Source organism: Liolophura sinensis, chromosome 11 (assembly GCF_032854445.1).
Source record: "Liolophura sinensis isolate JHLJ2023 chromosome 11, CUHK_Ljap_v2, whole genome shotgun sequence".
Taxonomy (NCBI): domain Eukaryota; kingdom Metazoa; phylum Mollusca; class Polyplacophora; order Chitonida; family Chitonidae; genus Liolophura; species Liolophura sinensis.
The window spans coordinates 24,003,594-24,075,682 of NC_088305.1; the positions used below are offsets into that span (position 1 = coordinate 24,003,594).

The 72,089-nt window shown below is 39.6% G+C and overlaps 1 protein-coding gene across 1 annotated transcript; it reads right to left on the reverse strand.

Annotated features, from left to right (window-relative positions):
• Positions 1-2,555: 2,555 nt before the first annotated feature.
• LOC135478219 (secretin receptor-like) lies at positions 2,556-37,100 on the reverse strand. Its single transcript, XM_064758491.1, has 13 exons — positions 37,080-37,100; positions 36,617-36,716; positions 29,803-29,913; positions 24,235-24,359; positions 22,662-22,753; positions 19,258-19,426; positions 11,359-11,515; positions 10,894-10,954; positions 7,993-8,062; positions 7,616-7,707; positions 4,635-4,773; positions 4,011-4,052; positions 2,556-2,891 (listed from the first exon to the last, which is right to left on the reverse strand). The coding sequence occupies exons 1-13, from the start codon at positions 37,098-37,100 to the stop codon at positions 2,556-2,558; spliced, it is 1,515 nt and encodes a 504-aa protein (XP_064614561.1).
• Positions 37,101-72,089: the final 34,989 nt, after the last annotated feature.

Genomic DNA, 72,089 nt, shown 5'->3' on the forward strand with positions numbered 1-72,089 from the left:
TACCGGAAAATGGCCAAAGTATCTTCCAGCAAAAGAGACAACACGTAGATTTGAACTCGCATAATTAATAACCAAACGATTTCAGCCTTAAATGGTCTGACTAAGGCGTTATTAGAGAAATACAAGACAGAAAAACTACTCAAATATTGTAACAACAAATAATAAAGAGATTTGCTGCAACAAAAATCGATTTCCGATATGTATTTTGAGTATATAAATGTATATATTTTACACTAATTTGTATATTATACATAAATACCAATATGACATATATAATTTTCAAATATTATCACAGATTCTCGAAATATCAAAGGCATATGCACGTTCATACATGTACTTATTTTGTTGACTCTTCATACATTTACAACATTTGAAGGCAATAAAGCTGTTGTTTAGGTGTGTAACTTCCCGTATATATTGCAATAATATGCACCCACAGTTCAATAATATCAACCGGAAATATGACTGTTGGGAAATCCGAAATGTTGACAAGCGGCGAGTAAAGACAGAGTGTAGTAAACGCTTTGAAACAGGATAACTACAGTAACGACTGCGTCACTTGAATTTAAATTCACCCCTGGTAATTGTTAAAGGATCAGGCATAAAGACACCAATAAAAGCCTTGTCTAAAACTGAAAATTAATCTGAAATTATTATTTGTAGTACTGTCAGCAACCTGGGGATGGTTGCGGGTTTCCCCCGGCCATAATGTTGGCCGCTGTTGTAAAAGTGAAGTATTCTTGAGTACGTCGTAAAACACCAATCAAATAAATAAATAAACAGATTTGTAAAACTTTTCTTGAGTATAGAATTAAATGTATTTCAAAACTAAATAACTGAATACTTTCTGTACCATACTTATATCAGCGAGATTCAATAACGTCGTGTGTATTTCTTTCTTTTTTCTTCTTTTTTGTTTTGTTTCTTTTTTATTATTATTATTAACCTAATGTTTTACTATTTCGCTAGTTACTCTAAACACTATTGGACAACTCTACATATTGATATCTGTACATCATTGCTCAGAAAATACATTTAGAATGTAACTTCTGATTCATAATCTTAAACTCCATAGACTGGATTTCTACAGATAGACTTCAATGTCTCGATTGACGTCATAATTATTCAAACATAAGGGGCTGGCTGGATAATGGGTAGAGTCCAGTATTTTTGACAGAGAGTAAAACAAATTATCTAAACTGTAACCGACTAAAAATAATGAAGTCTAGAGTATAGAGAAGGCCGTGTCACTGCATGAGATTTATTCTAACTGGTATTGATATGAAATTTGCATTTGAATAATTATGACCTCATCCAAGGAAAAGAATTCCTAATCTCAAAAACAAGCTTGCAGAGTTTAACATTATCAATTTGAAATAGTATTCCAAGTACATTTTCTGTGTAATATGAACGTCCAAAATATCATCGTGTAGGTATTGTGGTATTATGTATGGCAAACGAAAAGCAATTTTGGTTAGAAACATTACTGACGTTACAGTAAGCTGAATATAGGCGACAAGAAAAAAGCTATAATTAAAGACGTACAACATAGATAATAAAACCAGAGCAGCGACAACAGAGTGATAGCTGCAAGTGGTCACACGTAACCGGTGAAATACTACCTCCAGTTAATTTACCTCAGTCAGGGTTTTGTTCCAAACAGGCTATTCTAGACAGGCTATACATAATAGCAGAGTTGAATGCAGTGATCATAATGCTGGCCGCCGTCGTATAAGTGAAATATTCTTGAGTACAGCGTAAAACATCAATCAAATAAATAACCAAATTGAATGCAACGCTCTGGCTTAGGTAACCTCCCTTAGATAAATGGCGAACCTGATACATGCGCTATAACTACAGGTGTTAGAAGAATACACAAACCGGTACCCAGCGTCATCAGAAATGTGACCGGAACACACCACTTAACGGATCTATATCGTGGGGAAACGAGGGATTTCCTTACATAACATACGCGCTTTAGTCGTTGTGTTGTCTTACTCCCTAACACCTTCGCAATGTCATCCGTTCTCTTTCGCTTCGCTACAACAGATCCAATGATAGTACAGAAAACTGAGGACATTTCAGTCCGGATATAGGTTACTCGGTCATCCAGTGAAATTTCTCATCACACATCTTCTGTCACATAATTTGAAATCGTAGTTTGGTTATGTGTCAAGCCTGTCCTCAAACCAATCGGATTCCCAGACTGGTCACTGCAACTTCTTTCTTCTAGTATTGATTGGTTGAAACTTATGATAACTATTTCAAAAGAATTTGTTTCCTCCACTATGGATGCCAGCGTCAGTCATGTCCAGGATGACTTCTGATACACCAAAGCCATACCTGAGTTGCCCTAAAGAGATATTTTGCCCCATACAATTAACGGTGATTTTTTTTTAACCAGAAAACCGCCTTCTGGCAAACTGTGTGAAACACTCCACAAACCCAGGCGGTCTCAGCACAGCGAGAACTGACACAACACAGTAAAGGGGCTCGAGAAAGAACCCAGGATTCTCGTGAAAAGAACTCCTGGTCCATATCGGGAGCGGGTCTAGTCAGAACCCGGATTCCCGCTCGAACGTCACTCGGAACATCGGCTGTGGCTCCTCTGCATCAACTCTGACGACGTGGCCGTTCATACGCCGACAGCGTTCGACGTAGACTCTGAACTGACGTCTTTCCATCAGACATCGTTGGCAGATCTGGGCGCCTTCTTGAGAGGAGCTGTCGTTCTTTTCGAGTCCGAAAGACTGTAGCGATTGCTGTGAGTTACGGTTCCTGTTGCTGTAGTAACTGGTTGACGTGTACCATTGGCGTCGCTTTGGTCGTCTCGACTTTTTACGTACTCCCATGCGCCATCGGATCCATTTTTTTCTAACCTCCCCTTGCACCTGGCAACAAAAAAAAACAAAAAAAAGAAACAAGTAACAATGCTTGTTTATAATGCGACAGATCGTTTTTTCACTGAACTACATATTATATGGATTCTTCAATAAGCTTGATACAACACGACTAAATTTGATGAACAACCACGTCAAAGTGATGTACGTTCTCCTTTGGTAATTAACTTTGACCCCTCGCTGCACGGTTCCCACATGGTATCAAGCTATTCTGCTATTAAATACTCACTGTTCTGTAAAGACAACTCGATCTGTCGTCACTATGCGCTCTACACTATTGGATTATGTTGTATGCATGTTAGTACAAGTCAGTCAACAACTGAACTGTGAACGCTACATGTTGTTAAATGCTTTCGTTAAGAATTTTTCATTTGTACAGTAGTGGTCGGTTTTATGGTTGAATGAAACCGAAGTGAGGATAAACGATAGAAAATTAGCAAGTTTTGTTACGTGTTGCACGCAGTTTTGGGCGCCTTACTAGTAGAAGAAATTACCAATACCAAATGGATCCACGAGCCACATAGAGCTGAGTTTATTGTCACCAGTATTCTACGTACACTCAGAAAATGGTCGTGTGTGGCACTCAGAAAATGGTCGTGTGTGGGAGGGGTGTGGGTATTTCATGTGCCAACGGGTGATAGATTGTTACTGCTGGACAACGCCCCACTCTTGAAAACTCAATGGTGTCTATGCTTAGCGACATGCATCCATTAAAAGTTGTTTATTTCTTGTTGAGACTGGTCATAAAGAATAAAGCTCGGTACATATTTCCCCGGATGTAAGTTTATTTATTTATTTATTTATTTATTTATCATTACGCTGCGCTAGCGCGCTAACCAACTGAGCCACGGAGGCCCCCTATAGGCTTATTAATCAGTTTGTTAATTTTTATATGTTAAATGCAGTACATATCGATAATAGAAAATAAATGATAAACCACCATTGCTTTTCAAATATTTTCTTAGTTAATACATACATCGTTAGGTCGACTTTCCCATTCGATTAGGCATGCATGAATTAATATGGATCTCTCTGATACTGACAAAGCACGATTGCGTGACTGCTTCCCATAGATTGTTAATATAGTAGAATCAGTTTACGAAACCTCACCTCTCCGTTGAAGAAACAGAAAAGAGAGGCCACAAAAAATCCCTGGAAAGAAAACAAAAACAAGAGTCAGGAATGTCAGATTACAGGCACTGGAGAGCTAAATTCATTTATAGTTCAATGGTTCTGATGCAGAACGGAGGGACTTTTCTGGCATAGCAAAGGAAAACAGAGCCGCTCCTCATTGTAAAATGCAAGGCGTCTAATATGAGTTCAAGTCTAGCTTACGCTGGCTTCCTCTCCGCGCGTACGAGGGAAAGTCTGCCCGCAACCTGCGGATTGTCGTGGGTTTCGACAGACTCTGTCCGGTTTCCTCCCACCATAGCGCTGAGCACCGTCGCATATGTGAAATAATCTTGAATACAGCGTAAAATAGAAACCAAATAAATAAATATTACAAAATATTCCCAACAATTCTTCTTTTAATTTAATGTAATAATGGATTATTCTTAGAATCAACAAGAATATGAGATATTCTCAATCGTAAATAATTTTTTCATCAAACCAAGCCAATGTAAGCTACAAATATATTTCCCAGAGGTTTTAGGCACAATAAAACCGGAGCTGTACCTTCTCATCCGACAAAAATTAAACATGTTTCCATTAAGGTGAAATCTTACGATTTACCTGAAATGAATTAAAAAACATTTCAAAGTAGATCTTGACAAGCTCCACTTTGTCGTTGAGTCCGTCCGGAAATCCAAGGAATACGATATAATGGACTCCAAACAATGGTATCAAGACGAGGGTAGACTTGGCTAACTTCCTGTAATAAAATTTAGTAACATTTAATGACCGAGTGTCTTCGAAACAAACAGGATATTAGCGTAGGGAAATGACACCACCATAACATTACTGATTTGGACAGTATGGCAAACAGACTACAGTATGGAGAGTAAACCAGAGCAGCGTCGACAGTGTGATAGCTGGCAAATGGTCACACGTAACAGTGAAACTCGTTCTCTTGTCAGTTTACCTCAGTCAAGGTTTTATTCTAACTGTTCAAGTAAGAGGTTAAATAGTAGATTTCTTATTGATCGCACCTAGTGCAAAGAAACTTAGACACATGCTCCTGTACCACTCGGTACTATTCATGAAGGTCTAAAAACTGCGAAGTACTCGTGGAGGCTGGTCGATACGGTTTCGGTACAGCACGTTCAGTAAGTATTGAGTAACATAATCAAAGATGTACAGTATAGAAAGTAAAGCCACATAGCACAGAGAGCAGCGGGGACAGTTACAAATGATCACACGTAACCTGTGGAATACAGCCTCCGGTCATTTTACCCCAGTCAGGTTTTTATTCTAACAGTTCATGTAAATGCATAAATAGTACCAAATTTCTCGCGCGGTTACAGCACAGTATTGTGTATTTCCAGTTTGGGTTTATTCTGACTGTTCAAGTAAATACTTAATAATAGATTTTTTAATAACTGAACCTCTTCCAAAGCAATTGAACATTATTGTACTATTCATGAAGGTCTGAAAACTGGGTAGTACTGATGGCTCTATACTGTGAAGATTTCGTGTCTGTACAGCACGGTACAATATGACAGCTGTGTGGAACCGTGTGGTTGCTGTTTGGTTGTACATGTATTGAGTTGAGCCATACAAGTATATGTAACAGCGACACAGTATACCGTGCACTTACAATACTACAAGGTATCGATTTGTGTGGTACTCTTTGGGGGCGTTTCTGCTCAGCATCCTGCGGTGCCTGTAAACTGCTGCTAGGTGGAAATTTTACTTTGTTATACATGAGGTTTAAAATAGCTGATAAGGTCGGCTTTTCAAAAGCGTATTTTTTGGGCAAAAGACTTTTGTCTCAAAGGCCTTTTCCTTTTCTGTATTCAAAAGGTATTCGCCCGAGACTACAAGGTGAAGGGTAAAGTAGTACAGGCCTACGTGGCATATTATGGGGTATGAATGGGTAAAATAACTCCGTTAATACATAGGGTGAGCATGAATTCTGACATAACCTCAATGTTACCCCCACGGGACTTCGCATTGTGAGGCCTTTAATATCTGTGTACAGCCTACGTGTATCCCCGAGGCCAACCACACACTTACTCGACGAGAAATGAACTAAGTTAAGCTTCTGTGAAAAGCTGATTTGCAAAGGTTAGCCCTTTTATCAACCGACGGACATTTTCCGTTGCATTGCAAAACCTGGGGTGAAACTTCGCGTTTGACGTAGTTTGTTGGACTTAAGGGGGGACCTGCAATATGACATTTTATCCTCTCGAGACCTGCTTTCCGTGAGAAAGATATATCCATCAGTAAATGTGTAACATTTGGGAGCACCAATGCTCTTACGTTTGTTTAACTGGTTTGAAGATTTACCCCATTTTGTCTCTATTTTTGCCACATGTCGATCAAATACACCAGAGACATAAAATTACGCGGAGATTTTCTGCAGAGATTGACAGCTATGACAGTCCTTTGGGACGGACGGTCGTAATTAACTTGTGGAACAGTGTCTATGCTTCACGTGTGTACTCCAGATAAATTCAAAAACCCAAATCTAAGTCGCGGTCAGGCCTCACCATATTGTGTCCATTAGTGAGCGAATCTGCGCCATTTTATCTACACTTAGCAGACCTGGTTAAGCAAACAAACCACAAACAAGGCGGAACGTAACGTCGATAAATGAGATGAAATTCCAAGTGCTGTTCAAATGAAGGATTTCACAACGTCGTTGTTTCGTACGTTCTTAATGCTCGTGTCTTTGAAGATATTACAAGATTATTGATCGCTATTAAATTTGCTGAAATACCGATCCCTTCTGAAAAGGTATAACACTGGGATGATAACAGCTGGCTTGACCTGTAACCGTTAGGCTCCAGTCTCTGACACAGAAATTTTATCTACCTTATTCTGAGATCAGTAACACATAAGAGGCCATTGCAAGCTGAGCACTGTGATGTGAATGGCTATGAACATGTCCATACTGACGCAAGCGCGTTTGGTGGGGGATTTCCCCTCTTCTATCGTTAAATTGAGTTCCATATCAATGCGTTGAAACAGACCTTCGTATATCAGCCTTCAGCCGTAATGGACGTTCTGGATTAACAATTGCAAGGCCAATTTAATTTTTCTTTGATGGTTTGACTTTTAATACAAACTATGAAAGAACTCAGGAAGTGTATAAGGTCCAGGATGTAATCACGCAAAGAGAAGCAGTCAACAGATTTCAATGATGTCGAAATGGGGCAAGGTATGTTCTGGGCGAATAGGAATTTGTTCACGTAACTGTGATGGAGGTTTGAGCTCTTGGGTGTCTTGTAGTTCGTGTAAATATTTATTCCGTTAAAAGCCTTGAGTCGATGCAATACATGAAGTGAATAAAATAAATAAATGTGATTGGTTCTTGACTGTAACATGGATGGATAAACTCGTGGGTGGAGGAAACCACCGTCCTTTGATAGATACCTCAGAGGCCTTTTTACATAGCCACATCAGAACCATCGACAGCTGGGCCTCACTAGTCCGCGGCATATCGGTAAGACGAGAAGGACGTCTTATACCAATAAGCTAGCGAGCCGGTGTAGTACTCTTTGATCATTCCATAAAATCAACAGACAGAGAATTTACCTAAGGAAACTTACCTATATTTATACCTCCTCACTTCTGGCGTACTTGTTGCATGTAGTTTTGTAAATAACACCCGGACAATGTTGACAAAAAATATAAAATTCACCTGAAAGCATAAAAAGAAACAAATAATTATTGCTCTAGGGCTTTCCTATTTTTTAAAGATTACCGACCAATAAAAAAACTCTGACTGAAATATCAGATTCCCAAGAATCAATTCAAAATCGATTTTTATAAAAAATACTGCGTTCTCCTTCAGTTTAACGACTTTAACCGCAACATGTGCATATATAATCATCAGAAAACTGGAGTACGTTCAACTTAAATTAGTTACAACACAAAACAAACGTAAAAAATACATATTCTAATTAAATAATTTCTTTGAGCTCACCGCTATGCTAACGACAATAGGGCCTCGCATTATCCAGAAGAAACCAGGTGTTGGGTTTGTATTCCAACATCTGAAGATAAAAAGAAACCGATTATGTTTCGCTTTCCAAAAAGGACTGCTAAAAAAACTTATTCAGCCTAGTTGTGGAATATTTGGTCGATCTTAGATGTGAGTTAAGAAAGCTATCCGTTACACAAACTATTACACTACTTGTGTTAGGGCACCTTAAACACTAAACTAAAATCATATCTTATAGTATTACGACTGAGACTTCTACGACCCTATACATAAAATGGCTGAATAGTCTAGCATTCCACTGGTGATCATTTGATATTGTGAGAGTATGTTTGGTTTCATTGGTGAAAGGTTCCCCATAGAGGTGCCCTATTTACACCCCCAGAGACAGTCCAGTGGCGTGCTAGCTTGGTGTCCTATAGCCTGACCTGATACGGAGTAAGAATATTTACATGAAGTACATCGTCGACATATGACTGTAAAAGTCCACGTTAAGCCCAAGGCATACGCACATGCATACGTGGAGTACAGCATTGAAACAAGAAAAGTAAACATCGATATGCTGCAGTCATCTGCGACACACGAGCATTTAAAAAAACGCCACCTCCCACCGCCACCCCCAACCCATCCCCCACCCCAGCAAAGATAAAGTTCAGACAGGACTGCGACTAAGCTGTCATCCCATAGAACTGATCGTCGCATCGAATTTGGCCATGATTTGTTGAATCTGTTTCCAGCCCACCAGAACTGACATAGGCCTACATTTTGTAAAGTGTGCATTTATACAAGTGATAAGTGGTGATCAGGCGATCACAAATGTCGCGAAATCGAGCAACGTGGCAAATTCCAGGTGCTCAACGAAAGATCGGTTGCAGATATTTTCCATTAACACCACTCTGAGAAGAAACGATAACCTGGTGTATTTATTTATTTGATTGGTGGTTTTACGCCGTACCCAGGAATATTTCACTTATACGACGGCGGCCAGTATTATACTTGGAAGAAACCGGGGCAGAGCCCAGGGGAAACTGACGACCATTGGCAGGTTGCTGTCAGGCCTTCCCACGTGCGGCCGGAGGGGGAGCCAGCATGTCGCCTGATGCGTCGTTGTTTACTAGCGAGCAATTAGTGAATAAAAAAGTAATTTGGTTACTTGTAATTTGTGATAATTATTCATTTTGTTTTCTCTGAAAACAGTCGCTTCAGGGAAAATGGGCGATTTGCTGCTAAAAACAAAGCGAAATGCCACTTGAGAGATACAATATCAATGAACAGCGCTTAAAATTTCGTCTTTAATCAATAACAAGAGAGCATGCAGTTTAAATTCTGCCGGTGTTTTTTTCTCCTTTGGCAATTATAAGGTATTCCCCTGGGGGCTGAGGGGGATTGAGAGGAGGGGGGTTACAAACAAGATCGCTATTTCAGCCAATATTTTTACTCTTACTTGCATTGGTCTCTTAGAGTCAGTGTCAACATTTTTTCCGGAATTCAACTCGCAAACCGTTAAAACCTTCTTCCCGTTCCGAACTGACAGTGCACTTAATCTCTCCATATCGAGCTATTACGCGAAGTACGAGTCGCCATTGCTTCCATTTGCCAGAGCATTTCCCAGAGTTATGGATACAAATAGCACTGTTCAGGGCAGTGCACGTATTATCTTTTTAAGCGATATAAATATAAGTTAAAGGAGAACAATATTCTCCCAGCTTTAGACTGGAGTTATTGTCTCTTAGAGGGCTGGGGAAAGATAACATGTTGGCGTACGAATGAACGAATGGTGTTTTACGCCATTTCCAAGAATATTTCACCAATACGACGGTGGCTGGACACTACTGATTAGCAAGAACGTACCATATTATCATACAAATACAAGTTAACTGTGGTAGTGTTAAGGACGGGGGGAGGGGGTGGTAAACGGTTGGGGTCAGGAGGGCTCTTATTCTTTGAAATTCATCCAGCAAATGGTAAAGTAATTTGTCCAGTGCAGGTATTTTAAATTACCCAAGTTGAAGCCTCACAAGAGGCTTACGGAATTATATCGTGTTGGCGCGTGGATACTACGGAATGACACAGAGAAAGATTACCTATTGGTCAGTTTTCCCTGATTTGACCAGATCTCAGTTGTCACCACACAGTCATCTGCGATTTGGTTTAAATTAGTTATAAAGGTTTCTATATACACTGGTGGGGCCTCCGTGGCTCAGTCGGTTAGCGCGCTAGCGCAGCGTAATGACCCAGGAGCCTCTCACCAATGCGGTCGCTGTGAGTTCAAGTCCAGCTCATGCTGGCTTCCTCTCCGGCCGTAAGTGGGAAGGTCTGCCAGCAACCTGCGGATGGTCGTGGGTTTCCCCCGGGCTGTGCCCGGTTTCCACCCACCATAATGCTGGCCGCCGTCGTATAAGTGAAATATTCTTGAGTACGGCGTAAAACACCAATCAAAAAAAAAAAAAAAAAAAAATATATACACTGGTTGTTTCGCCCAAGACCTTGACATCTGAGGGTGGAGGAAGGGGTCTGGATATTACTATGATAAAACCACAAGTATGACGTCCCAGTATTAGTAAGGCCGAGCTGTATTTTCGTTAACAACGTACACACCAGAATGCAATCCAAAAACAAGCCAGGAAGAGAGAGACAGCGCCTCTCTACAGGCAATGGGATAACTCTGCATATATTTTATCTATCAAGTAAACATTTAATATAAAAGGGTTGAAGAAATGACAAATAGGAACTTTTCAGTTTCCTCCTCTCACTATTGGTACTGTCAGTGGAACAGGAAAGAAAATCACATACACTACCAGTGGTTACAGCTTTCCATGGAACAGAATAATAAATCTGAGGCATGCGCAGTGAAAATAAAGGGAGGGAACCCGAGGTGCTACTTACAGAGTGTTTTCGACTAATATGCGGACGACAACCCAAGGAGTGATGAATAAAAGAGGAGAGGCTGAAAATAAAAAAAATAAATCAATAAAAAAAACTGTGATCAAAAAAGAATCCTGAAAGCAGAAACTTGTTACATTGTATACCCGTGCTCTCAGATCAGCTTTCGCAGATCAAAATACGGCTCCTTTTTCTACTTAAGTTTTGACAGGCATTGAACTCTCATGTTGTTATTTGTTCTAAGCTTTCGATCTTGTTAACCATCAATTTTACATTCCTGTATCAATTTACAATCTTAAGGAGAAGAAAAACACTGGTTTAGTTAGTTTAGATTTACATGTATATCAGAGCACCGAAGTCCCAACATGTCATATTTAACGACAGTGTGCGAGGATTCACACTGTAGCAAAGACGACCACCAACCCTTTTGATTTTTCTTTTAGTGCGGCAGAGTGTTCTAGCACTTACCCCAGCCCAGCAGTATGTACCACCCCACACCGCTTCTGTCAGAGAAGACGGTGACGAATATCAGATTATGAAGATATAGGCCTTCCACAAATATCCACACGTAATTCGCACCAAGGGAGTAGTGGAATATGGTGAAAACCAGCTTGCATTGCCAGTGCTGAAATAAAAACCATAAAATGATCATCTGAAACCTGAAATGATGTTAACAGTGGACAGACGTGTTAAGACGAGCGAGATGTGTGTGAATCAGATGGAATTCCATTGTCTGCCCGGGTGAAAAGCTTTAGGTGTTCATCATGAAATAAATAGAGCCAAGTCGCAAGGGAATTGGGAATACCGCTAGATTCATCACTGATTCTAGGCGCCGAAAGAGACATTCGTATATCAGTCGTAAACCACATTGTATTCAATAATCGAATGTCAAAATCAACGTTGAACACAATCCACCAAAGAAATAAGAAAGTGTATAAAGTATGAAATTAAGTTCGAGTCATGCGAGTGGAGATGGTCACAAGGAATGTGCTATAAGCGAGGAATTAAACCTGTAACTAAATCAGGCACCATGCTAATTCATGATTTGTTGTTTATCAAAATATCTGTTTCAATAGTGCTTTAATCGCAAGTGTTCATGTATATTCAAAGAGACCGTCTTGTTCAACAGGCTGAATAAAAAGCGTCTACAGCCTCAGGTTGAGTGGAATTAGACAGGATTATGCCAGATAATCTGGACACGCCATCCGCTGTAACGTAATAGAATAGAAATGTTTCCGTTGTAATAAATATACTTCGAGTGAATCCGTTTGATGGAATAACCTTGACAAACCAGTTTTTGCTGTAATAACTTGTGGCGTTGATTGCAATCGTCACACAACTTACAGGATCTTATAAATGTTACAAGTTACAAGGCTATATGTACATACCACATGCAGAACCCATCAGTATATTGCTATCAGTATATCAGGATAATTCAAAATGTTAACACCCACATGATTAGCTTTTCCTTAGCCGTCACCTGCGGACTTGTATCTACACAGACACATCTCTTCACTCCAATGACAGCTATGTCATTTGGGATGTGGACTGGAAAGCACTTTTTACAGCGGATTATCTGATTTGTTACTTACGCTGTACACATTAATATTTCTCCTACCCCATGGCGGAATGAGTTAAGCGTGGAGAAATTCGGGTAGATTCTCGAGGTAACTATCGCCCCTCTCCAAACTACCTGACAAACCTTCGGCAACAAAACCGTAAACGAAGCGGCAGAGCTTGGATCAGGTCTACACAAGGCATTTTTAAAAGAATCTCTCATAATCTTTATTCTCGCAAGTTTTCCCACAAGCATCTATTTATGTAATTATCCATAGATTAATGGTCAATAAAACGACCTGCGGATACTTACTCATTTACCTATCTCTTTACTTAATTTGTGTTTTACGCCGTATTTAAGAATATTTCACTTATACGACTGCGGTAAGCGTTAAATAGTGAGTCAATAAATCAATTAAATAGTTAAAGTCAATAGTTCGCAATTGTCATTCCCAGACATACCTGCTGTAGAATAATAGAAATTTAATGTGAAACTGCGTCAGCTCTGACCTTTACAAAACGAAAGAAAGGGTATAACAAATGGATTTCCATCAGAAACACGCGATTTCCGAAGGCATTCACAGTATTTAGCCACTGAATTTATACATGTGTATCAGCAATGACTTTCCAGTGTTTACACTAACTGCGGCTAGTGGGGAAATTTACTTTAGGTTAGCTTACAGAGCGCTGGACTTGGGGTGTGAAAACATAAGTTCAGATGGTTTTGTAGCCTACAGAGACAGTGTACATGTAGTTCGCCTTATCTGACATGCGCACTGGAACGCCCTGCGAGATATATCAGACATTAGACCCTAACCATTTAAAATATACTCAAACCAAATCATCTAATACCACAGCTTGCGCCTAACTTATCGCGTGTTTTAGACCCCGATTTGTAAGTTTCAAGATTTTGCAGGATTGAAACAACATGAAGAAAAAGCCCATTCTTTAGGGTTGAATGAGGTTTTAGAGTATCAGTTTGAATGAACTTGTTTGAAAGTCTAAAGTCTTAATCGTGATTCACTTTGACTTTACACACAAACAGCCCAGGGGCATGTTGAATAGGATATTACTTTGGATTTACGTTCCTACTGAATTGCGGTATTTTTTTATTTTTTATTTTGGCATAAGTTAATAATAAATTTCCTTCTGTAGAACAGAAATGCGTAGTTCGAGTTTATCTAGCTTTGTCGAGAAGTTTTACACATGCCGTGAAGGAGAAGAATGGTATAGTGTGGGCGTATCGGAGATCGACCGTTATGTCTTCTTGAACCATTTTCCAATAGAAATCCTGACAGCTTATAAAATCGAGGTCAATGATGTGTGACAGCTTCAATTAAGGTTACCCATCACGTTCCTCCCGAGACTTCTTGTTAGCTGCTGGCTGAAGACATAGCTGGGATAACGTACGCATAAATTGACGATAAAAGTAAGATACGAGTCCGTGGGTCGAGTATCTTGACAGGTACACGTGACGGCTAAGTGAAGCCCTGTGATCAGGGACTCTCGCGTTACAGATAAAATTCGCAGGAACATCGCAGTTGCAAATCAAGCTAATGTCTCCTTTTCGTAAACATCGCGTCAGAGTGACCAGTACGTTGGCGTTTATACCACAAATATTTACAATGATTACGCTTTATTTCCATCACACATCTGCTCAAGCTTTGGATATGTGCCATACACAGCTCTTAATGTTGACAGTGGAAAATCTGTAAGGATTTGAAAATCTACAGAAAGTGTTTGAAATGTACTCCACCTTTCTTAAAACACTCTTTCATCAATATTTCATCGTTCCACAAAGAAATTCTGGCAAATATTTTCAAAGATATGCTAAAATGTCAAACTGTATGCAACCTCAATACGGCCTGTCTAAGATTATATCTTGAACCAGCCTTTAGAGTGAACCATAAAAGATACCTTCTCCAGCAATACTAAGCCATCTTAATACACCCTTTGAGTACCTGCATTTAAACATAGGGAAAAGGAATCCTTGGAAAATCCAATGGAAACGTGATTTGATTTTCGAGCTAGAAGCGGAATACGTTTTTGGTCTGTTTGTCAAAGAGCTGCAAACTGGAGAGTATGGTCCATCCAAACCATACAATCACTCGCTTATTAAATATTACATTTTGAAACACACTCGCAAAAAAATAAGGCTGTAATAATAAAATTAAAGATTACAGCATAGAAAGTAAAACCAGAGCAGTGACGAGAGTGTGACACTTGGCAAATGGTCACATGTGGCCGGTGAAATATGGCCTCTTGTCAGTTTATCTCAGTTAGGTGTTTACGTTCACTGTTTAGGTGTATGCTTAAAACATAGGCAAGCAGAGTAAACACCCAGCAGAACCATGGCTTAAGCAGACTTAGGTAGGACATGCAGTGATCTTCGGTGAAATTCATTACAAGTCAAATGTCTAGTAATTATTGAAAATTTTGTGTTGCTATCATAATACAAAGGCATCAGGTTTCGGGGACTTTACGTCCACCGGCAGAATCTTCGTCCATCTGACCTTGTGTTGGTGCTTCGAGATCTAGATTATAGCGTAAGAGCGAATCATTAAATTTAGGTTTGGGTTGTCTTAACTATATTGAAATCTTGTCCAACAAATTTCAGCTCAATATCGTGATCTGCGCCTTAGTAGTGAGATTGAACGTTGTCAGCCCAAGAAAAGGGCCGCGATTGCCCATAGAATATGAACTTTGTTGTTCTGGAGGTTATGAAAATGAATTTTTGTGTTAGTATTTTCTCGAAAGAGAACTGTCGAGGTAATTTCGCTCAGATTAGCCTTAGGGTGCGTTAATAATGTTGAAAATTTCGATATTCTCATGTTGTAGGTCTTGTAGGGGATGGTTTTAAGGTCTTATCGTGAATTTTAGGCACGAGTTGTCAAACTGAGAGTGAATATTCCCATGCCATTTACTGGTTGATTGACTGATTCATTGTCTAACGCCATAAGTACATAATTTGTCAGTTCCATAATGGCGGCCATTCTCATAAAAAGAGGGAATCACGGTGCCCGGGGTACAACCGTCGATCTTTGGGAAACTTTTGGCGAACGTTCCCACGTGTGCTGTACAAATCGGCACTCCGTAATGGTGGGAGATAAGATCACACGTAGACCACGTAGACCGAATATTTTGTCACGAGATTCCCACGAGAGTTGGTGACCCTCGAGTGTTCAGAATGCATTCATCTTGACCACATGCATAACATTTTGTGCTATTGAAAACAAAACTGTATAAAAAATATACCCACGGATTTCTTTATCATGCAGTTCGATTTTTAAACTGGATTAGCCCACTTTTCGGAAAGAAAAGATGTTCAAATATAGCTAAAGGTCAAACATTTCTGATTGCTGATGATTGTGACCTATAAAAGAGGCAAACACCACATGGCATGCCCAAACAGACTTAGAATAGCAAATTTCATATGGATACATGTTGGATTCATAAAAGCACCAGACCTGTTTGGGTGCCTTATAAATATCTTGATCAAAAACCACGGTAGCACGACAAACAGTTCCTTAAACTATTGGTTGAGCCAGAATTGGACGCGACACCTAGTGACCTGGCCCGGGTGCACAAAGAAATCGTACATGCAGTTGATTGTAGACTCTACAACTGAATTTACAATTGATCTTTAAAATATGTTCCCGCGGTTGCGCACAGAACGTGTAAGACGATTGTAATGTTTTGAAATTACGATCACAATCGTAGGCCAACTCTGACTGGCACATGAAGGTGGCATATGTAAATGGGCAATTTATCAGTCAATATCTTTTTTTTTGCCTTTGTTTTTAAAAGAATGTTAAGGGGCGGGGTGGTTATCAGGCCACCAGGGCTCAATGTCCCAGGGTCTACTCGATTGTAATTTCTGATTATTTGTACTCAACGTTAATTTTGGGGCGATTTTAAATATTTACAACAGGGTCCAGCCCATTGTAATTTCTGATTGTAAGTTATAACTATCGCAGCTTATAATCCTTTTATGCAACAGCATTTCGACTATACGAGCTAAGGACATGACCGAGATCTTAGTGATTTCCAGTCAACTTAGACTTACGACCCGTTGTCCAAGAGGCCAATGACCCGAGACGCTGCATACCACTCTGCCGGGGAACTTCAGCAAAAGCTATCTCAACACTATAAAGAAACTCGCTCGTTTTGACTAGGACCGTGGTAATTGATACTGTTTAAGCATTTACATGGACAGTGAAAATAAATCCCTAACTGAGGTAAATAGACAAAATAGACAAGTATTTCAGGTGTAACGTGTGACGATTTGCCAATTATCACATTATGAACACACTATCTTCGCCTCTCTAGATTTATGCTGTATGTCTTTATAATATTGTTTCTTCAAGACACTTCGCGTCAACCGACTTTGAGGATGAGACATTTACTGTTAAAGTTGCTCTTAAGTTGATTAACCCAATAATGCTGTTCCGATGCCAAAACAAAATATTGAAGGGTCCACGGTTCTACTTCGTGGAATACCGTTCAGTTTACGACGTCCTTCCTTCGCTGACGTCACTCTATGTGCTATCACATATAAGACAGCCATGGATCAACTCGCGACACCGATTTGTTTGTGAGACGGCAAGGCTTCCATTACATCGTTTAAACCATGACACGTTTATGTCTCTCCCAGGCGACAGGAATCACGTTTGTCGATAATACAGTGTAGGTGTTGAGACTGACCTTGGTTTTGGAGCTATCGTGGGAATGTAAAGGAAAATGCTACAGTGTTGTTATCTGAATCGATCATGTCCAGAGGTTGACGTGCACAAAACATGTTGTCCAAGTATAATGACGAACGTAGTGGGTGTCGTTCCGAAGTTAGCAATTTTATGGCGATGTTTCGTGGGCGACCTTACGCGAAAGTCCTCTATTCAACATTAGTCAAATGTTTGAGGTTTTAAGAGGATGTTTAATGACTTCCTTTTCCCGAGTTTTGCTTTGTATTGGTACGAAGTGATCAGTGTTTTTTTGGCCAACTACCAAATATTAGTAGTATATGCATTCCTAGGCTATATGCTGTCAATCAAAACTGTCTGTCTTTGAATTCATATCATTTAATCCATCATTCGCAAACCGGTCTCTCATTTGTGGAATCTGAATGCATATCACGAATCCAGTATTAGAATTGTAAATTTAATCTTGTCTGAGACAAATTCATTTTTAACGTCAAGACAAGCTGAAACTTTACCCTGAGTATTGCTTCCCTGTGTACTTTTACAAATTCTGACCCGACGGTGTTTTCAGTGTTGTATCTCTCGGGTTTTCCTCATCTCACATCTGGATATTAGTTAATTAAAGGTTCGCCTTGGTTGGAACTAGCCTTTGTAGGTATTTTTTTTTACATTTATTCCACGTTCTCAAAGACGCTCGTTATTACATGTATGATATCTGCCCGCCGGAACCTCGAGATTAGAAATGAAAATTTGTCATCTCTGATCAATAAACTTGTATTCCTATGCATGTTTTTTTTTTCTTCTGTTGACGTGAAGATCAATCAAAGCTATTTTCCAAATGGGAGCTTTGAGTGCGCTGTGTCTTCGGTAACAAATATGGCGTTGAAATCAGAGAAAGATTAAACATAATGTAACATGGCCTGATGTGTCTTCCCCCACCCACACCCAATGTTATCCCCTCACACACCTAAGGCTTTCTCCTGTATGACGTGTTCATTTATCTCTCTCTTTATGCAGACAAATCTGACTAAAGCTACGTCGGCGGAAAATCGTTTGCCACCCAATTTCCTGGAACACAACGTATGCAAATCGTTTTATTGTGTTCAGTATTTTTGTAAATAATTTCTAATTTTTCTTTGATAAATCCATGGATAATTACATGTACTATTGCGTCAAATGCCGAAAAGAAACACCCATTAATTCCTGGCTAATGACTTGTGTCTTTCGAAAATTATAACACCGATTTAATAGAAAAAAAAACGGCACGCGGTATGTGGCGTGTACACATTTTGCCTACTTACATACAACTAATTAAACATTCGCCATAAAACCCTGCTGCTGAAAACACCTTCAATTAAAATTTCCAAATATTTTGTCAAAGACTTTTGCTTCAATCACTAGCATGGACACACGAGGCCAGGGTTCAAGTCACAGGCAGGGGAGTTTGTGGATTATCTCGCCCTCACTGCCTGTGGAACCTTGTGGGAAATAAGACTCCTTACGCTCGCTGAAGACCAAATGTTCACTTGATATTGTGTGCATATCTGCATGTCACGTGCGGAAGTCTGTCAGTGACTTTGTCAGTAAACATCGATGGTTTACAAATGTAACGAACCCATTCACTCGGACTGCATACGAACTTTGTAAACCCATTTTTGAATCACGTGACTGCGCTGTTATGTTGGGCTCGGCTGCTTTTATCCATCTTTTATCACGGCATATGATCACAACGGTTTTCTGTTCATTATTAGCAAACAAATTAAAGACTCTCAAACATTTTATTAATCGGCCTTTCAAGGGTTGGGTTCAATCTAATTCGACTAGTTTATCTTCTTCTTGACGACTTGAATTCAAAATGGCGGTTATCGAAGTCTGGCTTGATACCGATGCGCCAGGTACATTTGTGATAATGTCTTTATTACTCATGAATGACTAGGGGATATGAGATCAGAATTACTACAGGGTTAGAGAAGACATGGTTTTGTACCTTGTAGCTTTGAAGACAGCACACTTGAAAAGACTCAGTTCCAGGTTAGTGAATGGAAGAGTACAGATCTGTATTTCTGAAAGCTAAGCTGGGAAGAATGAAACAGATCTCAGATCAATGTCTTACCGTGCCTTCCTCTCTGAACACGTATGATCCATCTGGCTGTAAGTCCAGGTCGCCCGGCAAACCTAGACCCTCCACCAGCAGATTGTCCTTCACAAAACTGACGGCGGCTCGCAGGATGAAGGACGCAAACAGGTTGATGTGAACGGTGTTTCGGGGACAGTGCAGACGTCTGTGACAAGAAAGGAAAGGCAAATGTGGCACACGATGACTGAATAATGTACACATAATTTACAACCATCGAAATGGACGGATGTTCGCAAGACTAATTCCCTAAACAACATTCAACGCAAACCACAAAAGATCTAAGGAAGTAAGTCAAGTGAAAAATTATTACGGATTCCAAGAAAGGCAGTTATTATAGGAAGACGCATGGAGTGCTACAGGCGCAATATGCAAATCGTGCACTATACTTGTTTATAAGCTGTCGTTCACCAAAACATGCATCTCAGTTGCGATTACTTTGCAGCTATTCACATATCCACCGTGGAAATCGTATTTAAACTGGATGATGTGCAACAACATCATCCAGTAACGTTAGTGAACTGATTAACTGGTTGCACTGATATAATTTTTTCTGTCCCCAATGTAGTCTATACACACTAACGTGTGAAAATCCAAAAGCTCATGAGGATTCATTTTACTGTCCGCTACCAGGATGTCCGGTGGGAACTAACTTACGCGAGACAGATGATGTTCTGCAAGACTCAGTCAGTAGGGCCTATTCTACTGACCACGCTTCTCAGTTTGAAAGTGGATAAACTTTAAACCATAATGGTTACCCTACAGTCACGACTTATATATTCTTTAGAGAAAATATCTCCTTAGTGTGCCTTTGGTGGGGAAGAGGTAATTTGCTGATGAGATCTTTTCTCTTCCTATTTATTTTTCTTTTTTTTCCCTCTTCTCTTCCTTTGTTTTCTTTTGTTTTCCCTTCTGTTTTCTCTAGCCTCAAATGAACTCAGTGGAAGGATTCACACATGGTTGCAATTTATTGTTTTGGTGGATCTGGGACACGTGTACGTTGTGCAATGTTAATGTCGGTTGCAACCTCTTATGCTGAACAAACTCTTTACCCATTAAGCTAAGCAAAACCACACAAGACTCATCTAAGTCGTAACGTCCGTTTGCTAGATCATGTTTCTTGATCGATTGGGCTCGGTGCCATTCTGCAGCATATCAGCAAAGTGGAGGTTATCGGTATATTATTCGCCGTTTCGCCGACCAAGTGGTCCAGTGATGGAGTAAGTTAACTCGTAAGCCAACATTCATACGGCTGTCACATTCTTTAGGCTTTGTGGTGTTGAAGCTGATGCAGAGAGAGAAGCTGGCAGCGTGGGAACGAATCACCAGCCAGACAAAGGTTTTCTTAGCTGGTATACAGTTAGAGTGGGGAATTATCTTTGGAAGGCAAACGTTAAAGATGTATACAAATACAAAGGAGAAGAAACAAAAGCAACCAAGACTATAAGTAAAAATTAGTACCTGGTCAGGTCAAATCAACAAGTCTTTGCCACTTGTAGGGACTCCAATGAGTGGACCCTGTCCTCTTTGGCGATGATAGTGTAATGATCAGTAAATTGTAATATCAGACATCAACGAAAATTTTTAAAAAAAGCATTCCCGAAGTACGAACCACCATATAAAACTTAAGGATCCATGCAGGTAATATTGTATGATAGGAAGGAGACATATTTCTTCAAGCCCAACTCTCTGCAGTCTGAATGACTGTTTTAAATTTACTACTTAATATTTATTCATTTATTTATTTAATTGGTGTTTTACGCCGTACATAATGGTATTTCACTTATACGACGGCGACCAGCATTATGGTGGGAGGAAACCGGGCAGAGCCCGGGAGAAACCCACGACCATCCGCAGGTTGCTGTAAGACCTTCCCACATACGGCTGGAGAGGAAGACAGCATGAGCTGTACTTGAACTCACTGCAACCGCATATGCGAGAGGCATCTGTGTCATTGCGCTGCGCTAGCGCGCTACCCAACTGAGCCACGGAGGCCACCTACTACTTAATAAGTAATGCCTCTAATATTTAACAGGTTTAATTAAAGTCACAAACACAAATTTGTCATAAGTTGAAAGGTATGCCTTGGTCCTGGGAGGTATAAGTTGGTACAAGTTGCCGGCAGCTCCAAGGCTTCCAAGCAGTGCGTATTAATGTTTTGCCATATGGTAATGTATGTGACAGTCGGTCGGCAAGAATTGCTGGTATAGTAATACAGTCCTCTTTGTAAAAACCATGGACAGCTTACTAGGTATTTCAAGAGGACGTTATTGTCCACTGAGCGACTGAATCTATGTTAGTTGCCTTTCTAAAATTGGGTAATTAAAAAGTTCTGTTAAGGAAACTGTTAATCGTAGCTGAATTATACTGTACATGTAAGGGCATACCTTGGGATACAATTTGGTACAAATTACAGATTTTTAGCTCTCACAACTTTCAATTTACAGGCCTTTGAAATTAAGGAAGTTCAAAACCCTATAATGAGTTTTTAACTATGTCTCAAAATGTCCCAAACATAACCAAAAGCTTATTCGGAATCACAGGCCAAGCTTACACCTGGATTCATCAACGCTACAACAACATTCATAACTTTACCATTTCTTGTAAATTGTTCTTCTTTAATCTTTATGAGTGAGTGAGTGAGTGAGTGAGTGAGTGCTTGGAGTTTAACGTCGTGCTCAACAATTTTTCAGTCATATGATGACGAAGGAATCCTTTAGGTGTATGTAATGTACCTCCTTGTTGCAGAACGGATTTCCACCGATCTTTTATTAAGTGCTGCTTCACTAAGACGACTTACCGAAGGCAAGTAAGCCGCCCCGCCCGAGCCATTATACTGATACAGGTCAACCAGTCGTTGCACTATCCCCTTCATGCTGAACACCAAGCGAGAAAATTACAACTTCCTCTGTTAAAGTCTCAGGTGTGACTCAACCCTGGATCCACCACTTCCGAAGCGAACGCTCTACCAACTGTGCTATCCGGATCGGTTTAATCTTAATGTGACTATTATTGGTGTATGTTAATTTCAAATTTCAGGAGGACTCGTCCATTGACTGTTGAAAAGATGGTATATATATAGGTTTGGCTCAAAATGCAATTCCACCACCAAAATGAGTGATCTCGGAAAACTTCAAAACACTTATCGATGATAAAACCGTAACTGACATAAACTGACAAGAGGCCGGCTTTCACTGGTTACGTGTGATCATTCACACACTGTCGCTGCTGCTCTGGTTTTATTCTCCATGTTGTAGCATTTTTTATGTGGAGCGGTCACATAATTACGTTGTACTACAAAGAAGTGGTTAGTTTATTGCGCACATGACTGCGCCAAGGCAAGATTAAGTTTTGAACGTTTGCACAAAATTTGAAGCACTTACCTGAAGTAAATCATGAGACTGACAGCAGTCACCAACGACACAATCGACGCTCCGTAGCCAACGTTGTACATCAACTTAATCCGTAACACGTGCTCCTGAAAAGAGATCACCGGATTTATTTTAGACGTTACCAAGAACTATAGGACTTGTACCATGACCATCAGTTTTAGGAGTGTAGGAACAGGACACAATCCTCAGCTGTGGGAGTCACCGCCTTTCTCCGTGGAAGTCATAGCCTCTCTCCGAGTACCTGACTCCAGGGTCAGCAAACTGTCTTAGATTTAAGTTGCTCTTGATCTTAACTTGTAGTATTATCCCCAATTTTAATTTAAACTAAAATTTTCAATTCTTGTTTAACACGAACTCTTTTTAATGATAATACTTTTCCAACTTTCAGCATTAATTAAAATTATTAACAAGGTAGGTCATATGTTTAACATAATAACGTGTTTTGAATTTAATACATGTACCAAGTCAGACTTAATCTAGATGGTCCTCTGGACAGTTTAGCATAAGAAAATAGCGGGTATACTCTGAAGAAATTTAGTGTTTTAACATTAATTATACTTACACATCTGATAATTTCATTCATTTCGACATATGGACATCGCAAGAAAACTTTGTAGCCTATGGGCGGATTCCACAAAAAAGATTTTTCACGTAAAAATGTACTGTATATACGGACCCAGGACTTCAGTTTTATTATGTTTGCCCTAGTACAACACTCGTCAAGTGTTCCCAATTACAACTTATACGGTTTGAAAAATAAGCGCTCAAATCACAATTCAAAGCAAGAAAAAAAGCTATTAGATATTATGGCTTCGTGGAATGAGCTCCTGTAGACACTGGACATACTTCCTGACATTCAGCAACAGTTCATTCAGCGTGGGTTGGATTCGAACTCTCGATACCGTGGTTGACGACTTATGTTCAGCGGGGAAAGCATAGTCGTACGTGGTGACAGATGACTGAACAAACAAGGGTTCAAACAGGTACAGAAACAGTTAGGCTTTACTCTTAAATAATTTAATCATTCTGGAATGTCTAGGAACATGAGTTAAAGCAAATAATTACGCTTTTGTATAACCCACAGGAATGTCTATTGGGAGACAATTATTCACACATTCAGTCCTTTTTTGTACATGAAGGTATAATAAGAGATTAAAGGTATAGATAATACTGAATATTATACAGATTACACATTCCGATAATAATAATTTTTCAGTTTCTCTGATGAGAACACCATTGTGTTCTACTCTATGTCTCTCCCTCTGATGAGAACACCATTGTGTTCGCCTCTATGTCTAAAGACACATGTAGAATGGATACACCTGGATTACCACTGCTATCTAACCATTTACAAACGTTACATTACTAATGTTTTAACATACACAGAAAAACGGTGGGTTACCAAACCACTCAAGCAATGCGTGAGAGAATCAAAAGAAATTTGTGAGAGGACGACATTTTAAACAATAATACAATGACAATGTAAAGTGTGTCTATTACACATACATGTATATCTGAATAGTTCAGAAAACAGTGCGGACCAATCACAACAAGCTTTTCATACCTCTACGCTGACTGGTCCATCCACTTCCACTTTTGACATACATCCCGTATAATTGGTCCAGGAGTGATTTAGAATCGGATGAACGAACCAATCCCCGTTGGGCATACATTTCCTAGAAGCATTTCCTGTCAGAGAAGAAAAACAAACATCGTCTACAATATGCCATAAACAGAGCAATAATATACATGTAGTGGGAAAGAAATTCAATTTGAAATAACTGTCCATAGATTACTCTCCGTGAATAGCAAGAAAAAGGCTATTAGATATTATTTACGACAGAACGTAACTTTTCCATACACCATCGTATAAGTGGAATATTGCTGAGCACAGTGTAAGACACCAATCAATTACATAAATATCTTTTTCCGTCAATTCTTGAATTGCTGTCTCGCTGAGGAGCTACACCGATGACATAATATTGCCCAGCTAATCACAGGATCCCTCCTCTCGACTAATACGAATAAACAACCTCTGTAAAGTTTCGTTCTGGTGGAAAAATTCGACTGATTATAAACCCAAAAATGCAATAAGAACGATTGTATACAAATGTAGGCGGGGTGAACAGAAAAAAACAGAATATTTTAATAGGGCATTTTACATGTAAAAACAAACCTTCGTAATTCCTTTGAATTTTCTAACCATCCTGTAACAATTAAAGTGGGACTTTTGCTCTTCTTCTCCCACGTTATACTCGCATAGCTTCCTTTATTTAAACACATTTCCTCTCGAATTTCTTAAAGTAGCAAACATGTATTTAGATGATGAAGAAGTAACTGGCTGGTAAGCAAATAACATTATGCCTGAAATTTAAGACACTTAACACCTGAGGTTATCCTTAGAGGGAATGATTTATTGACTGATTGATTGATTGATTGATTGATTTATTGACCGATTGATTGTTGTTGTTTTGTTAACGGTATGACTTTTAATGACCTTCTAATGGCCCAAACAACCGAACGGAAACGGAAATGGTAAGAACTTTTTTAATTAGTTTGCTTTTCAATTGATTCAGGATATAGGTGTATTTATTTATTTTATTGGTATTTTACGCCTTACTTAAAAATATTTCATTTGTACGATGGCAAGCAGCGTTATGGTGGGAGGAAACCGGACTGACAAACATTAGACTTCACTTCCAGGTCCATTCGGCAAATACATTCAGAGCATACAAGCATACATCGACGTGGATTTTGTGTTGTCACCAAAGGCCCGTGTTAAGCACAAACCTAAAGATGGGGTTTGAACTAGAAAACCATTAATAATACATCAATGCAATCATATACATTATTTAACGAAAGTAAAAATTGATGGCTTAGCGAAAATCATTCTCGATGCGACAAAAAGCAATGGAAAAGTAGAGTAGACTACTTCCAGTCTCAGAACCCAGGGAATTCCACGAATGGTGCCCTTTGTCTGAAGGAAACGAAGGATATGAGTGCGTAACTCCTTGGGTGTTCCTTTGAAGAAGACATCCCTATTGATAAAACTCATGCCGTCGACTCTAGCTAGCGTGAAAGATCTGTTCGATGAAATATGAACAAGAATGTCCGAGCTTAGTTATACAAATCTATTGATTACGCATAGGATTTCCATAACGTTACGTCCTTTGATGATTTCAGGCTATATTGTAAACAGAGCCAGGGATACGGTACGCTAACAAACAGTAGGACTACTGATGACCGACTAATTAGTTTCTTTAATTCGAGCCGTTGAGAAAGGCTCAAAGAATCGAGGGGAAACGGAAGTGGCAAGTTCTTCTTGTAATAAGTTTGCTTTTCAAGTATTTCAGGTTAGAAGAGTATTTATTTATTTATTTCAAATATTTCAGGCTAGAAGTGTATTTATTTATTTATTTCAAATATTTCAGGCTAGAAGTGTATTTATTTCCTTATTTATTTACGTCATGCTCAGTGGTATTTCACTTGTATGACAGCGGCTAGCATCATGGTGGGAGGAAACTGGGCAGGGTCCAGGGGAAACCCACAGCCATGCCTCTGTGCGTTGTGAACGGCTAATATACAAATGTACTATTATATGTTTGTCGCGGGTCCTCCGTGGCAGAGATGGTTAGCATGGTGCAATGACCCAGGAGCCTCTCACCAGTGTTTCGCTGAGAGTTCGTCCAGCTCACGCTTGCTTCCTCTCCTTCTTGGGAAGGTCTCTCAGCAACCTGCGGATGGTTGTTGGTTTCCCTCGGGCTCTGCCCGGTTTCCTTCCGCCATAATGATGGCTGCCGTTGTAATAGTGAAATATTTAAATAAATAAATATATGTTTTTCAATGTATTCTGTAGTGGGTGATGCTTTGATCCCTTGAGTGATTGCATGCTTATCGGTTAATGCTCTACTCAATACCATCTCCCATGTCCGATGACAGGTATGTTTATTGTTGATGGTAACCAGACAGAGCCACGAGTGAACTTCTTCCAGGAGCCCTGGGGCCTCCGTGGCTCAGTTGGTTAGCGCGCTAGCGCAGCGTAATGACCCAGGAGTCTCTCACCAATGCGGTCGATGTGAGTTCAAGTCCAGCTCATGCTGGCTTCCTCTCCGGCCGTATGTGGGAAGGTCTGCCAGCAACCTGCGGATGGTCGTGGGTTTCCCCCGGGCTCTGCCCGGTTTCCGCCCACCATAATGCTGGCCGCCGTCGTATGAGTGAAATATTCTTGAGTACGGCGTAAAACACCAATCAATCAATCAATCAATCCAGGAGCCCGAGCATATTATATTGCGTAAACTTATGTCTTGACTCTATTCTCAGTTAGAATCAATCTCATTGCCTCGTTTCGACGACGATCCTTTCATTTTGTAAGGCCTTCTTAATGCTCCATAAGGGAATGTCTTCCTTGAACCTGTGAATGGTCGCGGCCGGGCAGTGTCCGCTTTCTGCCCACCATATAATGCTGAGGAAAAACACGCCGTCGTGTAAGTGAAAAATTCTTGAGTACGACGTAAAACTACGGAACCTCAGCAAAAGGTCATATATTCGATGACATAACATTCGAATTACTCAATCCTGCAACTGATTTGTAACATCGAAGAATACACGAGCGCTTTATTTTTCAAATTATCATAGATCTTTCTCTATCTACAGCATCCTGAAATAATTTTTTATGAATGTGTGGCTTACAATTTTTAACGAATTCTGCCTGAATATGTTTAATGGCATAAAAGTTCCTATCACCAAAAAAAAAATAAATAAAAACGAGTAGAAAATTTTCCAAAATGGTCACCATAGCAGTTCACCTTAGCCATACATCGATCTGATTCGCTACATGTAGGCGTAAGGGTACAAATGTTCAGAGGACGTTTCTGTTCAATATTAGGCCATATTAACACTTACACTGATCGAGCTATTATACTTCACCCCCTATCCTTTATGATACCGAAAGTATACTTAAACCCATCCTGTTGTCTTCAGCCCAAATACAATCACAATAATGGTCGATGCTGACCGGAAGAGCACGTGGGTGGAAGGTCGTTCACATCCCTTAGGGCGCTGAGTAACAATAAGGTCAATGTTGTTGAAAAGATTTACGAAGGAGTTGAGAACGAATACAGCGACAGATTGGGGGATACCCTGCATTAACACGGCGACCATGAAGGCGATATTAGAGATAGTGTAAACCGTGGTCAACAACCCGTTTAGTCGAAGGACAAAGAGTTGTTAAAAAAATTACTTAAATCAAACGAAAATCTCTACATTTTCCTTGAGACAGTTTCTTTTCTTAAACGAAGTTTACTCCGCTTCTGTTGTTCTGGAGGTTTTCTTGTTTGTTTTTGGACTCTTTTTTTTCTTTTGGTTTGTTGGTTTCCGTACAATATTCAAGGGTATGTAATTCAAACCATCGTACATATGGATAACAGGGTTCGCCAATGTTCTCCAATGCCATGACTGCGGAAGTCATTTCGAGATTTTCGCCACATCTAAATTTTTGATACACCTGTCTACTTCATGCTTATGTCTTAATGGTTTTGGCTGGGTTTCCTGACATACACCTTGAATTCCCGTCACAGAAAAGGGTTATGTTCAATAGAACTACATAAATATCTCATTTATATGAACAGCTGTAATCTATTTCTTTCAGCCAGTTGCCTATATTCTGCTGTCTGTAAAATCGGTTATATTCGATACCAACATTTCCTTCAGTCAGTGACACCTAACAACCCGAGGTCCACACACTGATATGTTGAACGTTCATATTATTAGAAAGAAAATGCAATTAGTATACTTTTTCTAATTCATAATGTTTGACTCCATAGTTTAGTTTCGACATCAAGAACTCGCTGCCTCGGGTGACGTCATAATTATTCAAAATTAAGGGATATATGGATTAATTTGGGAATCCTAGTATACGCCATTACCTAACAAACCACACTAAAACCGTTGACGTAAACTTGACAGGGCCTGCAAACATCACATCCGGTAATAATGATGATGATAAGCTTAGATTTATGACGGTTCTCTTCTACTAAACCACATCCTGTGAGACATGTTCGTTGAATGAGCCCTGACGCCTATCTATTAAAAGATTTCTGGTAGCTGTAGAGTTTAATGCGGCGTAACTTCTAGGTCTATAAACAAGATGCTGTCAGACCATCGGTCCGCGAGCAGTATTTAATCAAGTAACCAGTTCCCCAAGGCTGGCACATGTAATGTGAGTTTTAGCTCTCCTTTGTAGGATTTGTCGGATATGTTCTTGTAAAGCGCAAAACCAACTCATCAGCTCCTTCAGGGCCGGTGTGGGAACGTTTACCAGGTCTGATCTACTTTCTACACCACATTGCTGTGTACAAGCATCCATATTTCCCAGGAATGTAGATGAGAATGGCTTATGAGAAGTGTAGGTGGTGTGTAACGATCTTACTAGACTCCCGTAAACAGAGCAGCTAGAGTGTTTAAGATTTTGGGTCAAGGTAAAAGGTGATAGTAGCTTAACCATTCACCTTCGAGGAATATTCAACAACAAGTAACAATTAACATGGCACTAATAGCCCTGTAACGCGAGCATTAGTTTATTCGCTTAGTTAATAGAATTACAAAAGTCATATTTCTACCAAGTACTTAAACTTCCTGACGCAATTTGCACTTCCATCCGACATTTGCATTTCCATACTGCAGCCATACTTCCGCAATACAGCTACAGTTCCACACGAAAGTTACACTTCCACCCGACATTTATACTTCAACAAGGCAGTTACATTTCCAGGCGGCATTTAGACTTCCACATGACATTTACACTTCCAAGCGGCATTTACGCTTTCACCTGACAGTTACTTCCACACACACGAGGCAATTACACTCCCACACGGCAGTTGTCTTTCCAAAAGGTATTTACAATTCCACATGACATTTACACTTCCAACCGGCATTTACACTTTTACACGACAGTTACAGGCCCAAGCGGCATTTACATTTCCACATGACATTTTCACTTTCTACGAGGCAGTCACACTTCCACACAACAGTTTCTTTTCCACAAGGCGGTCACAATTACACAAGTGACAATTCTGCGCCCAGTCTACTCTTCCATAACTTACACTTACACAGAGATGTTGAATAATGAACTCACCAGATACTCTAAAGCCGTTGATGTATGTTGGACATGACTGGTAAGCTTCTGCCCCTAAAACCGTGTTCTGCCAGCATAGGATTCCATCCCACGTACTGTTACAGTGGCCCTCTGCAAATAATTATAACATATTTAATTATACTTAATATCTACACAAGGACCTATGCGTCATCTTGTTTTTCAGTAGAAGATAAGCACTGAGCAAAATATCTGAAAGTGCCATTTTGTGACCATTTGGGAAATGAACTCCCTACCCGACAACATGGCGAATGTTGTCGATTTTGAATATTCGGTTTAAGCAATCAAATTGATTATTATTTGTGGTTTGTATGAACAGACGTGTTTCGTCGCAGATAACAGCTTCAGTCTATAATAGATAATATAAAACACTTCATTAACTACGGGACCAACTACATGTATCTCCACAGATTATATCCTGTCTATACAGACCTTTCCGTAAACTGTCCATTTCCCTTTGAGTCAGGCGCGTGTATAATCATGTTACATCCTGTGGATACTCCTGCTTGATAAGGGCATGGAACTGTGCTAAGTTAGCGTTCATTTATAATGTCAACAGAATGAAATAAAAAATGCTGCTTAGACCAAATGGGCTTTGTCTTGACGAAGAAACAGCAATCTTTTATAAATGTATATATCTACTGTACATTTAATAAAAATACGAGCATTTTACTTTTTAATGTATTACTACATCCTGGAGAGCATATATATCACGTAAATCTCACTACAAAAGAACAAACTGAGGAATATTTCCATTTTTTTCCTAATATGGCATCCACATTCCAGACTACATACATGTAGGCTTATACAACAACACGAAATAGAAGTTACGACAAAACTCTAGAAAACATCGTGATGAAAACAATAATCCTTAGTGGAATTCATATAATGTATTGAGTAGAACACCAACAGATAAGTATATGGAATTTTAAACCAGTTGTATTGAAAACCGCGTTCTTCTGCAATTAGAAAACTTAAAACTGAGAGAACTAGATAGTGTGTATCGGTAAAAATGACGAAAAATTCAACGCACGGTTATGTCCCAGGTCCACAATACAAAGAACGAATAATACTGCATGCAGTTAAAGACTACATTTATTTGTCACGTTATTCCACTACAAGCTGTATGCCTAGATAATTTGATATCTGAAGACAATGCTGGAATCCTTCTACAATTGTACATTTATTCGGAAACACAGGCATAATCCACTAGTGGGGGGCAAAAATCATGTGACATGTTACAAAAGCAAAACGTCCCGGAAAAATTCAAATTCATCGTGACGCCAACACCTACCTGGATGATATAATATATATATATATACAGGAATAACTAAAACGCTTCCAATGTAGGCCAAACTCGGGTCACCGCTTGGCGCTCAGCACTGAGAGGTTAGATTTATTTTATTTATTCGTTTGATTGGTGTTTTACGCCGTACTCATATTTCACTTATATGACTACAGATGGCTCCTTGGCATTGTTTTCATGTTAATATAGACTAAATATAATAATAACACAGCATTTTGAGTACATCTGGACCAGTGACGTTTAATAAGCCTGCTTAGTCATGGTGCCAATAGCATCGAATTGACTACTACTTATGCATTTACATGAACAGTTAGAAAAAACTCTAACTGAAGTGAAAAGACAAAAGGCCGTATTTCACCTGTTACGTGTTACCATTCTCAACTATCACACAGGCGCCGCCGCTCCGGATTTACTTAATCATTAAGATATCGCCTTGTATGTTAGAATAACAGAATAGATTCTACATGTAATAGAATAAGTGCAGTTGTAATGCATGCACATGTATGTCTACCTTTAGTTTCTTTTGACATAGTGTCAAGATACAAATTTCATTAAACTGATGTTGTCCCACTAATTTCCATGCTTAATCGTCCTATTTACCCAAACTTTCTTCCATCCCACCTGTGTATTCTGCTGATAGAGGCAACAAGAACCACTAACGGTGTGTATATATGTCTTTAACATGTTTGAATGGGAAACTTTCTTGACTTTACCCGAAGTTTAGCGGAAGCTGTGATCATTCTATGGACATGCGCGAAACGCACAATGCAGTACAAAGAAGCAGGGGAGATAACATAGTTTTACTAAAACTTACATACATGCCTCTGTGCATAACTGCTGAATTACAGAGTTTAACAGAAATATCATTGATTTTAATTTTCATCTCAGACAAGGAATTGGTGTTTTTGTCCGCAGAGCAAACTCCTAGATTCACAGAAACGTTCCATACCGACTGGGACCACCCGTTTAATGGTGAACAGGCGGTCTTTAGCTGAGAGTCGGTGTTTGAAACAGTGGTGTGGAGCGTCAAATAGCCTAAACCATCGTCATTATTTCAAAGGCATGGTGTTAAGCCGTCTGGAATCTTAGCTGCAACACTTATTTGATATGCCGTCGAAGCAGGTGGTATGTCGATATCATGATGATTTTCTCCCTCAAGCCTCTGGCGCAATCAACGGATGGGGGCAGAGACTAGGGTCGTGTGGGAGAGTTGGTAAGACATGGAACTCCACAATAATGATATTATCTCCACGTGAGTCGCTTACATGAAAGACAAAGGGACAGCCAGACAAAAAAATCAATAACTTAATCCGCACTTCAATAAAACCATAGCTTCACAAATAAAATTTATCTTCCTGGAAACCAACATCAGGAAACTGAACCAATATTTTCAACCAATAGAAGCACAATACTTAATATTAATACCTACTGCGTTGAATGCACCACATTCACCGCACTATATATGATCGCTCCTTTATTTTCATTAATATTGATTTTGCGACATTGGGCACTAGATTTGAATTTGAAATGCACTTAGAACTTCACACAGATGTTACCGACCCTTTCTTTCTGACAACTATTCAGTGTCATTCGTCCCTTGCAGGTACCCAGCTTCGTATACCTTTTTGGGAGAAAATGGTATGACGATTGTGTCAGAAACTATGACAAGTCATTTCTGTATTTTTTACTTAAAGTATACATTCGTGCCAAGTAAAGGTCAATATGTTCATATAATTGTACTCATGTGTAAAAGCTTCCAATCGATTTATTTGTACATACATGTGGAAAACGTATGTACATTTGTAAAACAAATATTTATTTGTGCACATGTACAAAAGATTTCCACATGTTTAAGAAGGAAATAGATGTACGTGCAATTGGAGAATAAAATGTCAAGATGGCTTGCCACAAGAAACAGGCCATATCTTTTCGCTCAAGACTCTCCTATAGTATCTGGTTTGACGTCTAGTGTTGTGGTTTTAACGGCTGATCGTCAACTACCAGAGGAGTATTGTCACGGAAACAGTCGCCTTATGCAGTCTTTAGAAAGTCAAGACGACAGGTAAGTGACAAGAGGGGGTATAAAGAGCTTGTACAGTTTTCAGAGGGGTTGGACACGATTAGGTTACATGGCATATTGTTGACAGGAATTAAGTACTCGCTCGATGTGATGGCCGACGAGAACAGAAACAGTTATTCCGGCTCACAGACAATAGAACCTCTGTCCAAGATGCTTCTGCTCCTGAAAGTGTAAATATTATCTTCACAGGATTTGCCATTTAGTTATTAAATCCGACTGAAGCTGTCATTCTTAGTGTGCTGGTTTTTGGATAGGCTTAGGGCTGCGAGGAACCATGTGTCTGTCGGTCAGTTATATTGGTAGTTTACCGGTCAAGAGGGAGTTATTGTTTCTTCATAGGGAATTTTACAACGGAAAATATGCAAGACTTCGATAACTACTTTACAGGATAAAGGAAACCCCAGGCAGACAAACATGAGTAGTTAAAGGTATATTAAATTGAGGCTCTACGTAAGGCCATCCTCGCCAACGCGACCCCCATTGTCTCGATCCGTCCATGGCCCTTTGCTGGCTCATTATTATAAAACGTCGTTCTCGTCGCAAACGATCGATCTAAGATCAATGACACCTTGTGTTCGAATCCCACTCTTGCTGGTTAGACTAACTTTTAATCATAAGGATTGTCAGCTACTTGGTTTGCGAGTTGTGCTCCGGTTTCACTCAACCATATGTGAGCTACTTCAGTTAAACACCAGTCAGAGAAATAAATAACGTCAGTTGATCGCACGACTAGCTGACCATAATAGTTGACACAAGCAATCCTGAGTCAGAATTTCAAAAAAACAGCTTTACCTCCAAATGTCTACCTTAAATGTTCCACTTAAGTCCTTTTAGTGTAAAAAAATATTGTATTTATTGTTATGTTTGATGTTATACCGCGTAAGAGCATTTCACTTCTATGACGCATACCAAGAATATGGTGGAAGAAAGCAAATGTGCATGTAGTCATGTATACGAGCGGAGAGGAAGCCAGCATAAACTGAACTTGAACTGACAGCGACCGCATTGAGAGACTTGTGTCATTCTGCACGCTAATCACATCGCACGCTAATCACATCGGCCACTGTGCGCTTGTACTCCTTTTCGCTATTATATATGGAGTACTGTTAAAAGTCAACCCCCAAGCCTTGACAATAACCCTATTATTATGTACTTTAACCATTAAGTCAAGAACTTTCCGGAGCAGAGCTGAACGGGGGTAAAAAGAATAAACAACTTTGAGATAAAACTGGTGGGCTTTATTTTGACACTGCTACATAGTAGTTGGAAATGTAATCGTCTAACGGGCGAAACTTTGTAAGACGCAGACATTCAAGGACTTTAACAATCAAGTATAATAAACGAATTTTAATTTGCTTCCACCTTTATAGTGAGCTTCTCACAAGGTACAAATTTGGACAGTTAGCTATTTTGTCTAAATAGAGGATGTATATCGCATACATGTGGACAGGTCATATTTCTGGACAGTGACGAATACGTTAGCACCATTTGCATGAGAAACCGCTCCTTGACTAGAAAAATGATCCACGACTTAATCTGCATATGAGTTTCCCTCTTTCAAATCAGCGTTCACTTTAATAATAACACCAAGCAAGAGAGAATAACAATTTCCAGTAAAAAAATGTCACCATCTTGTTAAATGCAGATATTACTTGCTTTAATTAGATGCATACGAACACAACACCTGCGGGAACCATTACGCCCGCTATTTATAGACAAAACATTGTTAAGCAAACGGTGTCCCGTCACAGAAGGCAATTCCACACATCGGTTCAAACGAGGAAGGTTGAGGGCACGACATTACTAAGCTTCCATATCTCATCAATTCTGTGACACGAAGAATAATAATCACAAATGGCTTACTTTTCTAAAGGTCATTTATGTTTCCTGTACATTTATTTAGATTGAGGTCTTTGAAGAGTGTTATAAAATGAAATGGTTTACTATAGAAACCCATCGTTAATGGATAGAGAAATCAGGATTTGCTTTTAGCAACAAATAAACGACTTTGGTTGGTTTTTATTTGTGCTTTATTCGTCAGCCTGGTGTCCCTGGTATAAGTTAGATATTCTTCTAACATAAACTGCTCTAACAAAATTCACATATGTATTTGATTGGTGTTTTTCACTTAGCCAAGCCCAGGAAAACACAGGTCAATTTAAGTAAACAATTTCATTCACGACCACTTTCTTCCCTCCTGATGGACGTCTTTGAGTAAGATTTTCTTAAGATAAAAGTCTGCATAAAGATGAAGCGAGAATCAAGAGAAAGGTCAACTAAAACGTGTCTCTGAAAATATGTTCGTTTACGTGTTTAGATTTCCTTCACTGAATAAATGCGGTCAGTTGTTTCAATCGTAAGATTGGCTTCATGGATCGTCCCGCCAGTGGCAAGGTACTCTGAAGGTTACGTCCTTTTTAATTTATATTCACCTTCATTGAAGGTTGCGTCCTTTTTAATTTATGTTCACCTACATGTGGATTTCTTGAGAATAATTTATTATACATCAGTTATCTTTTACTCACTAACAATAAGGGCTAATCTAACATTTAAAACTGCGTTTGAAGTGGGATAAACTTGTGTCATTTAAGTATTTATTTATTCATTTATTTATTTATTTGATTGGTGTTTTACGCCGAATGTCGACTATGTCTGACAAACTCCTGCAACGAAATTATAAATCTAAGCCCGACGTCGTCAAAGATATAGTAAGTTGTTGATTGATTGATTGATTGATTGATTGATTGGTGTTTTTACGTGCTCAACAATATTTCACTTATACGACAGTGGTCAGCATTATGGTGGGAGGAAACCGGGCAGAGCCTGGGGAAAACCCACGACCATCCGCAGGTTGCTGGCAGACCTTCCCCTCATACGTCTGGAGGGGAAGCCAGCATGAGCTGGACTTGAACTCACAGCGACTGCATTGGTGAGAGACTCCTAGGTAATTACGCTGCGCTAGCGTGATAACCAACTGAGCCACGGAGGCCTTGTGTCATTTAAGAACGTAAACATCAAGCTTTATGGTTCATAAAGCCCAACATACAATTGGAACATTAATGAGTTTAACTCTCTTCAGTCCTCCAAAATATAAATCAAAGTATTTTATGGATAGTTTTAGCGTGTCTATCTCATGTCGCCTTAATTATTTTTACCGTCATTTTCACTTTAAAACTAACCACAGACTGAGGAACATGAACTTTTTACGTCGAGGAAACTTCTTCGGCGTTTATCTGCCTGAGTGCAAATCAGGGTTTATTTCGTGATTATAAAATACCTGATTGGCTGTACACCGTCTTACGAGTGGACGGTTTGCTAGCGTTATGCTTCGTAGCTGCTCCTTGAAGTCTTGTTGGGGAGCACTGTCAGACAGTGACGTCACATCATCGTGAACACTAATATCCACTTACCGTTGCTAGAAGATCTCTCCTGAAGAATTTGTTTCAGACATGCGATCTTAGCGGTGGTGATACCCCTGGCTTGTTCGTCAAGAGACACGATGAAGACGCCCTGCAATTAGAAACGCGAAGAAAAAATGTCAGTCTTATATATGAGCTAACTCGCTAGAGTTGTGTCTATAAAAACATGGTAAATTGCCCTTGGAACTGCTTGGATGCAGCTAAACAGAGGGCCTGAAATTAAAACCGGTCTTTATGATGGAATTCACATTCGACTCAGTGCATCGTGAACAAAGGGGCTTTTATGAAGCGTTCGGAACTCTCCTTTCACATAGATTTATTTGCCAAAATCCGACAGACTCCCCGTGAATCTCGTTGTTCTGAGGGACGGTAATGACCCGATCCAAGGGGGAAGAGATGTACCCGCAAAAATAAAAGGTCAGGCTACATTTTAGGATTGAGGGATTTTTTTTACCTCGTTTGCCAAACTTGGCATTGCAGACAATCCTAATATGCAAGCACGTCGATATATGGCTCGATTTGTTTCGGACAAAATATGCAAGGGCATGTGAGAGGATCGAATGGCAGAATGAGGTGTCAGTTCTAAAGTTGAATGTATCTCTAAAATCGGCAAACAGACGTTCAGAACGCTTCATTTGAAGGAGGAAACCAAGAAACATCAAACATCTTTGTATAATAATGTTCTAAGTAAGGATGGGATGCATGTCTATGAAATATATTTGAATGTAAATTTGTTGTTTATATACAGACAAATGCATTTACCATGAATTATGACAATATATTTCTGAATACATTAAAAATATAAATATGATCCAAATCGAGGTCCAACACGTTTTTTCAGCTGAAGAGACTAAATTCTAGTGCAAAATGTTTATTAAACAGAAAAATGAAAACAAAAATATTGAAGACTTCATTTACAACTAACTTTTCGGACTCTTTCATCTGAACTTTATGTAGATTTTACGTTTTTTCCACCTTGTGAGGAAATCGCTGTTTAGTCGCTGATTTACAGCCGAGTCATATTGATAAAAAGTTTAAAATAACTGCTTATGACCGTTCAGTCATTCTAAATACCAAGGTTTAGAGAGGGAGGGGGGCATGACATTGTCCTTAGCGTGCTAGCGCAACACAATGCCTTGCCAGCCTCTTACCAACGCGGTTGCTACGAGTATATGCTGACTTCCTCCCGGTCGCATGTGAGACAGTCTGCAAGAAACCTGCGAAGGGCCGACGGCTTGTCCCGATCTCAGCTCGGTTTCTTCCCACCATTATGCTGACCGTCGTCGTATACGTGAAATATTCATGATTACGGCAATAACAACCAATCAAATAAATAAACAAACCAATGTTTTAAGCAGAATGAAGTATGACATGTTGAGCCAGATTCCAGGATCAGATATAACGTTTGTGTTAGCGTAAGTACCATGCGAATTCTTTCCATTAGCACATACTTGTATTAAGAGACCAAAATTGCGGAAATAAACAACATAGTGCCATTTTTCCTGAAATGTGAAACTATTCTATAAATTTATAGAAAGTACAGCTTCGTGTTTAAAGGCATACAATATCGACGCTGAATGGCTAACAGTGAAGATGAGGTTTCCTGGGTTAAGTCCTGAAGCCTTGATCACACTTGAGTAAATGCACCATGCCTTAAATTCAGCTTTGGCAAGGCAAAGCCTGGACGTGCCTATCTCTCACACCAGCCAATTAGAATTGATTCTGTTTCCCTTTAAGATTAAACAGACGCATCACGCACTGACATGTAGTTAGGAGACCAGGTTAAATCGAAGACAGCTGGAATTTTGGTTTTTCTCTTCTTCAAGGAGAGTGTGCCGCATGTGGCCCACCATACTTTGCAACAGTAAAATATTTATTATTCCCTGTCATCAAAGCTGTGGATGGTAAAGCCTCGAAAGCTACTTTCATTGCGGAAACTTTTACTCTGGAGAGGTCAGTAAACGTTCTCAGTGCTTCAACCACACAGAGCATGCTTTTAATACTTATCATGCGTGTTAACCAGGCGGATTTGCTTTTAGGTATACCGTCAAGGAATGCCAAGTACACGTTGCACCGTGCCAGAGAGAATCGTTATGCCTAAACCATTTCCTTGACACAATGTACAGAAAACCACCAAATGTGCTGAATGATTAATTCACGATAGATCTAACCGACTGGGTTGATTTTGGAAGAAATTGTATTCGTCGGAGTATATTGTTATGCTTAGGGCTGTAAATGCCTATTTGTAGGCCTATTTTCTCGTGCTGTATATGCCTATTTGCCCATGTGGTGTAGGTCTATTTGCTCGTGCTGTGTAAGGCTACTTGCTCCTGTTATGTAGGCCTGCTTTTTCGTGATGTGTAGGCCTAACTTTTCATGCTGCGTAGGTCTACTTTCTCGTGCTGTGTAGGCCTTCTTCTTTGTGCTGTGTAGGTCTACTAGCTCGTGCTGCAGGCCTACAGGCCAACTTGCTCGTGCTGTGTAGGTCTACATGAAGATCACCCAGTAGTTTAGCCCAATTACATGGGGCCTTATTATTCCGTTGAAAAGGTTGAAAGGGGTAAATAGTACGACTTTTCCTGCAGTTGTACAACAGCTGTAGAGGTGTGAGACACGGCACCCTGGGAATCACATTCATGGGTGATTATCTTAGCCAATCTAGTTAGAACAGCGCCAGGAGCCTATTTGCGTGCCTTCATAGCTTGCCCTACAGACTCTAAAGTTGTCATTTTCTTTGACGTTGTGCGACCTCCAGAAATTGGTTATGAAATAATGACATGAGGAGTGCCAGGTGGCTTTGACATTAAACGCCGGTGTTCTACCTGAACCGTGATGTGTGCCAGCAGGTGGAATATCACCAGTCCTAAAGAGCAAGATTACCTGTTTAAGGCCAATTTCTGGAACAACTACACCACATGTTTTACCTTAGGCACTGCATGTCTAGCCAGTGTATCAATTATTAAAGGAAACAATTTTAAAGGGTTGGAAGAAGGTATTCTGTAAAAATCGACAGCGTGCGTTGTGTACAGATTTGTAGATCCACAATGGCAGCTTTGTCACAGGTAAACACAAATTGTGTGTAAATGATACACCTGTTATTGTGGATATACTACACGCAATACACAATATTTGTACTGTGGGTATAGAAGATTAGGTGAATGTGAACTTTTGCCACATTACATTGTAATACTCATGCATGGGGGCTTTTACGGTGCATTGCACTAACGATCTAAAAGGAATAGATTCATGTATCAAAGGAATAAAGAAGTCCATGGTCCATAATACAATTCGATTTTTCCAAAAACTACACTACACAACAGCTGAAATCAATAAAGCTGACCAATATTATGACGGTAAAACAAGAGTAAAGTAAAGGTTAGCCCGGAGATAGTTAATATGTTTTTAGCGAGAAATATTTGCCATTATCAACTCACAAATAAACTGTATTTCGTACTACACAAGAGAACCCGAGGCGTCCTAAAAGCCCAGTACTCTCTGTTGCGTCATCGTGCTGTTAAGAAAAGAGTTACATACCACTTAAATACTTAAAAGTAAACTGAAAGCAACATTGGTCAAATGTGAATGTATGTTATATCTTCTGCTTAGAAGTCTTTTTAGCAAGACAAATTTACGTTGATATCAGTGAATCCTCTTGTTTTGCGACCAAGTATGCTCTACGCTTATTTCGCCAGACAACACCATAATAAAACAAAGTGGATTCTATCGCGATTTCATCGGAAAGTGGTCACAAAGAGCCTGTGACATTACTACACCACAAATATTTAGGCCCCAGATGCCTATTGCCTTCAACCACTATTGTCACACCAAGATTGGGAATAATCAGTAATTTGCTGCTGGCATAGCCTTCATCTATGAAGCTTATTCATTTCTGCGCATTCTTTCAATTGTGGATCTAATACACAAACCTCAGTCTCCACTTGTCTCAAAGGTGATCTGTTGAAATAGTTTTGTTCATTTTGAGCATTTAGCTTCTAAGGAAGCGTATGTTTAACACAAGGAAATCACATGGTTGATTGCTTGAAGTGCCTTGGAACTTTTTTCTGTTCCCAGATTGCATCACTTACCAAAAGGTACACGATACTTCCCTTAGTGGTTTTATATACCGCTAAACAGAACACGGGGATGTACTTTTACCAAAAGGTAGGACGATACTTCCCTTAGTGGTTTTATATACCGCTAAACAGAACACGGGGATGTACTTTTACAAAACACGGAAACAGTGCTCTCTGGTGGTAAAAAAGATGGCTAGCTGAAATCGAAGTGCAACATATTCTCTCTCGCATATAATATCGACAGCTTTTAAACGGAGGTCAAATGACGGATGTTTACATTTTAGTCGATATCCTCAGGAAGAAAACAAGATTGATATAAGGGAGGGTATCTTTCGATCATGGTAAAGGCGCATTCAGCTGGCAAGAGAGAAGCCATGAAGGCGTCTATCTACATATGGTGCACAATCTAACCACACGCACAGCATCTTGGATATCTCGACTGACACAAACTTGAATGAGTATGTGAGCACGCTTTACTCCTAAAGTGCAAGAGTCGCATGTATGAAAGCAGTGAGCTTGGAAATATCTCGATCGCTTGGGGTTTAGCGTAGAAAGAATAGTCAAAGTTCTGCAAGGCCGATCTGGCGTGCATGAAAGTTGTCTGGTGCCTTCGGCATGGTGCTCCAGTAAGGCAGCACTCTATATCTTAGTGATACGACTGAAATGTTGTTTAAAGCGATATGAAACGCTGAACAAACCGACATTTTCTTTAGCAGAGAGATGTAACTGATCACTGGAAGGAAAACAAAGCGACAATGGGCAATTAAAAATTGTTTTGTCGATTGGCTGATAAGAAGAAAACAACCTACACTTAGCACAAGTATTATTGTCTTGGTCTCAGAAGAGCCAACAACTTACCTTATTTACACTAATAATATAATACAGGTACAGACACGTACCCTTATCTTGCTCTCCGGTCGTACGTGGAAAGGTGTTGCAACAACCTAAACCCACTATAATGCTGGCCACCGTCGTATGAGTGAAGTACTCTTGAGTACGGCATAAAACACCAATCAAATAAATAAATAAATAAACGTACCATTATACTTTATAGCAAATGCTACATCTGTTAGTTATTTATCAGCCCATAAGGTGCTGTGTCATTTTTCCCATGCGGTTTCCCCTTGAATGACTGGGTTTTGAGTAGGTCCCTTGATCTTGGTCCCTTTCATAGTCCGAGACTAGGGGAAACTCGATCAGAGCAAATTTCATCCAATTTTGGCTATTATTTAGAGTATCCCTCATAAATACCTTTCACAAATTATCAACCTCGTCTGTGCACGTGTTAAACAGTAGCTACCTGCGCTTTGTAAAAAAAGAACTTTAGGTATATCCAGAAAGTACCTCATTAGAAGACGGAGGTTAAGAGCGAGAGGCAAAGTTAATTTGTGGACATCAACGAGTGCGGGTGCACTAAAGCCTCTTACGAAAACATGGCGAAGAGTACAGTTGTACATTTAGGCACGGCCATTCTCAACCCCAAGGTAGAAAATATCACAGTAAATATGTGATCAGGAATAGCAAAGATGAATAAAAGAACGATTGCGGACTGAATATTTGATTCCTATGAAAAGTGCATTGATAAGACTACTTTAATTTCCATAACGCCTGACAAGAGTCTCTCCCGACTATTTAGTCTTTCCTGTGACATTGTTTTGTCTTGTCACGCCATGCTTGTTTGGGCTTATACAACAGATGCCCTTCTCTGTCACAACATAATGGATCCGATACGCTGCTTCCTTTTGAATAGAGTTGAATGAATTAGAAAATTCGTTTTCTTTGCAATGATGTGGACGTCGTCCAACACATGGCTGCGTAAAGCTTGTTGTGTTTTGCGTCCCTAATGAAAGGAAACTTCGACTATGAGCAATTTTACAGGTGGCTGAATATAGGCGACAATGTAAAAGAAACAGACTATACAGCACGACCGGATATTAATTGGGCTTTAAATGCCGTGCAATGGTCATACCACGGCGTTTAGTGTCACTGACGGAGTACAATTCAGTGACAACGGTAAATCACCGACCTTATATTTCACACGCCTCCGCACAAATGTTCACCCATACAGTGAGTTCAATGTGCATGGCATATTGATAGAAGGTAATTGATCTTTGGTGAATTTCACGTTATACTCCCTAAATGGTCCAACGAGGATTGTCGAACACTCATTGCCATCAACTTCCCGAGAACAGTGGAACAAGAGACACTAGAAAATTCTCAGTACATCTGCACTGAGTGGCAATGACCAATCAACGCTTTCCCTCTTCTTACACGACGTATCCTACGGATTCAAAACCGGTTTTGGGCTCGAAATTTCTAGATGGCCCTGCCTGTGGGGCCTTGTTGACAAGGGGACGGTCAGATGGCGGTTTGCGCAGTTTAACGTTTATTGAAGACTTCTTTTCCACCAATGTGGTGTACATATCATTAGGCCAGGTTGAAAAAAATTTCCAGTAACTGGATACACCGGGTGCTCACAGCCGTTGCATACGTGAAGAAAAGCCTGACTATGGTGTTAAACAATAATCATATTTAAATGTAATGAAATTCTTCCATAAAGACAAGGAATGATCCTTATGTACGTATCTGTTATGTCACACAGCTGTAAAAAATAGTTTCAAATTTTAGTTGTGTTTAACAAGAATTTAGCACAAAACATCTTAACTAATCCGCAGAAAAAACAAACAAGCAATAATACTGAATTGTACATGCTGTGAGTGCAAAGGAAAACATGTCCGTGGACAGAAAGACCAGAAAGTAAACAACAGAAAGTCGAGCATTCTTGATATGCCAATATTATCCTGGTTGTTTTAATATTTCTTATTAAACATGATTTCTGATTCAAAATATGTCTATAAGAAATCAATCCTAAGAACCAATGGTTATTTCCCCACAGATGTCACACTGGTGAGCAGTGACAAAATCCATAGGGCATCTGGAAGACATTCTTCCGGGAGAGTTGATAAAGCAATTTGAAATTATTCCGGGTCATTTCACCGATGTGCATTCTCAGTCGATATAATTCATCACTGACGTTAGGTTTTGAATTTGCTAAATCTGATTATTGGAGCGTCCAATAAAGTTGTAATAGCCCTTTATGTAGCTGGAAATGCTTGATATATGTTTTAGTCTAATCCTATATTCCAAATCAAAACAAATCGCAAAATTCAGCTTTATTAATTCGCATGGGAAATTTGACAAATGGATTTGTAACCGCCTTGAGAAAACGCATAAATCAGACAACATTTTGAACGAAAAAGAGCTCCTTAAATAGGCATCATTTTCCGTCGCACACAATGGTATGGTTTTCGAGAGAGACGTGTATGTAACGGAATGCAACCAACTAATCCCCCATTCAAGGACAATTGATAAAGCAATCTGATACAGCTAATTTTCCGATGCAAAATATAGGTCGCCAGTGAAACTGAAATTAAGGTTACACTTGAGAAATTGAGGCAACTGGGTCGAAGATTTGCATCCGAACTGCCAACGCGGAGGAGCACTGATTGGGTAATACTGCCATATAAACATTCTGGGCTGATGGTGCACTATAACTTTCTCAACTGTTAGTTTGCACCTAGATGAAATATATCCAAAGTTTTGTCTGTTTTACTCCCCCTCCCTCGAAGTTACCGAGATAACAAAATGCTATGACTTCACTTCCAGGAACGACAGCTCAAAAATAGTGGTCATGCTAGGTTGATGTTTTGATATGTTGTAGAGGAAAGTGCAAACTGCACGTGGCGATATGGCATTGTACCACGCAAAAGTTAGGGGATATATATTTTTGAGGTTGAAATTGACAAATTTACTTCATAAATAGCAAGGAAAATCAATGAGCTCGTGTTACATTAAGTCCTTAGGCGATGGGTCAGACATGATATGGGTGCCACCTGAGGTGCCCAAACCTAATTGATACTAACATGTTTATACGCACAGTAGAGGGAAATTGAGACATTATAACTTTTCTGCTATGGTAGCTTTATCACACATTGTGATAAAATGAAAATTCATCTTATAATGCGTGGCGCAAATAGCAAAAAACAAGAGAAACGTCAATATATCATGTACACTCAGTTAACAATATAATAAGACAAATTTAAAAGGGTGGTTTATATTGTTTATGAAGCAAAAACAATTTAGCAGTCTACATTTGGTCTACATTTCATGAACGCTATTAGCTATATTTAGTTGTCCTGTACATTTACAAGTCAGACTTGCAGGGTTTCCAGCCGGGTTGATAACAGTTTATACGCCCAACTGTGTGTACTTTTTTACTTGCCCCCATTACAACGGTGAGTTAAGGTAGATTAGCTCAGGTAAGTAAACGTTCGTGTCATTTCCTTACCTGTGACTTATAAGTCTGAAAACTATAATGTCAAAGCAAACCTATGATCAGATTTTGTGACTTCAAGTCAAGAATACTGGTTATTGAAAGTTTTGCCAAACACGAAAATTAAAAAAACTAAATTATTCCGTAATATTCTTTGCAGAGTGTAAATGTTAACTTTGAATTTACAGTAGGCAAAAAACATACTATTGTAAAGTGTACGTCAGACGAAACACTTTTTTCCACATTTTTACTACCTAGCAAATTTCCTTTAAAACAATGGATACTTGACTGGCCCTTTCTGACCTAACTGTGGACATTGACGTCACATAAGGCTTTTTGTTCGCCTTTATTAGGTTCGTAGAACATTCTGCAGCGAGCAGTGGACATCACGCAACAAGACCTGAACACGGACAAATTTCAAACAACTAACATGACTGCTAGTTCAGTGGCATTTTCACCATGAAAAGACTTGAATGCACTATCCAAATGTGCTCGTGATTAACCTGTAACTATCAAAGTTCTCAAGATATTTGCTCTTTTAAGATGGGTGCGTACTCCCTCCCAGTAGTAAAGCAGACAAATATTTTAAAAATTATCATGCAGATGTAGTTGTTTTCCTAATATAAATAAAGACGTACAACATAGAGAGTAGAACCGGAGCAGACGTACAGCATATAGAGAAAAAACAGCGCAGCGACGACAGTGTGACACACGTACAGCATATAGTGAAAAAACAGCGCAGTGACGACAGTGTGTTAGACGTACAGCATAGAGAGAAATGTCAGAGCAACGACGACAGTGCGATAGACGTTCAGCATATAGAGAAAAACCACAGTAGGGACGACAGTGTGAAGGCTGGCAAATGGTCACATGTAACCAGTAAAATACGGCCTCTTGTCAGTTAGTTAGGGTTTTACTCCAACTGATCTAATGGACGAAAACAAAAGCCTTCCATCCAGTTTGCTTATCTTGGTGCACATGACAGCATACTTAGAGCAGCATTCCAAAAACTTGACCAAAATCTATCTTTCCCCAACAGAAGACGGACCTGGATGCTGCAGTCATACAAGCTCTAGATTGTACACAAACAGGACTATATGCTGACTTGTCCAGAAATAGCGGTGTTGATCCATAACCATTCATTTACTCACCCAGAAATAGTGAATGGGAGGATCAGAAACAGACTGTAGGAGTTCATGAAAATGTACAGCTCTTCTTATATGGAAAATTTTTCTAATTCAAAAATTGCTAAGCTTGATCAATTCAAGGTCAAAACGTCCACTAACAATCATGTTTCAGACTGAGCTGGATGAATTAATTTAATTTGTTTTTCGGATGAGAAGAGAAATCTTTATCCAGATAGCTTGACCTTACAGCAAACAATGACTGCCAACACCCAGTGTTTCGTTATTAAAGCCACGATGCAATTAAAACCACCAACTGGGGAGCAAGATGTTGATTAAATATCCATGGCACTTGCTGACAGATAAATAAAACCCACTGGTGTTTGGGATGATGGAAAGACCCCTGCTATGTGTCATTTTGAATTTACTATTTGGATATTTAGACCTGAAGTCAGCAGTTAATTGTTAATACAACCACCATAACATGCCCTATAATGTTGCAAAACATAAAACGTGTGTCTTCCGTCGGTTTCTGGCTCAAAAGAAAACTACTGATGCAGTTCTTTTCGTCCCTGTTGCTTACCCTTTTCCCGGACCATAAACTAAAGACATGTATACCAACTTTAAAATAGCGAGGAGATCTGGCCACCCTAGGTCATACCGATATGTGAAATTTTCGTCCTTGGCCCATAGACTGCCTAGGCCATGGACAAGCCGCATTCAGCTACCAGCTCAAAGGGGACGCTGATAAATGGCCTCTGTCACATATTCCAAATGCACCTTAAAGAGCTTTAAGCTTTACATATTTCTCCTTTTCTGGTAAAATATTTCCGTTGAAAGCAAAGGTGAACGATATCAATATTCTCCTTCAGATATGGGCAATTGATTCGTTCCTGGCGTGCAAAGATTCATAAATCATAAAATATCTACTGCGAAACCTTTTCCCTACTTTTTGCTTCTCGGATGTCACTTTCACGACATTCGCTGCGATAAATACTTCGCTAACACTGAAGCTAGTTCTTGATCAAGGAAGGTTATCTTCATTTGATAATATCGTTCATGTCGTCGACATGGGGGAGGATTAAGAGGGGGATGTTTTCCGATGGATGTTCAACTGTATTAATGTTGGAATATTTTTTCCCATGCATTGAACGGTATGAACTAAAAAAAATGTTATGAATTTGATTTAGCCCCTATCATTTGTCATTTTATTTTCTTTTAAATGCATGTATAAGAGATTTACAAATTTGTCTTACTAAAAAGCATCCTTAACGTCACACTAACAAATGTACATGACATACAATCCGTTTTGACAAAAACTCCGCACGTCACCGTCTGGGGGTTCGAATTCAGCTATGATGGGATCAAAACATTTGCAAGGCAAAGTAAAGTTTGCAAAGTACATGTGTATGGCGAAAAAGCTGGCATCAGAAGTATTGCCACATCGCACTGGTCATGGGCGAATGGTCCACAGTGAGATAGCCCTGACCACCCGACGCTCGCTGTTAGTTTGATGGCCTCAAACTCCTATCCCGGCAGCCTTGGGTCAACCATACATTTAAACGTAGGTCTGTTATGACAAGGTTGATTCCGTACGCATTTTCAGCAACCACACACAAATGCTATTTAGGTTACAAGGCTTTACTTCACCAACCTACTTGAGCCCTCCGTGGCTCAGTTGGTTAGCGCGCTAGCGCAGCATAATAACCCAGGAGCCTCTCACCAATGCGGTCTCTGTGAGTTCAAGTCACGTTAATGCTGGCTTCCTCTCCGGCCGTACGTGGGAAGTCTTCCAGCAACCTGCGGATGGTCGTGGGTTTCCCCCGGGTTCTGCCCGGTTTCCTCCCACCATAATGCATAATCCATAAGGCCGCAGCCATATCAGTGAAATATTCTTGAGCACGTAAAAACACCAATCAATCAATCACCAACTGACTAGATCTTTGACGACGTCGGGCTTAGATTTATAATCTCGTTGCAGGAGTTTGTCAGACATAGTCGACATACCATCAGGATCAAAAGGTGTACAAAGTAATCAATGAATGCTTTACGTGTCTCTCGTTTACATGTTTGTGTTACTCCACCTAGGTGCGTAATACGAGCTCACATGTAGATTATTTATTGTCACCCGTTAAGCTAATTACCGTAAGGGACCCGCGCAGTGGAAAATGAATTCCTGGCATTTTTTCACGACCACAATTAATTTGCTGCGAAAAAATCTTGCTTGATTAATTCCTAATCCGGAAAGACATAAATACAATGTGTTCTACATTTTATCTTGGTTAAATCTTGGAAAAGAAGTAAAGGTGCTGAAAAATGGTTTAACAAGGACAGAAAACGACTGTAAGTAGATAACACACAAATCACTCGGCGTCGTGGCACAAGATAGCCATGTTTACAATACTGAAAACAGAACATTAAAATTAAAAGTATACAAAAAATATATCTGAATTTCTTATGCTATTTTTCAATGAACATGAAAATAAATCTGATAGATTTTAAAATCAGGACGTCTGGGCAAGTTTTTCATCTTGACTTTGCGTTGTAGGGAGATTTTTTACCAAAGCTACCCATAATGTTGTTTGGTAATCAGTGGAAAACACGCCTGAGACAAAATGAGCTGAGCGAAAAGAGCAATTGCAGCGTTCACAATTGCAGCGTTAATTGTGATGATCGAAAAGAGCAATGTCAGCATTCGCACATGTGATGATTAACTGCTCCCCCTTTTATAATAATACGGACTGCTCCCGTTAGTATGGCTACATGGGAAGGATTCATCCATCCCTCTTAACATCCGTTAACAAGACATTCTCACCATCTTACACCAGCGGTGCCATTAATGAGTGAATTCTATAGCGCAAACTTCTGGTACGCGTACCGGTAATTTAAACCTGATTAAGCCAATGATGATGATGGGCACGTCACCTTTTCCTCCCATCTGTTACATCTTAGTATGGTTGCTCAGACAATGTCAGCAAAATGGGCTCCAACGGGATAAAATAACAAGAAATAAAACCATTCTCATTTAAATTAGATCTAGTAGCTACTAACTACACTGTGCAGTTACTTCATATAATCCTCTTTCTATCCCCTATCCTGACGGTCCAATCAAATTCGTTCTTCCGTACTTTCTGAAGGAAAACGCAACTCTTTCACATGTTTGTTTATTAAAACCGCAAACAAAGCAATTGCAGAATCACACAACAACACTTCACTACCACGATGTCAACAATGTGTATGGCATCTCCCAGTAAGGGTTTTTTTGCTGTTTTCCGAATTCATAAGACGCATTTCCGGAATGATTTCCTGACATTTACATTTAATTATCTAAGTGAGGGATATTAAACTGATAATCGCTCAGTACAGATCGATGCCAAGCCGATAACCAGTGGATGGGTCAATATCCACCTTGATAAGACATCACCTCTCACAATGAAGCCGTCTGGTGAATGTCGTGGTCAGAACTACCACAAGAGTATGGGTCAATAATACTGGTCTTATTGGACTGTTTAACTTAGAGACGGTTTGGCTAACAGCTAAATGTCATTCCATTACCATGGTGGATGGACATGGGGAAAATGCTGCCAAAGTAAAACACATAATCACTTAAGGGTTATAATGGTACATTTTCAATTTCATTGAATCAGCATGTGTGATAACAATGGACAATGACAAAAATGAAAGAGGAATTTAAAGGTTCATAGTTAATTTCATAAGTTAGATGCTTATAAATATGACTTGTTGAATGGGCTGTGAAACTGATCAAAAATAACTATTTGTTTGATTTCTTGCCATTTTTAAGTATATTTCACTTTAATGTCTACATGCCCCTGTGGTGATTTATTAGATGGGCTAAGAACGCCTAGGTAATCTAATACAAATATGACACGACGTCCCTGTTCAATTTCCGTACGATTATGTTGCTATTTCTCAACCTTTTACGGCACACTTCAGACGGAATTTTCGACACTTATTTTTTTATTATCAGGAGCAAGCGTGTTGTCCAACTTTCTGGTAGATCGATGTCAGATTTGCAACGATAATAGCTAACCAGTGGATGAGGAATGGATCACATCGATTATTTCTCAAACTCGGTCTGCACCGTCCCGAAAATAGTTTGTCAATCAATTGGTCGACATCAAAAACATTTATCTGACAAACTGGGTATCAGTCTGTTACAATGGAGAGTCTTGCAAATCTCCCCAAAAGAATCCACGCTAGCTTTTCGCACAGATAACGTGTAAGTAACTGAATGACAGTTCAAACGACAATACTGTATTTAAGAAGGAGTGTTATTTCTGATGTAACCTGTGGAGAGCTGTGTGTTTCCGCCGGCTTCTGACCGGTTCCCTTCCGCCACAATGCTAGCCGCCGTTGTACCAGCGAAATGTTTTATTACAGCGTAAAAATACCAGTCAGTTAAATAAATCAATTTAATAGCCCAGGATTATAAACGTTCCAGCTTCATTTTCCTGGTTTGATGAAAATATCAGACTGGTTCATGGTTAATTTCAAAAATCAGGACTTTCAATAGCCCGACTGAAATGTAAGCATTGGAAAAAAGCTCTAAAGAACCGACATTTAAGTCAATTTCCATTAATATGGAACCAAGGAGAAGCTTACCCTTTTTTATTTTCTTTATTCCATTATTTTTAGTACTTTATACCGAATCAGACACTGCCATATGACTTTCTCCGCGATGGCCATTTTACTGGACTCTTGTGCCTATCGGAAGTGCGTATGGTTTAGACAGCTCTACTAGCTCTGCCATATCGGAGATGTGGGCAAAAAAGTCGGTCAGGGCAAATTTAATCGAATTTTTGCTATTATTTTACTATTTTAAAATAGTCCAGATAATTAGGCCTTACAAAATATCAGCGTCGTCTGTGCTCATGTTACCATCAAAGTCGATAATGAAATTCTTACAAATGATAATGCGAGGCGCTTTCAAACTTTTCAAAATAAATCGTTTTAAACACCACAAATAGTACAGATGCGAGATCGACATTAAATCCACGGCACTCTGCTATTTGAAACGTTACCTCACATCCGAGCACACTGTACAGGTGTACAGGTCATTATACTGACCACGTGTCTTTATTTGTAACAATAAAGGGGTATTAGGATGTATAACAGCTCACATTTTATTCGATGAGAAAGGAATGAAGATGTTGCGAACAGCGTCAACCGGCTTGGTGAGGTCAATAACGTATCGAGATACAAGAAGTACATTCAGTTGATATAACCTGTGCTTGTCTGTTCAGATCCTAGGCAGCACCGTGTAATAATCTCCGGAAAACAAGTAAAACATGAGAACTTTTGCCCTCTTTCTGTTCTACGACAATCTCGGTCGCAATATTCCAGACTAATAATATCTTAACCGAAGGTAATATGTACATGGACCTGACAAGGCGTAGATGGTGTTTTCCGCTGTAGTCAAGAATATTTCACTCATACAACGACGACAAGCCTTTTTTTCAATGAAATTCAAATAAGTAAATAAATAAAAACAATGAGCAAAAAATTATTCTTAATTTCATTTCAATGTTTAAGTCAATTTCTTGATTCAGAATTCAACGTCACATATCAATTCCCTATGTCATTCTTTATTCATTGATTCACACATTCATTTTTCAGAAGGATTACACGGTCATTATTGGGAGGTTCATATTTCTCAAGTCAAAAAGGCAGGAAACCTGACTCGGGGATATTCACAACCATCCGCTCGTTGCTGGCAGATCTTCCCACGTACAACTGTAGAATTGAACTGCCATCGACGTCCATCGTCATAGTGCATATTAGTAGGACGACAATATGGTGTCAATCCATTACAGTGAAGTAATCTGTGATTAAATACAATCATTACCTGGGCTTGGTGAAGTCAACAACCAATATCGGCATACTATGGTCGTGAACCATTAATACAGCTATAAATCTGTGTGTGTCTGTCTAACATTTTGGGCACCATTTTGCCTCTTGCTAGGAAAGAAGACAAGATAATTTTCTTATTCCTTCTGTATACAACTTTAACCCTAATTAAGGGAAATTGACAACAGGCCGTCTTTCATCGGTTGTTTATGACCCTTTGCCCGCTATCACACTGTCTTCGCTTGTATATTCATCTTTATTTAACTTCAGCATTTTTGCCATGTTACTCCGCATCAGTGACGACGTAACTTAACGCTACCATGACGAGATGTACAAAGAGCAGTTCATTTTCCACAGGATGATTAGCTACTTCTCCAGTTTTTCACCCTAGCTATCAGAAAGAGTTTCCAATTCATACATCGGATGATCTGAGGGATACGTGTATATCGCCAATTTCTTGATTGTGATTACTCTATTAGGATCGATGTCATATTATTTAAGCAGACGACGTGTTAATGGTAATCCAGTCCAGAATTATCGTTCAAGTACACTGATAATAACATCATAAGAGTATAGCTTGTTCATGAGCAACATGCATCAAGAGATAGTGTACACAGAAGGATTCAGCGGTGAAATTGCTTAGTGTGTCGAAGAGCTTCTTCGTAATTCGGAAGTTAATTCGAACGTTATTGCGTGTGTATGGTTGATTTTAACGGGACAAGGCCTTTTCTGTTTTCTGTCATGTCACACTTATTTTCTTTGTTTTTACTTTGCTGTTGTTGCCATTTAACTGCCAGGTCGAAAAGTAACTGTTTGTTGAAACGACTACAGCTCGTCAATCTCCCTCAGCCTACTGATCCTAATACCCTCAGTACAGTGGTCTTTCATGTTTTTAGGAAATGCAGAGAACAGATCAGCAAAAGAGAAAAGAATCAAAGTTAATAGGTTACAATGGTTTTCAGAAAAAAATAGAACACATCATTCGTGCATCATGTCTAAAAAGATTCCACACTGTACTCAGACATCAATTGAGACATTCGTTTACAATTCCCTCGAATGTCAGTCGCTTGACCATAGCGGATGCGCACGCAGGTTGTAAGTAACGTCATATCACAAAGCTGTTAAGCAGTCTTTGAGCACTTGCTCACACTGTCACGACACCAGAGGATCGAGAACGTTTGACTGACAGCGAGGTATCAATAAGTCACAGTAGAGAAGTGTGAAGATGTCCCAAAAAGAATCAATATTAGCTCTCTGCCAAGATAAAATGCGTCCACACAGAGAAGCGATACGAACTACCAGGTTATATATAAGGACACAGAGTTAGTCGACTTGGCGTGTGTGGTTCAAAGCGTCCGCTACAGTACAAAGCATCATCAAACCAAGGATGTGTGCATGTCTACAATGAAGGCCAGTTTAATTTTCTCAGCCTTCTGAAAATCGTTTTATTGGGATCGCTTTAGAACGCAAATATCCTGACTCTAACTAGGTTATTTTACCCCTACAGCGTGTTTGGAGATTGGTTGATAGTTAAACATGGCGTGACAGGACAGGGGTCTCCACCTCAATCTTTGCAGGTTGATTGTGTCCAGTTTGCTCATTTTAGAAAGATGTGCTTTGACAGGAGCATTCCATGTTTACATTAGATTACACTGAGGGTCCACAGCTGATTTCCACCCACGGCTGATCAGATGATGTGATTAAGGGAATTTTTGCCTTAATCACAACAATCATTAATATCGTTGATGCGCCTGGTCTTAACCAGAAGAGAGCGAATAGTGAAGAATATATAATGTATTAGACTGGTAGCTGTACGCGAGATCAGTGGTAATCATGATAACAAGTCAAGGTAGCCCAGTGTAAATGTAGAAGATTACACAAGCGATGTATCATTGAACCCACGCACTATTTACAAACTGTTCACACAACGCCAAGGAAAAACAAAGATGTCTGAACACGAAACTGAAATTTATTTATTTATTTGATTGGTGTTTTACGCAGTACTCAAGAATATTTCACTTATACGACGGCGGCCAGTATTATGGTCGGTAGAAACAGGGCACAGCCCGGGGGGAAACCCACGACCATCCGCAGGTTGCTGGCAGACCTTCCCACATACGGCCGGAGAGGAAGCCAGCATGAGCTGGACTTGAAGTCACAGCGACCGCATTGGTGAGAGGCTCCTGGGTCCTTACCCTGCGATAGCGCGCTAAGCAAATGAGCCACGGAGGCCCCCTTATACATTATCGATAAGTATGTTCCCTTGTAATGATTTTCTACAATACATATTTTATTTGGCGCGGGGTTGGTGGGCCGTTTTTTTAGGATTACCATTCTTTACAAAGGAGTTTAAAACCAGTTATAGATAAAAGACTAAGCCTATATACTATAGCAAGTCAGTATTACCTTTATGTTGAGCACCATATGGGCCCGGTTGCACAAAGAGATCGCAGCAACAATCGATTTGAAACCATTCTATTGAGTTTACAACTGATTGTAAAAGTAGGTTACACCCCTTGCGCAAAGAAATTGGAAGATCATTGTAACTTTTGTAAAAAAATATTCCAGTAAAATCTTTTTCACAACTAAGCTGCTCATCTTTGCTCACCGAGCCCAAAATTGTTAACCAGCAATCAACCTAAGGCAAGTATATGCACTTTGTTAATTTTGGGGCGATTATAAATATTTATTACAGGGTCGACCCGATTGTAATGTCTGAGTGCAAGTTACGACGATTGTAGTTTACAATCCCTTCGTGCAAGAGGGTGTTGATCGTAATTTAAGACTATGATATTAGTGATTTACAATCGACTTAGGTTTACAATTCCTCTATGCAAACGCCCCAGCCCAGTTAAGAGAGCGTGAGAAACTCAGCAGATGATCATGATAAAACCATACAAATTATAATAAAAGACAGGCTAGATGCTGAAACCGCAATCTCATTGGGCAAGGGTTACCCAACTTCCGTTAAGCGACATAACCGCTTCAGCCAGAGAGCTACAGAAGTAGAAATATGCAATTTGAAAGACTACAGCTTGAAGTGCAAAACCAGAGCAGACATTACAGTATGATACTGGGCGAATGGTCACAGGTAACCGATGAAATGCGGTCTGCTGTCAGTTTACCTGGGTTATGGTTTCGTTTTAACCGCTCAAATGAACAGTGCCAACCTATATGCCCCCTAGCAGTGATGATAATTACAATTGATTAATCGTGACTGGTCAAGAATAACTCAGAACGCTGTGTTGATTTTAACATTTAAAAAAAAAAACAATAACATGGAAACAGCGGAATAGGACCAGGCTTCAGGCAGACATAAATATGATTGAATTAAAATGTTTTTCATGTTGTAAACCGAAAGGTTTGATGTTGTGTTTATGTCAAGGCATGTGCCACTTGTTACAGTTTTACATCCAAGAAGAGTCGTCCAAAAGTCCAGGGTAAAGATTCCCTGTAGGGCTCTGATAAACCACAGTTAATATCCAAAAGGCACCCTTGAGATCTTCAAACTACACTCTTACCCGACCTTAATCTCGAATGAAACAGAGAAAGCTCCATCGTTAACTGTCGAATGTTGTATAAACACTACAGCTTTATGCGAGAAACGTGTGCTAGATGAGGCACCAGTGTCACAGTATCACGTCACTTCAGAAACAAAATGTGTCTCTGAAAAAATGGAATTCCCGACTTTATCTGCCCTAAATAGTAAGTTTGTCAGAGGCCAGAAACATACAATATGCGCATGGTGAAAATGTAGACACATGACTTAATCATTTTCACCCTGTGTCACTTTAGCAAGCGACAGGAAATGCCTGTTTCATGACGTTCAGTGCGCCCACATATTTTCCCAAACTCAACCATATACACAACGTGTCTCTGCTTCCATAGTACCTCTTCCTTGTAACCATAAATGATAATCGTTAAGAGGTTATAGCGAATGGCAATATTTTCTTCCAACAAACCAAACAGAGGAAGCTGAGTGATTCTACTTTGGACTCACCATATAATATAAATCTATGTGTCGAAAGAGTATTCATGTACCAGCCGTCAAGGTTTAGGTTTAGGTTGATAATCGCAAGCTTAATTCCCCAAAAAACGACGTCTAACACAAACCACCAAAGAATTTAGACTACAACATGGCGAATAAAACCGGCTCATATGTTGTAGGTGTATTCTGTTGTGGAGTGCGCGCTTTCTGTTGCGCAGATGAAACGTGCTCGCCCCAAATCTAGATGCGTTTGCTTGAAATCTACCTTCGATCTGGAATGTCTGGAGAAGTGTTTTGTTGAGTTAGTTTATATTCAGTATGCAAGCTTTGACAAGATACAGATAAGTTTGATTATTCCCATAATTAAAATAGTCTCCAATATTGTCCCCCAATCCCTTACCCCTCTTCTTCACACATCAACCCTCGACGGTTATTTGAATCTCAACCGTCCCATTTCGATATTTCCACGTTTTTGCCACTACTGAACCTGGTCAAATTCATACGGCCATTCTCGTTTTATCCATAAAGGGGGTTGAGAGGTCTCCTCGAGAGTCAGTTATAACCACATCACAAAACACTGCCAGTTTAACGTTAAGCCCACCGAGTGCTAGGAAAGTATGTCGATTTAATACCCAACTAGAAGATGACTCTCTGAGGTCTAAGACAACAAAGATCCGGCTACACTTGTCTAGTGTGTCTCTGTGAAGAACTGAGTCGTTTCAGAATACAAATACATATGCCATCAGGATGTCTATCAGGCAATGATTTCCCCATCACGATATAGTTCGATTGCACTCAGTGCGGTCTAATGGTAGATAATTGCGCGAACGTAGAAGTAACTGGACATTTTCACTGTCCCCACCTCAATTTCTTTGGGGTCAGCTTTCCGGGTCCTGACCGTTATATTAAAGATACATTTGCCAAAGACCTCGTCCAGCTTACTTGTAAATATTTAAAGTGTGTTTAGCCGAATTTCGAACCACTGAATAATTAAAAGTCTCCCACTGACCAGATGACGTTTTCGTTGCATTAGAAAACATGACTTTGTTATTACTGAGAAAATCCCAGCATTCTTTGATGCCATTCCAAAAATCGTCTATTAATCATAGCTTGTATACCCCTCTGCAGTTTTTCATGTCTGTAAAGAGAGTCAGCGGTTGCCAGTTAGCAGTGCTAACTCAAGCCGCTCCTATATCTATAAAATACTGGCAGTAAAGAAATTTTATATTAGCAAAAGTAAAAATATTTTCGTTCAATTGATCTCTCAAATGTTATGTTTCAGCATTCATGCAATACTCCTTATTGGGATCAACGGCTTACTTTATTTATTTAACTGGGACAAAATAAACCCCATGGGGTTTTCATTCCGCTAGATATTACTTTATATATTTTATTATTGTCTTGCGAATTTATGCGTCTTCAATGGCATGTTTATTTGTTGTATTATGTGCTTGTTAATACATTCTAGTGAATAAATCAAAATCAAAGGACTTCGGCTCAGTGAATAGCTAACTGCTACCTGCCAACTGTCTTCACAGACATCTGTTTTTATGCTAGTGTTTAATAAATGTAATTTTGAGAAATTCTACACCCGCCACGTTATATACATTTTAGTGAACATTCCTTCTTACCTTATTTAAGTCATGTAATGTACCACCCTTTTAGCATTTGCATGAATAGTTGTCACGAAGGTTTCATGAACACCGAGGGAATCTGAATGTCATAGACCACGATACATGGGGCCGTGGCTAAGTTAGTTAACACTGCTAGCGCAGCGTATGACCCAGGAGCCTCTCACCAATGTGGTTGTTGTGAGTTCAAGTCCAGCGCATGCTGGCTTCCTCTCCGGCCTTAAGTGTGAAGGTCTTCTAGCAGCCTACGGACGGTCAAATAAACACCAATCAAATAAACAGATAAATCTTACGATACCTGAGCTTTAATTATTCATAACATAAATCAATTCTTCTATTACTCGATCGTCAGAGGCGAAATCCAAATTCAGTTTGTGGTTATGTTATAAATTTCATCAATTAATGTTAAGGTATTCTGCTGGAAATGGTAGTATCAAAAGACTAACAATTTAGCTTATAGCAAGGAAATTAAGCCTAAAACTGAACAATAATATTTCATGTTATTGGCAAGGTTTTCTAAGAAGAGGCCACGAGATGGTAATCCGATACAATAAAATGTTATTACGCAACGTACGATTAGGAATCAATATTGAGCTTTTCTGACGCTGGATTCCGGGAACCATTATGCGTTCTGAAGCAACGTCAGTTTGGCTTCAAAGTGAAAATGCGCTTTCCTGGAACATTGGACAAAGACGCTGAAAACTTGCATCCTGAGTGGCTAGGGGCGATGTGAATGTCTTATATGTCGCTGAATGCGTGGATCGTGGGTATGTCTTCTTGTATAAACGTTAAAATCTAGGTATCGAAACAGACATTCGTATACCAGATGGCTATTGCATTAACCTTATGGATCAATAAGCATAAGACCAATTTAAGAAAGAATATTCAACACAGATTTATTTATTTATGTATTTATCTATCACTATACCTATTTACTCGATTGGTATTTTAAAACGTAATGATATGAACAATATTTTACACATACATGTATGAAAACAGCCAGCATTATGGTGGGAAGGAAATCTGGCTGAGGTTGGTGAAACGAACCACAATCGGCATATTGCTGGAAAACTGGAGAGGAAATCAGCATGGGCTGGACTTGATTGCATTGGTGACAGGCACCACTCGGTTATGGAGGCCCCCAGAAATGTTTTAGGCGAAAGAAATAAATTAATTTTCAAAATTTGTACGATGTTTGTTCATGAGTTGTCATTAACTCGTGTTTTCAGTGATATCGCCACAGACACCTCGGTGATAACTTCAGGACTAGGTTAAGGCTTTCCCATTACCATGATTATTAAAAATGTGCTTGTTACCCCTTTATCCAAATTGTTAAAGTACAGGTGGATTAAAGCGCACGTTGATTCAGCTTTTCATTTCGTACTCAAGCTGTTTTAAACTTCCACCCACTAAACCACAGTCACAGTCACAGCCACAGTCACGCTCACAGTCTAACATATATTTTAGAAAATTAATCAGTACACAGTATTATGAATTTTACGAGTAACGTTTATAAGTCCAGAATTCAGATTTCACAGCAATCGAGAAACGGAGTTCACATTTACTGTGCGCTTAACATATTTTGGGTCAAAATTAAGCGTGTGTCTTTGTATCCTGGAGCAAACCTTGTCGACCTTCACTTCTGTTTGATACGTAGGAAATTTCCAAGCAAACAAATGCCCACAGAGGGTATATGACGCTTGGCTAGGTGGATGAAACTGTTGCTCTGCTGCCTAAACTAGGTATAGTTGACACCGAAATTAGAGTTCGTCATTTGACATGCCTTATTCCGATTTGTACGGGAAACCCGGTTAATTATTCTGGCCTCAATCCACAAGATACGAGTCACATGGAATAAACCTTGCTATATATATACATATTAGAAAATGTACTCGTTCGCGTCTCATAGGGGTGGGTGTATTTTCAACTTGAATTCTGCTAGGGCTAATACCGAATTCTAACGCAATGGTTGAAGATGCTATGGTTGCGATACATTGTTCAAAAGCACACTCGTCTCACAGACCACATACAGATAGTATCATGGCGGTCAGTCATTCTGGAGCCAATCGTAATGAAGGTCAACCTAAAATGTCGATCACATTATATTTCTAACCACGACTCCAGTGTTTTCCCTCGTAACGATTTAAAACAGCTCTAAAACCAACAACAGGCTGAAGTTATGATATATGTCAATCAATGTGGCGTAACAATTCAGGGTTCTTCCGGAAGATACACGGCTTTTTAACTAAGGTCATTCTGTCCTGAAGCAAAATTACACGGTCGTATTAACGTTTCAGTTGTAAACATAATGGTTCAAAAACATGACTACGCATTATTGCGCCTTCCATCCCATTGTTCATGGAAACGTTTCACTGAATGTATTGATTTGTGGTTCTGAGTGACTGTAGTCTATGCCTACACCCCCGGCTTTTACAGCACCAAATAGGTTCCATTGACTACGGCGGGTTGATCCATGTAAATCGGATTAACACATCCAAACAAGAATCAATACTGAGCCATCAAATACAAGAACAAGCAGTCTCAGACCAACAAATATCCATTTTATAGCTGACTATACCGGGTATTAGGAAAATATCAAATTGTCGTACCAGTTGAGTCCAAAATCAGGATTCGTCTTCCTGAAGGTTTAGCCCAATAACCATGATAACAGTCCAAATTCATTCCTCTAGCGTGACGGTAAGGCATCAGTGTTTCTCCAGCATTTCTAGCTATCACGAAACGATTAACCACCCATAGATTCCTAATCGCTGCCATGGCGTCTCATAGTCAGGGAATCTTACTCATCGAGGCTAGAGATATGATTTTGCCTTTTCTCATTTATGTCCAGATTATCTGGATGATGTTTATCCGCTTTTCGGAATGCTGTACTGCTCGATGGCCCTTAATGATCATAGGGTGTCTTAATCCCGTTCAGATAACGACTAATTCCATTCAGAAGAAAGCGAAGAGAATTCCATGGAATTCAGATTCAGCATAGAACTAATCAGACCCAGGAGAGTGCTGAAATTTTCACTCGATACATAAATGTACATGTTATTGCCACAAATCACAGGTTTAACTATCGGTGGGGAATGAGTGAGTGAGTGAGTGCTTGGGGTTTAACGTCGTACTCAACAATTTTTCAGTCATACGACGACGAAGGAATTCTTATGGTGTATGTAATGTGCCTCCTTGTCGCAGGACCGCTCTTTTATCTAGTGGTGCTTCACTGAGACGACTTACCGAAGGCAAGTAAGCCGCCCCGCCCGAGCCATTATACTGATTCGGGTCAACCAGTCGTTGCACTATCCCCCTCCATGCTGAACGCCAAGCGAGGAAGTTACAACTTCCTCTTTTAAAGTCTTAGGTGTGACTCGACCCAAGAATGATCCTGGATTTACCGCTCCAACTGTGCTATCCAGGCCGGTCGGTGGGGAATGAATCCATTACTCTATTTACATGGTGGTTGTGGGTTCCCACCCGGCGCTGTCCGGTTTCTTCCTACCATAATGCTGCCCCCACCCCCTCCCGTGAAAGTGAAATATTCTTGATTACGGCGTAAAACACCAATCAAATAAATAAATAAAAAATAAACATGTTTTCGTTGTCTTGGGTGGCGTCGATGGGTATAAGTTTGTGAATTAGGAAAAGTACTTTAACTGACTTTTAAATGTGATAATACTGCACAAAAACAATTGTATAGAGTTTCTAATGTTAGGTGTCTCTGCCGAGTGGCAATTTTAATGGTGAACAAGAGTGATCGTACAAGCCGAATACACTCAACGGTGTATATTAAAAATAACGCGTCTTCATGTATCAGAAACGGTGATATGTAACATTTCTTAGCTCTTAGAGTCACAGCAAAGTAAGAAAAGATAAAGATAGTTTTTATTTAAAGTCTGAAAGAAAGTTTTATTATAATGTGCTCGACTCTCTTCAAAGACAGACGTTAGGCTACATGTCAAAAGGGTCGTGGCATATTTTTTATTCCCGTGAGGTGGCGCTATGCAGGACCGCGAGCCACTGTTTTGTCCACTTAGTTTGTATGCTGAAGTCTATACCGTTACTATATATATACTTCTACTGTAACGTCGTGCTGTCTGTAATATGACGTCATCATGATGAGCTGGCAAAGGAACATCTGACGTCAACAAAATGACATCAAGGTCCTGCCGCCGGGCGTTTGACAGATCCCCACCGTGCTTGATTCGCATTGAATTTACAAATTTCTCATTACTATGTTATATAATCTTGTGGATCATTTATACGATTGTCTGAGCGGTTTTTTCACTCACAGATATTCCGTGTCCAAACAGAATAAGGTGTCATTACATAATACAAAATAACAAGGGGACAAAGGAAAAATACACTGACATAGCTGTTCGCTCATTTTCTTTTTGGTAAGGGACAAATAGACAAATAGACACGTCATTATTATTACATACATTATCATATACATTATAACATAATAAAAAATAAAAAGCAAAAACATAGAGAGTAAAAGACAGACAGTGAGGCGACGGTGTGGTAGTTCATTAGTTATCGGTACAGGTAATTATGACACCTGGCCTCTTGTTAATATACCTCAGTTAGGGCCATAGGGTTAGTGTGTTTTTCTTTGCGTAACAGTTGAGGAAAACATATACCACGAAGCTTGTGTCAAAATGAAACACTCATAACATTTCCGTTTCCGTTGGAAGCAAATTTCTATACTACTTTTCCGTGTCTGTTGAAGGCTGCTTGGAATCCTGAACGGACAAGACAAATGTCTGTCCAAACACGGTTGCATATCCAAACGAAGCCACACTCGAAAAACTATGTAAGAAATGAGGATACTGGTGAACACATTTTATTAGGAAAATTGGCCGACAACCAGTTACAATATTGAATTCTGAACAGTTATTCTCTTCGACCAATAGATTGATTTAATCTTCATTGGTCAGAAGATATATCTTTATGTAGAATATTGAGGGATTATGGAAACAAATAAATCACTGTCTACTTAACACGTCTGTAAATCCACAAATAATCGACTTTTCCGTCTTTGGCCAAAATTGTTTGCTATCTCATTATACAGTGTCGCCAAAACGGTCCTTACCAACTTCGGGACGGAATCAGGGGAACTAATTATACCGCCCTCGGCACAACCGTTCGCCCAGGGCCACCGTCTACTGGCTCGGAACTGTTCGATTATTTCCGACGGAATTACGTCATCAATCTAATGACTGACAGGTTGTGAGACTGTTCCAAGGTACCCCGCCTTCACCATTACCAGACCGTGGCTAATAGTGCCCAAATGAGACGCCAGACTTTCGTCAGTTTTCTCATTTTCGCGGCCCCAGCTTGGATTTTGGCCGTCACTCCTGTACATCTCGTGCCTATCCGGACATCAATCATGTATTTCGCAAAATGACAAATTGAGAAATCAGCTGCATTTATATGCCTTGGTGGAGTTAACAAACCAAATCTAAATATTTCAAGACACGTCATAAGATGTTATTTATCATACGTCAAAATTTAATGTCATAAGGTCATATGGTGGAACAGTTGTCATGAATGTCATATTAAATTGAGAACACCCCATTATACACCTGCGATCAAGGATATGTAGGTATTCAACAGTGAGTTTAATAGGGAATGCATGTATATTAAGAATGTTGCGTCATACTTAACAAGTTTTCTGTCATTTGATGACGAGGAGTCATCAGGTGTATGGATTGTGTCTGTTTGTAGCAAGGCGAGTCCATGCCGCCAAAGTGCTGCCTCCACTTAAGCTTCATGTCGAAGACACCAGACATGACACCCCATTATGCTGACACCGGCTCAACCAGTCCTGTTTCCTTGGTCTAACCTCTCAGCCCACGCCGAACGCCAAACGAGGCAGCAACAACTACCATTTTTAAAGCCTTTAGTGTCTGCCGATCAGAGTTTCCCAGGTCCTCAAGCGCTAACCCAGCTTCTCGAGCGCTAACCTCGCCACGACATGGCTGAAATATTGCCGATGTGGCGTTAAGCCATAATCATTCATTCGAGCGCTAACCATTGGGCCACCTGAGCGTTCAGTTTGTTGGTAGCTTCATGTGCATAATAGCGCACTCATCTGAAAGGTTCTACCAGTCACACGTTTAAGTGGTTCATCTGTAGGTTCACTGGTTTTCCATGGCGTTGAAGAGCGATAAAATAAATAAATAAATTAAAAAATAAATAAATAAACTTATAACAGTTTCACCAATATAAGGTGCATATTTGTACATTACATGTTTGAAACCATGTCAGTATCTTGCCTGTGGTCGATGGTTTACGCCGGAAACTTCGGTTTCTTCGGTTTCCGGCAAATATGAAACTGATCGCAATTGTATAATTTTAAAAATTGTTCAGCATTACTTTAAATAGCTGTCAGATAAATAATAAAATACTCATCAAAAGGAAATGACCTAGCCACTGTGTTAATCGGCCTAGATCGTTGTGATTCTTTATCTCTCATATGGCGTGAACAACTAACAAGATCTTCCGCTAGCCTTTGATCTTCAAAGTCCTTTCATGTTATGGCTTATCGTTAACGTCTTTGCATGGGTGTCGTAGGCAGCTAATGGAAACCATACAAAACTGTTGACGACGAGAAGACAGAATACCTAGACTGTATCATTCTATCGGAAGGAGTGGGATAAACTGATTCCAACCTTCACATATAAGATTGATAAGATTGACGAATATCAGTTTTTGTGTGCCTTCATAGTTTGTCAACATGTTTTGAAATTCGGGAAGACAGTGACGAGCAAATTTGGATTTGAGGAAGCATATATTATGTATAGAAATATCCCACTTTTAATTGGCCGAAAAATAGGGACCAATGAAATTCATGTGCAAGACGTCCTTGACATTTGTAATGCCATTCTCTTCAAACATTCGATAGACGTGTAAAACGATCTCTCATAACTTCCTGATTCCTTATCAACACTGTAACCGGCTCGAATCTAACCACTTCTAATTCAACCCTGACTTTCGCACGTACATGTTTGAGGTTTTTGGCAAATGGAGAGGATCTGCTTCCGCTATTCCGGTATCCGTCGTATTAATGGGACACAATGTATTCTGCAGTATTACATTAACCAAAACTTAAACCAATGAGTTCATGTCTATGTCCCCGGATGCTTACTAGATGACGTGAACACGATGTCAAATTGCAAATGGGTACAAAACCTACAGAACTGTTCTATTGTCTCAAAATCCTTTTCATGAAAACGAAAGCCTAATAAACTTTTAAGGAATCTCCCGATACAGCCTATTTTTACTGTGTCATTAATACTCGCCTACAACCGCTTACAAGGAGAACGTCGCTTAAAACATTACATCGGCTTGGAAAATTGTTAAAAAATTAGTAAAAACACGTTTACAATGCATAAATGAGCGATCTATGTGGTTGAATATTTCACTCAGAAGGAATCGGAAGGTAAAAGTGTTAAAGATGCACATATGGAGCTTCCCCTGGGGATTAAGCGACTCGTTATACACAGATTTGTCAGCGCAATGCCGACATTGTAACTAAAGGCAAATCCACACCTGAATAATGACAATGTTATTGCGCTACTTTAAGCCAAAAGAGCATCGTATTAGATTCTCGTTGCGACGAGATGAGCGTAACAATACAACGACGTTCATGTATTGCTTCAAAATGCTTTGCCAGTTGTCATGTCTTTTTCTACTTTGATTTTTAGCTGCTTTTTCCAGCTTAGGGTCGATAAACAAGAAAGTCCGATAAAAGATAATGAGGCCATCGAGTGCCAGAGCACATGTTATGGAATCGACAAAAAGCATGTAACAGTTATTCCAGGTAATAAATAGTGTGGGCATCTAAACTGTGCTGTTGCTGCATTTCGGGCTTCGTCAAAAAAAAACAGTAGCTATCTAATAAATAACCACTTGTACAGCTGTTGTTTTGAATAATTTTCTAAGTGTTTCCCAGAATAAGCCGCTCCTTCTGTGCGCTATGGGAAGCCGTGTCTCATGATCGATGTACATGTCAATCAACGAACATAGCTCTAAATCCCAACAATTCACGTGAACTCGCGTGATGCAGTACCTTGTTTCTGGTACGATAATCAGTATAAACAACTCAATAACGTCATTCATTTAATTTAATTTAATTTCTCATTTTTCGAAATTAATTACGTTTTATTCTTAACATACCATAAAGAACAGTAAACGAGCTTTCATAAACATTCTAAAATGGATTCACTAAGACATATTTTGGCAAACAGCAAAATCTTCATCCGCGATCAATGCCGATGTCAGGTTCATTTCTTTTGTAATAATATTAAGCACAAAAATAACTTGTATTTTTTAACTTTCTTTCCAAAATTACCAACTGCTATCGATGTTCCAAGTTTTTTTTCCGACATACATGAGCACGAATGTTATTTTAACAAATATAAACGTAACATGTTACATGGTCAACCTTAAGCCATACATAAGCAGTCGGAATGGCGATTTTGTTATGGTTTGATCTTGTCGCCCTTTACCGTATTGTGACTATTTATTTGATTTGGGAACACAAATTTTAACATATATAACAATCTGTAAATACTTATGTAAGGACGCTGAAGCAACTTCAGCATGTACAGAACAGCAAACGGAAGGGAAGTGGCCCCATGTTGTCCTAATCATTTTTATTGCAAGAAACTTGATTTATCAAACTTGATCAGTTTGAGACCTCAAAATGGATGTTGTCTTCCCAACTGACCTCCGTCCGTCGAAACCCTCAGTAATGGACAGTGATAGTCCTTGCAGTAGCATGTATACGCCTCGACCTTCTCACTCCCACTTCTGGTTTGCATAAGACGTCGTCAAAAGACATCGTCGAATCTCCTGCTTCCATGAAATAAAGTTGTTGTTCTTCTGGTGAATAGGCCCGCACGGAATTACGTCCCTTGAGGTCACTCTCCCGTTTAAAAGGTGCGTTTTAAGGAGTAAGCTGGGGTTGGGTGGGACCTCAAGAAATGACTGATGGCAAGTTTCAGAGTTAAGGCGGCATAAGCTAGTTGAATATCCAGCGTTAAGACAGATAGTAATTTTTATAAATTTATCCAGAAAGCCATGGATAAACTTTATGTATTTTTAATCCATTAGGACGTCAGTTTAAAATCCTCGCCTCTATTAAATACCATAAACAGTCTCGGCGAACTGCTGAAACCCTAAAAAGCATGAACTTCAAGTCTTCATTCAAAATTTCTCGACAATTCTGCGACTCCCAATGGCTGATATCATATTTTTTCACATTCTGTTGTCTAGAAAATGTTTGTCACTGTCATGACACTGCTGCATGCTTTAATAGGTGAGGTCCCACGTTTCGTGGTTTGACGCCCCGAAAACTAATCTCGTGTTAGGTTATAGTCGCTGTCTTGTAACAAGGGAGGTAATTCAGAGCAAACCTAATGGGTGTGGTTCCTTGAGTTATTATTTCTCAATTTCCGGGACCTTGAACATTCACACTAGAACAGTGGCCAATCCAACTTGGACCCGAGTGGCCATTGTGTGAGAAAGCGGGGCTCGAATCTACAGGCTGACTCTTACACGACATTTGTCTGGATATTTTCAATAAGCACTGCAAGCTGATAAAAGGGGAAATCTTAACTTGTAGTCAGGGAAATTCAGCTGTCTCAGCTAGAGGACATTGGATGTTCTCCCGACTTTTACCAAAACACGTGTGATTAGCTGGGATTTCAGCAGCTTTTAGGCTAATTTAATTATATTTAGTTTGGAGTTTAGCAGAAAGTCGAGCACAGGACAACGGAGCTACATTAAATTACAGGTTCCAAGCTTATGGTTACTGTTAAGGAAGAACTAGTGGATTGTGTCGACCAATATTCCGACTTTTCGGATTAAAAGGCAATTTTACAGATTGGCGTGGGCAGGAAAGATCTCTGTCCTGATATCATTGTGTGATTTAAGTACAACAGCAGTGCGTCTGGAATAAGAAGCCCAACCCCTTTGAGACTGTTCGCCCCTCAAATTACACGGTAGCTCTTCTGATCCAATTAAAAGTGCAATTTTGGAACGCAGGAGCGCAACCTGGTTGCCTTAAGTGGCAAAATAACCTAAGCTTTAAGATTTTGGCTGTAGTTAGTACAGCTGCACTCACTGAACATTGATCATTGAACCAACTAATTTGAACACTGGAGGGGCATCTGTTATCAAATCTACTAAATTATATTTGGGGGCCTCCGTGGCTCAGTTGGTTAGCGCCCTAGCGCAGCTTAATGACCCAGGAGCCTATCATCCATGCGGTGGCTGTGAGTTCAAGTCCAGCTCATGCTGGCGTCCTCTACGGCTGTAAGCGAGAAGGTCCTTCAGCAACCTGCTGATGTTCGTGGGTTTCTCCCAGGCTCTGCCCGGTTTCCTCCAACCATAATGTTGGCCACGTCGTATAAGTGAAATATTCTTGAGTACGATGTAAAACACCAATCAAATAAATAAATTATATTCGAGGCAGGCTTGGAATCAATAGGTTTAATCGTGGCATGATTTTTGTTTAATATATCCTATTATATCATGCCTAGTTAATTTGATTTGTGAGTTAGCATGCCAGATAAACACTCTTCTTTTGATATACTCATTGAAAGTAAAATACTTTATTCCTTGGAAAGTAAATATTATCCAGCGTCTGAAAAATAGTGTGAAAAAAAATGTATGTGGAAAGTGCAGATGTACCCTCATCAAGACCGGCACATGTATGTAGCGCAATACGTTTTACACTGCCATCGGCAAGACCATAGCTTATGTAAACGCTGGAGATACTGCAGCTGGTTGTCAAAAAAATCGGTTTTAATTTTCCAAAGCCAGTGTATTACCCGATCTACAAAAACGTGATAATCTGTTCACACGCACTGTATGTGCACTTTTGCTGTCCTGTTCCTTGTTAGCGGTATTGGACACATTCATTAACATTTGCAGCAATCATGTACTGTTTCTCGTGGCATGTTCTTCACGCATGAGAGGGTGTTGATACCAATATCATAAAACAATCAGGCTCTGGGATCGTTTCATCTTATCTGCTCAGCGTGATTACGCCATTGTGACCTCATGATGACGTTGATTGGGGTGGGTTCCCTCAAAATTGGGCGTCTCAAGAAAACTACTGACATAAATACCCCCAGGGGAACATCAAGGATAGTGACGAGCCGTTCGCTGCAAAACAAATTACTTCTGTTACACTGCTTTCGTTTATCTCCTCTATTCCTGATCGTGAGTTTCATTTTAGCTATAAATTAAGAGATCAGACATCTTCAGAGACGACGAACCAGTACCGGTCGGTAAGTCGTCTCAGTGAAGCAGCACTAGATAAAAGAGCGGTGGAAATCCGTCCTGCAACAAGGAGGCACATTACACTTCCACTCTAAGTATTCCTTCGTCGTTATATGACCGAAAAATTGTTGAGAACGCCGTTAAACCCGAAGCACTCACTCACTCACTACTCAGAGAAGAAGAGATATACATACCTAGTATAATGTTAATATGCTCTATGGGATATCAAACTCCATACACCCTCATCTGAAATAGTCTAAAAATAGATTAAACTAGATCTGTGTAAATGGCATGTCAGTGCTGATGTTGTTCAGAATTGCTCCGGTAGTATACGTCAAACTTTTATGTAATGTTTGTATGATTTAAAATAACCAATTATAAAAATTAACCAGTTAAAAAAACCCTAATTTATGACGTAAAACCGTAAGCATACTTAGGCCTACATATATAAAGCGGACTGAATAAAATGTCAATTCGGCTCAAACAGTTTCGAAGTAATAATACTGACAAGCTGATAAATAAATTCTGCCGTCCCCAGGCCTGTAGATTAGAGTTTCACCTATAGTCAGAGCAATGCAGGTCAAACAGCTAGGAATCGAACACAATTGGAATAGCTTCCGATTTTAGTTTGGGCGTATTAAATCCGGTAGATAAATTAGATCCTCTCTGGCTCGGTGATATGTATGAGCTCTCACCGATATGTAACCATGTTTAAAATCAAACGGATAGTATAAGCTGGGCTCCACGTTGTCGGTGAAGGTTCATTGTGAAAATCACCCAGTGATGTCTAATAAGTTACAGTTAGCGTCAGTATTTTTTTTTTTTTGTCTAATTCTGCTTAATCCGTGGTAGTATAAGTTGCAACGCCTCAAGCTTCTGAACAGTGAACGAGTTGACCTAAGGCTGTATTTCACTGGTAACGCGTGACCATATAGCAGCTATCAGAATGTTGTCCCCATTCTGGTTTTACTCTGTATGCTGTACGTCTATCACACTATTGTCGATGCTCTGGTTTTACTCTCTGTGCTGTACGGCTATCACACTATGTCACTGCTCGGGTTTTACTCTCTATGCTGTACGTTTATCACACTATTGTCGCTACTTGGGTTTTACTCTCTATGTTGTACGTCTATCTCACTATTGTCGCTGCTCTGGTTTTACTGTCTGTGCTGTACGGCTATCACACTATGTCACTGCTCGGGTTTTACTCTCTATGCTGTACGTTTATCACACTATTGTCGCTACTTGGGTTTTACTCTCTATGTTGTACGTCTATCACACTATTGTCGTTGCTCGGGTTTTACTCTCTGTGCTGTATGTCTATCACACTATTGTCGCTGCTCTGGTTTTACTCTCTAAGCTGTACGTCTATCACACTATGTCCCTGCTCTGGTTTTACTCTCTATGCTATACATCTATCACACTATTGTCGCCGCTCTGGTTTGACGCTCTATACTGTACGTCTATCACACTGTCGTCGTTGCTCTGGTTTTACTCTCTATGCTGTACGTCTATCACACTGTCGTCGCTGCTCTGGCTTTACTCTCTATGCTATACATCTATCACACTGTCGTCGCTGCTCTGGTTTTACTCTCTGTGCTATACATCTATCACAATATTGTGGCTGCTCTGGCTTTGCTCTCTATGCTTTACGTCTATCACACTATTGTCGCTGTTCGGGTTTTACTCTCTATGATGTACTTGGGACCTGAAACTGAGACATCATCGTTATGGCCGGGCTATAGGGCATACCTTCATGTTCTAACAGAATGAAATTTCGTGTTACACTGCATAGGAAGACTGTAAAATCAATGTGCCTCGGTATCATGGACATTAGATTCCGGTAAATAACAAGATGCCATAACCACTTTGCCACCTGATGTCATCAGAATCAATATCTCTGTGCATGTCACGTATTAGATTATGGCCTAACATGGGCGTGACCAATGGCTCCAGAACCAAAGTCAGTGTTCTTCTTCCCACGCGCATGCCACATGTGTTACATGGTATTTGATCAACATGTTTACATATCCTACGGATTTAAACGCCTGAGGCTTTGTTGTGACAGCTAATAATGTTAACAATTAAAATAAGCGACATGTTTACATGTTATATAAGCGGTATTATAGAAATGAGGCAATAATGTCTATGAGCTTCAAATGTATAAGTCCAAATAAGCAATAATCCTAAGCTAAAATTTATGTATTAGCTTATACTGACCAGAGTTTAAAGTGAACGTAAAGTCAGCCACTAAATCTAGATTAAATAATCAAATAGTATTCCAGAAATGTTCCAAAACTATTTTTAAAAATCTACACAACATATCAACAAAATAAATAGAAAACAATCGTACCCAGAAACTTATTTGGTGACACCATTTGCAATGTTATAGCTGTCAAGATTGACGTCACAAAACCTAGGAACTCTACCATCGGTACAATGTGACATTGAGAAAATACAAACGCAAAGGCCTGATACCCAACCAAAGAGTATCAGTTCTGTTCTGTGTTCAAAGAGCTGGCGTTTTTTTGACTCAGCAGACACCTTCATTCAGATTTTGGGAGGATAATTTCTTTAAAAAAAGTCACAATATTTTTTTTCAAGCTATGACCCTCCCAGGACGGTTTTCTTGCCAGCTCACCCTGATAAGTCACTGCGGCATCCTGCCCAAGATGAACACATTGTGACTCTGGCAGCCGTTCTTGGTTGCCTGCTCACAAATGTGTGGTTTAAAATACACCAGTTTAACATTAAACAGTTTAAAGTTTAAATCTAAGCAAAAAATCCAATTTATTGCATCGATATCTTTCTGTCCACCATAAAAAAACACACTGACAATCGAGAGCAAAAGGTTTTTGACGTGACAGCCAATTATCACGTGACACTTTCAGCGCTAGTGACCTCTCTAAACTCATAAGGGCTTCTACAACATGTCTGCTCGGAATGAATTGTCCATCAGTGCCTTATCTCCAGTACTGGACTTCATTTCCTCGGCATTCAAAACGTTATAGAATTCTTTTATATATTTTTCTGTGATAACTGCGCCCTACATTCTTTTTCTATGTATATGTAGTGGCAGACTTTATGTTCACTTTAACGCAATTCTTAGGCATTTCACTTACCCTTCGAAATCAACCTGATTTGAC

Bases quoted from the DNA above. Each gene is read 5' to 3' on its own strand.
- LOC135478219 (XM_064758491.1), bottom strand. From the start codon at position 37,100: ATGCCAAGTTTGGCAAACGAG. The intron at 24,360-29,802 runs GTGAGTTCATTA...CTTCTCTGACAG, and splicing joins CAACGGCTTTAGAGTATCTG to GAAATGCTTCTAGGAAATGT. The intron at 4,774-7,615 runs GTAAGTTTCCTT...ATTTTATTACAG, and splicing joins GTGAGGAGGTATAAATATAG to GAAGTTAGCCAAGTCTACCC.